The sequence below is a fragment of the Panulirus ornatus genome, chromosome 57, assembly GCF_036320965.1.
Source record: "Panulirus ornatus isolate Po-2019 chromosome 57, ASM3632096v1, whole genome shotgun sequence".
NCBI lineage: Eukaryota > Metazoa > Arthropoda > Malacostraca > Decapoda > Palinuridae > Panulirus > Panulirus ornatus.
The window spans coordinates 11,936,035-12,006,412 of record NC_092280.1 but is presented as its reverse complement, the minus strand read 5'-3'; positions in this window follow the sequence as shown (position 1 = coordinate 12,006,412).

The window sequence follows — 70,378 nt, the reverse complement described above, 5'->3', positions numbered from 1 at the left end:
CCTTACGTCTCAGGTTTGCGCACACAGAGTGTCTAAGGGGAAAAGCACTCCGCAAATTTCCGCTTCTTACCTCTCAGTTTAGCGTGCAAAGAGTGTCGGCGCGAAAAAATGCGACCAGAAGCGCTCCGAACATTTGCGCTCCTTACCTCTCAGGTTAGCGCGCACAGAGTATCGGAGCGCAAAACTGAGACCAGAATCGCTCCGCAAATTTGCGCTCCTTACCTCTCAGGTTAGCGCGCAAATATTGCCGGAGCGCAAAAATGCGACCAGAAGCGCTCTATAAATTTGCGCTCCTTACCTCTCAGGTTAGCGCGCAAAGAAAGTCGAAGCGCAAAAATGCGCCTGGAGACTCTTCGTCACTTTGCGCTTCTTACCTCACAGGATAGCGTGCACAGAGTGTCGGAGGGCAGATATGTGACTAAAAGCTATCCGTCACTTTCCGCTCCTTACCGCTCAGCGAAACGGGAACATACTGTCGGAACACAAAAATGCGCCCGGAGACGCTCCGCCACCTTGCGCTCCTTATCTCTCAGCCTAGCGGGCACATAGTGCCGGAGGGCAGATTTGGGCCGTAGGCGCTCCGTCACTTTCCGCTCCATACCTCTCAGACTAGCGGGCACACAATGTCGGAGGGCAGAAATGGGCCCGGAGGCGTTCCGTCTCTTAGTACTCCTTACCTCTCAGCCTTGAAGACCGAGGGTGTTGGATCGCAAAAATTCTCCCGAAAGCGTTTCGTCACTTAGTGCTCCTTACCTTTCAGCCTAGAAGACCGAGTGTGTCGGATCGAAAAACTTTGCCCGGAGGCGCTCCATTACTTAGTGCTCCTTACCTCTCAGCCTAGTGCGCACAGAGTGTCGTAGAGCAAAAATGCACCGAAGGCGCTCCGCCACTTTGCACTCCTTACCTCTCAGGATACCGCGCACAAAGTGTCGGAGGGCAAAAATACGCCCGGAGGCGCTCCGTCACCTTGAGCTCCTTACCTCTCAGGATAGCGCGCACAGTGTGTCGGAGCGCAAAAACTCGCACCGATGCCCTCAGTCACTTTGTGCTCCTTACTTCTCAGCCTAATGCGCACAGAGTGTCGGAGGGCAAAATTGCGGCCGGAGGAGCTCCGTTACTTTGCGCTCCTTACCTTTCAGCCAACCGGGCACAGGCTGTCGGAGGGCAAAAATACCCCAAGAAGCTCTCCGTCACTTTGCGCTCCTTACCTTTTAGGTTACAGCATACAGAGTGTCGGAGGACAGAAATGGGCCCGGAGGCAATCCGTCACTTAGTGGCCATTACCTCTCAGCCTAGCGCGCATATTGTGTCGGAGGGCAAAAATCAGCCCGGAGGTGCTCCTCACTTAGTGCTCCTTACCTCTCAGCCTAGCGCGCACAGTGTCGGAGGAGAGAAATGCACCGGAGGCGCTTCGTCACTTTACACTCCTTACCTCTCAGCCTAGAGCGCACAAAAAAGAGTCGGAGGGCAAAAATACGCTTAGAGACCCTCCGTAACATGGCGCTCCTTACGTCTAAGGTTTGCGCGTACCGAGTGTAATAGCGCAAAAATGTAACCAAAATCGCTCCGCAACTTTGCGCTCCTTACCTCTCAGTTTACGCGCACAGAGTGGCGGGGCGCAAAAAATGCGACCAGAAGGGCTCGCAAATTTGCGCTCCTTACCTCTCAGGTTAGCGCGCAAAGAGTGTCTGGCGCAAATATCCGAGCTGAAGCGCTCCGTACATTTTTGCTCCTTACCTCTCAGGTTAGCGCGCAGAGAGTGTCGGGGCGCAAAAAATACGCCCGGAAGCGCTCCGCAAAGTTGCGCTTCTTACCTCTCAGGTTCATATGTATATATATGTATGTGTGTGTGTGTATATGTGCGTATGTATGTGTATGTGTGTGTATGTGTATATGTATATATATATATATGTATATTATCCCTGGGGATAGGGGTGAAAGAATACTTCCCACGTATTCCTCGCGTGTCGTAGAAAGCAACTAGAGGGGACGGGAGCGGGGGGCCAGAAATCCTCCCCTCCTTGTATTAACTTTCTAAAATGGGAAACAGAAGAAGGAGTCACGCGGGGAGTGCTCATCCTCCTCGAAGGCTCAGAGTGGGGTGCCTAAATGTGTGTGGATGTAACCAAGATGTAAAAAAAAGAGAGATAGGTAGTATGTTTGAGGAAAGGAACCTGGATGTTCTGGCTCTGAGTGAAACGAAGCTCAAGGGTAAAGGGGAAGAGTGGTTTGGGAATGTCCGGGGAGTAAAGTCAGGGGTTAGTGAGAGGACAAGAGCAAGGGAAGGAGTAGCAATACTCCTGAAACAGGAGTTGTGGGAATATGTGATAGAGTGTAAGAAAGTAAATTCTCGATTAATATGGGTAACACTGAAAGTTGATGGAGAGAGGTGGGTGATTATTGGTGCACATGCACCTGGGCATGAGAAGAAAGATCAAGAGAGGCAAGTGTTTTGGGAGCAGTTGAATGAGTGTGTTAGTGGTTTTGATGCACGAGACCGGGTTATAGTGATGGGTGATTTGAATGCAAAGGTGAGTAATGTGGCAGTTGAGGGAATAATTGGTATACATGGGGTGTTCAGTGTTGTAAATGGAAATGGTGAAGAGCTTGTAGATTTATGTGCTGAAAAAGGACTGATGATTGGGAATACCTGGTTTAAAAAGCGAGATATACATAAGCATACTTTTGTAAGTAGGAGAGATGGCCAGAGAGCGTTATTGGATTACGTGTTAATTGACAGGCGTGCGAAAGAGAGACTTTTGGATGTTAATGTGCTGAGAGGTGCAACTGGAGGGATGTCTGATCATTATCTTGTGGAGGCTAAGGTGAAGTATGGGTTTTCAGAAAAGAAGAGTGAATGTTGGGGTGAAGAGGGTGGTGAGAGTAAGTGAGCTTGAGAAGGAGACCTGTGTGAGGAAGTACCAGGAGAGACTGAGTACAGAATGGAAAAAGGTGAGAACAATGGAAGCAAGGGGAGTGGGGGAGGAATGGGATGTATTTAGGGAATCAGTGATGGATTGCGCAAAAGATGCTTGTGGCATGAGAAGAGTGGGAGGTGGGTTGATTAGAAAGGGTAGTGAGTGGTGGGATGAAGAAGTAAGAGTATTAGTGAAAGAGAAGAAAGAGGCATTTGGACGATTTTTGCAGGGAAAAAATGCAATTGAGTGGGAGATGTATAAAAGAAAGAGACAGGAGGTCAAGAGAAAGGTGCAAGAGGTGAAAAAAAGGGCAAATGAGAGTTGGGGTGAGAGAGTATCATTAAATTTTAGGGAGAATAAAAAGATGTTCTGGAAGGAGGTAAATAAAGTGCGTAAGACAAGGGAGCAAATGGGAACTTCAGTAAAGGGCGCAAATGGGGAGGTGATAACAAGTAGTGGTGATGTGAGAAGGAGATGGAGTGAGTATTTTGAAGGTTTGTTGAATGTGTTTGATGATAGAGTGGCAGATATAGGGTGTTTTGGTCGAGGTGGTGTGCAAAGTGAGAGGGTTAGGGAAAATGATTTGGTAAACAGAGAAGAGGTAGTGAAAGCTTTGCGGAAGATGAAAGCCGGCAAGGCAGCAGGTTTGGATGGTATTGCAGTGGAATTTATTAAAAAAGTGGTTGACTGTATTGTTGACTGGTTGGTAAGGTTATTTAATGAATGTATGACTCATGGTGAGGTGCCTGAGGATTGGCGGAATGCGTGCATAGTGCCATTGTACAAAGGCAAAGGGGATAAGAGTGAGTGCTCAAATTACAGAGGTATAAGTTTGTTGAGTATTCCTGGTAAATTATATGGGAGGGTATTGATTGAGAGGGTGAAGGCATGTACAGAGCATCAGATTGGGGAAGAGCAGTGTGGTTTCAGAAGTGGTAGAGGATGTGTGGATCAGGTGTTTGCTTTGAAGAATGTATGTGAGAAATACTTAGAAAAGCAAATGGATTTGTATGTAGCATTTATGGATCTGGAGAAGGCATATGATAGAGTTGATAGAGATGCTCTGTGGAAGGTATTAAGAATATATGGTGTGGGAGGAAAGTTGTTAGAAGCAGTGAAAAGTTTTTATCGAGGATGTAAGGCATGTGTACGTGTAGGAAGAGAGGAAAGTGATTGGTTCTCAGTGAATGTAGGTTTGCGGCAGGGGTGTGTGATGTCTCCATGGTTGTTTAATTTGTTTATGGATGGGGTTGTTAGGGAGGTAAATGCAAGCGTTTTGGAAAGAGGGGCAAGTATGAAGTCTGTTGGGGATGAGAGAGCTTGGGAAGTGAGTCAGTTTTTGTTCGCTGATGATACAGCGCTGGTGGCTGATTCATGTGAGAAACTGCAGAAGCTGGTGACTGAGTTTGGTAAAGTGTGTAGAAGAAGAAAGTTAAGAGTGAATGTGAATAAGAGCAAGGTTATTAGGTACAGTAGGGTTGAGGGTCAAGTCAATTGGGAGGTGAGTTTGAATGGAGAAAAACTGGAGGAAGTGAAGTGTTTTAGATATCTGGGAGTGGATCTGGCAGCGGATAGAACCATGGAAGCGGAAGTGGATCATAGGGTGGGGGAGGGGGCGAAAATTCTGGGGGCCTTGAAGAATGTGTGGAAGTCGAGAACATTATCTCGGAAAGCAAAAATGGGTATGTTTGAAGGAATAGTGGTTCCAACAATGTTGTATGGTTGCGAGGCGTGGGCTATGGATAGAGTTGTGCGCAGGAGGATGGATGTGCTGGAAATGAGATGTTTGAGGACAATGTGTGGTGTGAGGTGGTTTGATCGAGTGAGTAACGTAAGGATAAGAGAGATGTGTGGAAATAAAAAGAGCGTGGTTGAGAGAGCACAAGAGGGTGTTTTGAAGTGGTTTGGGCACATGGAGAGGATGAGTGAGGAAAGATTGACCAAGAGGATATATGTGTCGGAGGTGGAGGGAGCAAGGAGAAGAGGGAGACCAAATTGGAGGTGGAGGGATGGAGTGGAAGGGATTTTGTGTGATCGGGGCCTGAACATGCAGGAGGGTGAAAGGAGGGCAAGGAATAGAGTGAATTGGAGCGATGTGGTATACCGGGGTTGACGTGCTGTCGGTGGATTGAATCAAGGCATGTGAAGCGTCTGGGGTAAAACGTGGAAGGCTGTGTAGGTATGTATATTTGCGTGTGTGGACGTGTGTATATACATGTGTATGGGGGGGTTGGGCCATTTCTTTCGTCTGTTTCCTTGCGCTACCTCGCAAACGCGGGAGACAGCGACAAAGTATAAAAAAAAAAAAAAAACTCTCAGGTTAGCGCGCACAGTGTCTGAGCGCAAAAATGCGACCAAAGCGCTCCGTAAATTTGCGGTTCTTACCTCTCAGGTTAGCGCGCAAAGAGTGTTGGAAGGAAAAAATTGGCTCTAGGCGCTCAGTCACTTTCCGGTCCTTATCTCTAAGGTTAGCGCGCACAGAATGTCGAAGGGCAAAAATACGTCCGGAGACGCGGCCAGAAGAGCTCCTTAAATTTGCGCTCCTTACCTCTCAGGTTAGCACGCACAGAGTGTCGGAACGCAAAAATGCAACCAGAATCGCTCCTCAAATTTGCGTTCCTTACCTCTCAGGTTATCGCGCAAAGAGTGTCGGAGCGCAAAAATGCGACCAGAATCGTTCCGTACATTTACGCTCCTTACCACTCAAGTTAGCGCGTAGAGAGTGTCGCAGCGCAGAATTGCGACCAGAATCTCTCCGCAAATTTCCGCTCCCTACTTCTCAGGTTAGCCGCTCACAGGGTGTCGTTGCGCAAAAATGCGACTAGAGGCGTTCTGTAAATTTAAGCTCCTTACCTGTCACGTCAGCGCACAAAGAACGTCAAAGGGCAAAAATGCCCCTGATGACACTTCGTCACTGTGCGCCTCTTACCTCACACAATAGCGTGCACAGAGTGTCGTAGGGCAGAAATGCGCCTAAAAGAGCTCCGTTATTCTACGCTCCTTACTTCTCAGCCAAGCGGGCACAGTGTGTCGAAGAGGAAAATTTCGCCCAAGGCGGTCCGTCACTTAGTGCTACTTACCTCTCAGCCTAGTGTTCACAGAGTGTCGGAGGGCAAAACTGCTCCCGGAGGAGCTCCGTTGCTTTGAGGTCCTTACCTCTCATTAAGAGGGCACAGATTTTCGGAGGGCAAAGATGCGAACAGAAGTGCTCAGTCACTTTGCGCTCCTTACCTCTCAGGTTACAGCGCACAGGTTGTCGGAGGGCAAAAATGCACCGAAGGCGCTTCGTCACTTTACACTGCTTACCTCTCATCCTAGAGCGCACAAAGAGTCGGAGGGCGAAAATACTCCCAGAGACCCTCCGTAACCTGGCTCTCCTTACATCTCAGGTTTGCGCGCACAAAGAGTCGGAGCGCAAAGCTGCGATCAGAATCGCTCCTCAACTTTGCGCTCCTTACCTCTCAGTTTAGCGCGCACCGAGTGTCGGGTCGCAAAAAATGCGACCAGAAGCGTTCCGCAAATTTGCGCTCCTTACCTCTTAGGTTAGCGCGCAAACAGTGTCGGAGGGTAAAAATTGGCTCGTAGGCGCTCAGTCACTTTCAGTTCCTTATCTCTAAGGTTAGCGCGCACAGAATGTCGGAGGGCAAAAATACGTCCAGAGACACTGTGTCACTTCGCGATCCTTACTTCTCAGGTTAGCGCGCCGAGCGTGTCGGAGGGCAAAAATGGGCCCGTAGGCCCTCCGTCACTTTGTGCTCGCTACTTCTCAGCCTAGTAAGCACAGAGTGTCGGAGGCCAAAATTGCGGCCGGAGGAGCTGCGTTACTTTGCGCTCCTTACCTCTCAGCCAACCGGGTCCAGACTGTCGGAGGGGAAAAATGCCCCAAGAAGCTCTCCGTCACTTTGTGCTCCTTACCTCTCAGGTTACAGCGCACAGAGTGTCGGAGGGCAGAAATGGGCGCGAAGTCAATCCGTCACTTAGTGCCCATTACCTCTCAGCCAAGCACGCACATTGTATTGGAGGGCAAAAGTCATCCCGGAGGTGCTCCCTCACTTAGTGCTCCTTACCTCTCAGCCTAGTGCGCACAGAGTGTCGGAGGAGAGAAATGCACCGGAGGCGCTCCGTCACTTTACACTCCTTACCTCTTAGCCTAGATCGCACAAAAAAGAGTCGGAGGGCAAAAATACGCTCAGAGACCCTCCGTAACATGGCGCTCCTTAAGTCTTAGGTTTGCACGCTCAGAATGTCGGAGCGCAGAAATGCGACTAGAATCGCTCCGTAAATTTGCGCTCCTTACCTCTCATGTTAGCACGCACAGAGTGTCGGAACGCAAAAATGCGACCAGAATCGCTCCGCAAATTTGCGCTCCTTACCTCTCAGGTTATCGCGGAAAGAGTGTCGGAGCGCAAAAATGCGACCAGAAGCGCTCCGCAAATTTGCGCTTCTTACCTCTCAGTTTAGCGCGCACAGAGTGCCGGAGCGGGAGAATGCGACCAAAGCACGACCAAAGGGCCTACGTCACTTTGTGCTCGATTCTTCTCCATCCTAATGCGCACAGAGTGTCGGAGCGCAAAACTGCTCCCGGAGGAGCTCCGTTGCTTTGAGCTTCTTACCTCTCAATAAGCGGGCACAGATTGTCGGAGGGGAGAGATGGAAACAAAAGTGTTCAGTCACTTTGCGCTCCTTACCTCAAAGCCTAGAAGAAAATACGCCCGGAGACGCTCCTTCACCTTGCGCTCCTTACCTCTCAGGATAGCGCGCACTGTGTGTCAGAGAGGAAAAACTTGCCCGGAGGGCCTCCGTCACTTTGTGCTCGATACTTCTCCATCGTAATGCGCACAGAGTGTCGGAGGGCAAAACTGCTCCCGGAGGAGCTCCGTTGCTTTGAGCTCCTTACTTCTCAATAAGCGGGCATAGATCGTCGGAGGGCAAAGACGCGAACAGAAGTGCTCAGTCACTTTGCGCTCCTTACCTCTCAGGTTACAGCGCACAGGGTGTCGGAGGGCAGAAATACACCGGAGGCGCATCGTCGCTTTGCACTCCTTACCTCTCAGGCTAGAGCGCACAAAGAGTCGGAGGGCAAAAATACGCCCAGAGACCCTCCGTAACCTGGCGCTCCTTACATCTCAGGTTTGCGCGCACAAAGTGTCGGAGCGCAAAACTGCGACCAGAATCGCTCCACAACTTTGCGCGCCTTACCTCTCAGTTTAGCGCGCACAGAGTGACGGGGCGCAAAAAATGCGACCAGAAGTGTTCCGCAAATTTGCGCTCCTTACCTCTCAGTTTAGCGTGCACAGAGTGTCGGGGCGCAAAAAATGCGACCAGAAGCGTTCCGCAAATTTGCGCTCCTTAACCCTTAGGTTAACACGCAAAGAGTATCGGAGGGTAAAAATTGGCTCGTAGGCGCTCAGTCACTTTCCGGTCCTTATCTCTAAGTTTAGCGCGCACAGAATGTCGGAGGGCAAAAATACGTCTGGAGACGCTCTGTCACTTCGAGGTCCTTACTTCTCAGGTTAGCGCGCCGAGCGTGTCGGAGGGCAAAAATGGGCCCGTAACCCTCCGTCACTTTGTGTTCGTTACTTCTCAGCCTAATACGCACAGAGTGTCGAAGGGCAAAATTGCGGCCGGAGGAGCTCCGTTACTTTGCGCTCCTTACCTCACATCCAACCGGGCACAGACTGTCGGAGGGCCAAAATGCCCCAAGAAGCTCTCCGTCACTTTGCGCTCCTTACCTCTCAGGTTACAGCGCACAGAGTGTCGGAGGGCAGAAATGGGCCCGGAGCCAATCCGTCACTTAGTGCCCCTTCCCTCTCAGCCTAGCGCGCACATTGTATCGGAGGGCAAAAATCATCCCGGAGGCGCTCCCTCAGTTAGTGCTCCTTACCTCTCAGCCTAGTGCGGAAAGAGTGTCGGAGGAGAGAAATGTACCGGAGGCGCTCCGTCACTTTACACTCCGTACCTCTCAGCCTAGACCGCACAAAAAAGAGTCGGAAGGCAAAAATACTCAAAGAGACCCTCCGTAACATGGCGCTCCTTACGTCTTAGCTTTTCGCGCACAGAGTGTAGAAGCGCATAAATGCGACTAGAATGTCTCCGCAACTTTGCGCTCCTTACCTCTCAGTTTAGCGCGCAGAGAGTGTCGGGGCACGAAAAATGCGACCAGAAAAGCTCCGGAAATTTGCGCTCCTTACCTCTCAAGTTAGCGCGCAAAGAGTGTCTGAGCAAAAAAATCCGACCAGAAGCGCTCCGTACATTTTTGCCCCTTACCTCTCAGGTTAGCGCCCAGAGAGCGTCGGGGCGCAAAAAATGCGGCCAGAAGCGCTCCTTAAATTTGCGCTCCTTACCTCTCAGGTTAGCACGCACAGAGTGTCGGAACGCAAATATGCGACCAGAATCGCTCCTCAAATTTGCGTTCCTTACCTCTCAGGTTATCGCGCAAAGAGTGTCGGAGCGCAAAAATGCGACCAGAATCGTTCCGTACAATTACGCTCCTTACCACTCAAGTTAGCGCGTAGAGAGTGTCGAAGCGCAGAATCGCGACCAGAATCTCTCCGCAAATTTCCGCTCCCTACTTCTCAGGTTAGCGGCCACAGGGTGTCGTAGCGCAAAAATGCGACTAGAGGCGCTCTGTAAATTTACGCTCCTTACCTGTCACGGCAGCGCACAAAAAACGTCAGAGGGCAAAAATGCCCCTGGAGACACATCGTCACTGTGCGCTTCTTACCTCATACAATAGCGTGCACAGAGTGTCGTAGGGCAGAAATTCGCCTAAAAGAGTTCCGTTACTCTACGCTCCTTACTTCTCAGCCTAGCGGGCACAGTGTGTCGAAGCGGAAAATTTCGCCCAAGGCGGTCCGTCACTTAGTGCTCCTTACCTCTCAGCCTAGTGTTCACAGAGTGTCGGAGGGCAAAACTGCTCCCGGAGGAGCTTCGTTGCTTTGAGGTCCTTACCTCTCATTAAGAGTGCACAGATTTTCGGAGGGCAAAGATGCGAACAGAAGTGCTCAGTCACTTTGCGCTCCTTACCTCTCAGGTTACAGCGCACAGGTTGTCGGAGGGCAAAAATGCACCGAAGGCGCTTCGTCACTTAACACTGCTTACCTCTCATCCTAGAGCGCACAAAGAGTCGGAGGGCGAAAATACTCCCAGAGACCCTCCGTAACCTGGCTCTCCTTACATCTCAGGTTTGCGTGCAGAGAGTGTCGGAGCGCAAAGCTGCGATCAGAATCGCTCCGCAACTTTGCGCTCCTTACCTCTCTGTTTAGCGCGCACAGAGTGTCGGGGCGCAAAAAATGCGACCAGAAGCGTTCCGCAAATTTGCGCTCCTTACCTCTTAGGTTAGCGCGCAAACAGTGTCGGAGGGTAAAAATTGGCTCGTAGGCGCTCAGTCACTTTCAGGTCCTTATCTCTAAGGTTAGCGCGCACAGAATGTCGGAGGGCAAAAATACGTCCAGAGACACTCTGTCACTTCGCGATCCTTACTTCTCAGGTTAGCGCTCCGAGCGTGTCGGAGGGCAAAAAATGGGCCCGTATGCCCTCCGTCACTTTGTGCTTGCTACTTCTCAGCCTAGTAAGCACAGAGTGTCGGAGGGCAAAATTGCGGCCGGAGGAGCTCCGTTACTTTGCGCTCCTTACCTCTCAGCCAACCGGGTCCAGACTGTCAGAGGGGAAAAATGCCCCAAGAAGCTCTCCGTCACTTTGTGTTCCTTACCTCTCAGGTTACAGCTCACAAAGTGTCGGAGGGCAGAAATGGGCGCGAAAAATGCCCCAAGAAGCTCTCCGTCACTTAGTGCCCCTTACCTCTCAGCCAAGCACGCACATTGTATCGGAGGGCAAAAATCATCCCGGAGGTGCTCCCTCACTTAGTGCTCCCTACCTCTCAGCCTAGTGCGCACAGAGTGTCGGAGGAGAAAAATGCACCGGAGGCGCTCCGTCACTTTACACTCCTTACCTCTTAGCCTAGATCGCACAAAAAAGAGTAGGAGGGCAAAATACGCTCAGAGACCCTCCGTAACATGGCTCTAACACGCGCTACCTCTCAGGTTAGCGCACACAGAGTGCCGGAGCGCAAAAATGCGACCAAAGCGCTCCGTAAATTTGCGCTCCTTACCTCTCATGTTAGCACTCACAGAGTGTCGGAACGCAAAAATGCGACCAGAATCGCTCCACAAATTTGCGCCTCTTACCTCTCAGGTTATCGCGGAAAGAGTGTCGGAGCGCAAAAATGCGACCAGAAGCTCTCCGCAAATTTGCGCTTCTTACCTCTCAGTTTAGCGCGCACAGAGTGCCGGAGCGGAAAAATGCGACCAAAGCACTCCGTAAATTTGCGCTCCTTACCTCTCAGGTTAGCACGCACAGAGTGTCGGAACGTAAAAATGCGACCAGAATCGCTCCTCAAATTTGCGTAGCTTACCTCTCAGGTTATCGCGGAAAGAGTGACGGAGCGCAAAAATGCGACCAGAATCGCTCCGTACATTCGCGCTCTTTACCACTCAACTTAGCACGTAGTGTCGGAGCGCAGAATTGCGACCAGAATCTCTCCGCAAATTTCCGCTCCTTACCTCTCAGGTTAGCGGGCACAGAGTGTCGTAGCGCAAAAATGCGACCAGAGGAGCTTTGTAAATTTACGCTCCTTACATCTCACGTCAGGGCGCAAAGAACGTCAGAGGGCAAAAATGCACCTGGAGACACTTCGTCACTTTGCGCTTCTTACCTCGCTCAATAGCGTGCACAGAGTGTCGGAGGGCAGAAAAGCGCCTAAAAGCGCTCCGTTACTCTACGTTCCTTACCTCTCAGCCTAGCGGGCACAGTGTGTCGAAGCGGAAAAAAAAGTGTTCACAGAGTGTCGGAGGGCAAAAATGCACCGGAGGCGTTCTGTCACTTTGCACTCCTTACCTCACAGCCTAGAGCACACAAAGAGTCGAAGGGCAAAAATACGCCCGGAGATGCTCCGTTATCTTGCGCTCCTTACCTCTCAGGATAGTGCGCACAGTGTGTCAGAGAGGAAAAACTTGCCCGGAGGGCCTCCGTCACATTGTGCTCGATACTTCTCCATCCTAATGAGCACAGAGTGTCGGAGGGCAAAGATGCGAACAGAAGTGCTCAGTCACTTTGCGCTCCTTACCTCTCAGGTTACAGCGCACAGGGTATCGGAGGGCAGAAATGGGCCCGGAGGTAATCCGGCACTTAGTGCTGCTTACCTCTCAGCCTGGCGTGCACATTGTGTCGATGCTCAAAAATTAGCCCGGAGGCGCTCCCTCACTTAGTGCTCCTTACCTATCAGCGTAATTCACACAGAATGTCGGATGACAAAAATGCACCGAAGGCGCTCCGTCATTTTCAACTCGTTACCTCTCAGCCTAGAGCGCAAAAATGGACGGAGGGCAAAAATATTCCCGGAGACGCTTCGTCACCTGGCGCTCCTTACGTCTCAGGTTTGCGCACACAGAGTGTCTAAGGGGAAAAATGCGACAAGAAGCGCTCCGCAAACTTCCGCTTCTTACCTCCCGGTTTAGCGTGCAAAGAGTGTCGGAGCGAAAAAATGCGACCAGAAGCTCTCCGAACATTTGCGCTCCTTACCTCTCAGGTTAGCGCGCAGAGTGTCGGAGCGCAAAACTGCGACCAGAATCGCTCCGCAAATTTGCGCTCCTTGCCTCTCAGGTTAGCGCGCAAATATTGCCGGAGAGCAAAAATGCGACCAGAAACGCTCTATAAATTTGCGCTCCTTACCTCTCAGGTTAGCGCGCAAAGAAAGTCGAAGCGCAAAAATGCGCCAGGAGACTCTTCGCCACATTGCGCTTCTTACCTCACGGGATGGCGTGCACAGAGTGTCGGGGGCAGAAATGTGCCTAAAAGCTATCCGTCACTTTCCGCTCCTTACCGCTCAGCGAAGCGGGAACATACTGTCGGAACACAAAAATGCGCCCGGAGACGCTCCGCCACCTTGCGCTCCTTATCTCTCAGCCTAGCGGGCACATAGTGCCGGAGGGCAGATTTGGGCCGTAGGCGCTCCGTCACTTTCCCTCCATACCTCTCAGCCTAGCGGGCACACAATGTCGGAGGGCAGAAATGGGCCCGGAGGCGTTCCGTCACTTAGTGCTCCTTACCTCTCAGCCTAGAAGACCGAGTGTGTTGGATCGCAAAAATTCTCACGGAGGCGTTCCGTCACTTACTGCTCCTTACCTCTCAGCCTAGAAGACAGCGTGTGTCGGATCGCAAAACTTCGATCGGAGGCGCTCCGTCACTTAGTGCTCCTTACCTCTCAGCCTAGTGCGCACAGAGTGCCGTACGGCAAAAATACACCGAAGGCGCTCCGCCACTTTGCACTCCTTACCTCTCAGGATACCGCGCAAAAAGTGTCGGAGGGCAAAAATACGCCCGGAGGCGCTCCGTCACCTTGAGCTCCTTACCTATCAGGATAGCGCGCACAGTGTGTCGGAGCGCAAAAACTCGCCCGGATGCCCTCAGTAACTTTGTGCTCCTTACTTCTCAGCCTAATGCGCACAGAGTGTCGGAGGGCAAAATTGCGGCCGGAGGAGCTCCGTTACTTTGCGCTCCTTACCTTTCAGCCAACCGGGCACAGGCTGTCGGAGGGCAAAAATGCCCCAAGAAGCTCTCCGTCACTTTGCGCTCCTTACCTTTTAGGTTACAGCACACAGAGTGTCGGAGGGCAGAAATGGGCCCGGAGGCAATCCGTCACTTAGTGGCCCTTACCTCTCAGCCTAGCGCGCATATTGTGTCGGAGGGCAAAAATCAGCCCGTAGGTGCTCCTCACTTAGTGCTCCTTACCTCTCAGCCTAGCGCGCACAGTGTCGGAGGAGAGAAATGCACCGGAGGCGCTTCGTCACTTTACACTCCTTACCTCTCAGCCTAGAGCGCACAAAAAAGAGTCGGAGGGCAAAAATACGCTTAGAGACCCTCCGTAACATGGCGCTCCTTACGTCTAAGGTTTGCGCGCAGAGAGTGGCGGGGCGCAAAAAATACGACCAGAAGGGCTCCGCAAATTTGCGCTCCTTACCTCTCAGGTTAGCGCGCAAAGAGTGTCTGGCGCAAATATCCGAGCAAAAGCGCTCCGTACATTTTTGCTCCTTACCTCTCAGGTTAGCACGCAGAGAGTGTCGGGGCGCAAAAAATACGCCCGGAAGCGCTTCGCAAATTTGCGCTTCTTACCTCTCAGGTTAGCGCGCACAGTGTCTGAGCGCAAAAATGCGACCAAAGTGCTCCGTAAATTTGCGGTTCTTACCTCTCAGGTTAGCGCGCAAAGAGTGTTGGAAGGTAAAAATTGGCTCTATGCGCTCAGTCACTTTCCGGTCCTTATCTCTAAGGTTAGCGCGTACAGAATGTCGGAGGGCAAAAATACGTCCGGAGACGCGGCCAGAAGAGCTCCTTAAATTTGCGCTCCTTACCTCTCAGGTTAGCACGCACAGAGTGTCGGAACGCAAAAATGCGACCAGAATCGCTCCTCAAATTTGCGTTCCTTACCTCTCAGGTTATCGCGCAAAGAGTGTCGGAGCGCAAAAATGCGACCAGAATCGTTCCGTACATTTACGCTCCTTACCACTCAATTTAGCGCGTAGAGAGTGTCGGAGCGCAGAATTGCGACCAGAATCTCTCCGCAAATTTCCGCTCCCTACTTCTCAGGTTAGCGGCCACAGGGTGTCGTAGCGCAAAAATGCGACTAGAGGCGTTCTGTAAATTTACGCTCCTTACCTGTCACGTCAGCGCACAAAGAACGTCAGAGGGCAAAAATGCCCCTGAAGACACTTCGTCACTGTGCGCTTCTTACCTCACACAATAGCGTGCACAGAGTGTCGTAGGGCAGAAATGCGCCTAAAAGAGCTCCGTTATCTCTACGCTCCTTACTTCTCAGCCAAGCGGGCATAGTGTGTCGAAGCGGGAAATCTCGCCCAAGGCGGTCCGTCACTTAGTGCTCCTTACCTCTCAGCCTAGTGTTCACAGAGTGTCGGAGGGCAAAACTGCTCCCAGAGAAGCTCCGTTGCTTTGAGGTCCTTACCTCTCATTAAGAGGGCAGAGATTTTCGGAGGGCAAAGATGCGAACAGAAGTGCTCAGTCACTTTGCGCTCCTTACCTCTCAGGTTACAGCGCACAGGTTGTCGGAGGGCAAAAATGCACCGAAGGCGCTTCGTCACTTTACACTGCTTACCTCTCATCCTAGAGCGCACAAAGAGTCGGAGGGCGAAAATACTCCCAGAGACCCTCCGTAACCTGGCTCTCCTTACATCTCAGGTTTGCGCGCACAAAGAGTCGGAGCGCAAAGCTGCGATCAGAATCGCTCCGCAACTTTGCGCTCCTTACCTCTCAGTTTAGCGCGCACCGAGTGTCGGGTCGCAAAAAATGCGACCAGAAGCGTTCCGCAAATTTGCGCTCCTTACCTCTTAGGTTAGCGCGCAAACAGTGTCGGAGGGTAAAAATTGGCTCGTAGGCGCTCAGTCACTTTCAGTTCCTTATCTCTAAGGTTAGCGCGCACAGAATGTCGGAGGGCAAAAATACGTCCGGAGACACTGTGTCACTTCGCGATCCTTACTTCTCAGGTTAGCGCGCCGAGCGTGTCGGAGGGCAAAAATGGGCCCGTAGGCCCTCCGTCACTTTGTGCTCGCTACTTCTCAGCCTAGTAAGCACAGAGTGTCGGAGGGCAAAATTGCGGCCGGAGGATCTCCGTTACTTTGCGCTCCTTACCTCTCAGCCAACCGGGTCCAGACTGTCGGAGGGGAAAAATGCCCCAAGAAGCTCTCTGTCACTTTGTGCTCCTTACCTCTCAGGTTACAGCGCACAGAGTGTCGGAGGGCAGAAATGGGCGCGAAGTCAATCCGTCACTTAGTGCCCATTACCTCTCAGCCAAGCACGCACATTGTATCGGAGGGCAAAAATAATCCCGGAGGTGCACAGAGTGTCGGAGGAGAGAAATGCACCGGAGGCGCTCCGTCACTTTACACTCCTTACCTCTCAGCCTAGATCGCACAAAAAAGAGTCGGAGGGCAAAAATACGCTCAGAGACCCTCCGTAACATGGCGCTCCTTACGTCTTAGGTTTGCACGCTCAGAATGTCGGAGCGCAGAAATGCGACCAGAATCGCTCCGCAAATTTGCGCTCCCTACTTCTCAGGTTAGTGCACACAGAGTGCCGGAGCGCAAAAATGCGACCAAAGCGCTCCGTAAATTTGCTCTCCTTACCTCTCATGTTAGCACGCACAGAGTGTCGGAACGCAAAAATGCGATCAGAATCGCTCCGCAAATTTGCGCTCCTTACTTCTCACGTTATCGCGGAAAGAGTGTCGGAGCGCAAAAATGCGACCAGAAGCGCTCCGCAAATTTACGCTTCTTACCTCTCAGTTTAGCGCGCACAGAGTGCCGGAGCGGAAAAATGCGACCAAAGCACGACCAAAGGGCCTACGTCACTGTGTGCTCGATTCTTCTCCATCCTAAGGCGCACAGAGTGTCGGAGGGCAAAACTGCTCCCGGAGGAGCTCCGTTGCTTTGAGCTTCTTACCTCTCAATAAGCGGTCACAGATTGTCGGAGGGGAAAGATGGAAACAAAAGTGTTTAGTCACTTTGCGCTCCTTACCTCAAAGCCTAGAACAAAATACGCCCGGAGACGCTCCTTCACCTTGCGTTCCTTACCTCTCAGGATAGCGCGCACTGTGTGTCAGAGAGGAAAAACTTGCCCGGAGGGCCTCCGTCACTTTGTGCTCGATACTTCTCCATCGTAATGCGCACAGAGTGTCGGAGGGCAAAACTGCTCCCGGAGGAGCTCCGTTGCTTTGAGCTCCTTACTTCTCAATAAGCGGGCATAGATCGTCGGAGGGCAAAGACGCGAACAGAAGTGCTCAGTCACTTTGCGCTCCTTACCTCTCAGGTTACAGCGCACAGGGTGTCGGAGGGCAGAAATGCACCGGAGGCGCATCGTCGCTTTCCACTCCTTACCTCTCAGGCTAGAGCTCACAAAGAGTCGGAGGGCAAAAATACGCCCAGAGACCCTCCGAAACCTGGCGCTCCTTACATCTCAGGTTTGCGCGCACAAAGTGTCGGAGCGCAAAACTGCGACCAGAATCGCTCCACAACTTTGCGCGCCTTACCTCTCAGTTTAGCGCGCACAGAGTGACGGGGCGCAAAAAATGCGACCAGAAGTGTTCCGCAAATTTGCGCTCCTTACCTCTCAGTTTAGCGTGCACAGAGTGTCGGGGCGCAAAAAATGCGACCAGAAGCGTTCCGCAAATTTGCGCTCCTTAACCCTTAGGTTAACACGCAAAGAGTATCGGAGGGTAAAAATTGGCTCGTAGGCGCTCAGTCACTTTCCGGTCCTTAGCTCTAAGATTAGCGCGCACAGAATGTCGGAGGGCAAAAATACGTCTGGAGACGCTCTGTCACTTCAAGGTCCTTACTTCTCAGGTTAGCGCGCCGAGCGTGTCGGAGGGCAAAAATGGGCCCGTAACCCTCCGTCACTTTGTGTTCGTTACTTCTCAGCCTAATACGCACAGAGTGTCGAAGGGCAAAATTGCGGCCGGAGGAGCTCCGTTACTTTGCGCTCCTTACCTCACATCCAACCGGGCACAGACTGTCGGAGGGCCAAAATGCCCCAAGAAGCTCTCCGTCACTTTGCGCTCCTTACCTCTCAGGTTACAGCGCACAGAGTGTCGGAGGGCAGAAATGAGCCCGGAGCCAATCCGTCACTTAGTGCCCCTTCCCTCTCAGCCTAGCGCGCACATTGTATCGGAGGGCAAAATCATCCCGGAGGCGCTCCCTCAGTTAGTGCTCCTTACCTCTCAGCCTAGTGCGGAAAGAGTGTCGGAGGAGAGAAATGTACCGGAGGCGCTCCGTCACTTTACACTCCTTACCTCTCAGCCTAGACCGCACAAAAAAGAGTCGGAAGGCAAAAATACGCTCAGAGACCCTCCGTAACATGGCGCTCCTTACGTCTTAGCTTTTCGCGCACAGAGTGTAGAAGCGCATAAATGCGACTAGAATGTCTCCGCAACTTTGCGCTCCTTACCTCTCAGTTTAGCGCGCAGAGAGCGTCGGGGCGCGAAAAATGCGACCAAAAACGCTCCGGAAATTTGCGCTCCTTACCTCTCAAGTTAGCGCGCAAAGAGTGTCTGAGCAAAAAAATCCGACCAGAAGCGCTCCGTACATTTTTGCCCCTTACCTCTCAGGTTAGCGCGCAGAGTGTCGGGGCGCAAAAAATGCGGCCAAAGCGCTCCTTAAATTTGCGCTCCTTACCTCTTAGGTTAGCACGCACAGAGTGTCGGAACGCAAAAATGCGACCAGAATCGCTCCTCAAATTTGCGTTCCTTACCTCTCAGGTTATCGCGCAAAGAGTGTCGGAGCGCAAAAATGCGACCAGAATCGTTCCGTACAATTACGCTCCTTACCACTCAAGTTAACGCGTAGAGAGTGTCGAAGCGCAGAATTGCGACCAGAATCTCTCCGCAAATTTCCGCTCCCTACTTCTCAGGTTAGCGGCCACAGGGTGTCGTAGCGCAAAAATGCGACTAGAGGCGCTCTGTAAATTTACGCTCCTTACCTGTCACGTCAGCGCACAAAAAACGTCAGAGGGCAAAAATGCCCCTGGAGACACTTCGTCACTGTGCGCTTCTTACCTCACACAATAGCGTGCACAGAGTGTCGTAGGGCAGAAATGCGCCTAAAAGAGCTCCGTTACTCTACGCTCCTTACTTCTCAGCCTAGCGGGCACAGTGTGTCGAAGCGGAAAATTTCGCCCAAGGCGGTCCGTCACTTAGTGCTCCTTACCTCTCAGCCTAGTGTTCACAGAGTGTCGGAGGGCAAAACTGCTCCCGGAGGAGCTCCGTTGCTTTGAGGTCCTTACCTCTCATTAAGAGGACACAGATTTTCGGAGGGCAAAGATGCGAACAGAGGTGCTCAGTCACTTTGCGCTCCTTACCTCTCAGGTTACAGCGCACAGGTTGTCGGAGGGCAAAAATGCACCGAAGGCGCTTCGTCACTTTACACTGCTTACCTCTCATCCTAGAGCGCACAAAGAGTCGGAGGGCGAAAATACTCCCAGAGACCCTCCGTAACCTGGCTCTCCTTACATCTCAGGTTTGCGCGCACAAAGTGTCGGAGCGCAAAGCTGCGATCAGAATCGCTCCGCAACTTTGCGCTCCTTACCTGTCTGTTTAGCGCTGACAGAGTGTCGGGGCGCAAAAAATGCGACCAGAAGCGTTCCGCAAATTTGCGCTCCTTACCTCTTAGGTTAGCGCGCAAACAGTGTCGGAGGGTAAAAATTGGCTCGTAGGCGCTCAGTCACTTTCAGGTCCTTATCTCTAAGGTTAGCGCGCACAGAATGTCGGAGGGCAAAAATACGTCCGGAGACACTGTGTCACTTCGCGATCCTTACTTCTCAGGTTAGCGCGCCGAGCGTGTCGGAGGGCAAAAATGGGCCCGTAGGCCCTCCGTCACTTTGTGCTCGCTACTTCTCAGCCTAGTAAGCACAGAGTGTCGGAGGGCAAAATTGCGGCCGGAGGAGCTCCGTTACTTTGCGCTCCTTACCTCTCAGCCAACCGGGTCCAGACTGTCAGAGGGGAAAAATGCCCCAAGAAGCTCTCCGTCACTTTGTGCTCCTTACCTCTCAGGTTACAGCGCACAAAGTGTCGGAGGGCAGAAATGGGCGCGAAAAATGCCCCAAGAAGCTCTCCGTCACTTAGTGCCCCTTACCTCTCAGCCAAGCACGCACATTGTATCGGAGGGCAAAAATCATCCCGGAGGTGCTCCCTCACTTAGTGCTCCCTACCTCTCAGCCTAGTGCGCACAGAGTGTCGGAGGAGAGAAATGCACCGGAGGCGCTCCGTCACTTTACACTCCTTACCTCTCAGCCTAGATCGCACAAAAAAGAGTAGGAGGGCAAAATACGCTCAGAGACCCTCCGTAACATGGCTCTAACACGCGCTACCTCTCAGGTTAGCGCACACAGAGTGCCGGAGCGCAAAAATGCGACCAAAGCGCTCCGTAAATTTGCGCTCCTTACCTCTCATGTTAGCACTCACAGAGTGTCGGAACGCAAAAATGCGACCAGAATCGCTCCGCAAATTTGCTCCTCTTACCTCTCAGGTTATCGCGGAAAGAGTGTCGGAGCGCAAAAATGCGACCAGAAGCGCTCCGCAAATTTACGCTTCTTACCTCTCAGTTTAGCGCGCACAGAGTGCCGGAGCGGAAAAATGCGACCAAAGCACTCCGTAAATTTGCGCTCCTTACCTCTCAGGTTAGCACGCACAGAGTGTCGGAACGTAAAAATGCGACCAGAATCGCTCCTCAAATTTGCGTTCCTTACCTCTCAGGTTATCGCGGAAAGAGTGTCGGAGCGCAAAAATGCGACCAGAATCGCTCCGTACATTCGCGCTCTTTACCACTCAAGTTAGCGCGTAGTGTCGGAGCGCAGAATTGCGACCAGAATCTCTCCGCAAATTTCCGCTCCTTACCTCTCAGGTTAGCGGGCACAGAGACACTTCGTCACTTTGCGCTTCTTACCTCGCTCAATAGCGTGCACAGAGTGTCGGAGGGCAGAAATGCGCCTAAAAGCGAAGGCGGTCCGTCACTTAGTGCTCCTTACCTCTCAGAATAGTGTTCACAGAGTGTCGGAGGGCAAAAATGCACCGGAGGCGTTCTGTCACTTTGCACTCCTTACCTCACAGCCTAGAGCACACAAAGAGTCGGAGGGCAAAAATACGCCCGGAGATGCTCCTTCATCTTGCGCTCCTTACCTCTCAGGATAGCGCGCACAGTGTGTCAGAGAGGAAAAACTTGCCCGGAGGGCCTCCGTCACTTTGTGCTCGATACTTCTCCATCCTAATGCGCACAGAGTGTCGGAGGGCAAAACTGCTCCCGGAGGAGCTCCGTTGCTTTGAGCTCCTTACCTCTCAATAAGCGGGCACAGATTGTCGGAGGGCAAAGATGCGAACAGAAGTGCTCAGTCACTTTGCGCTCCTTACCTCTCAGGTTACAGCGCACAGGGTATCGGAGGGCAGAAAAGTGCCCGGAGGTAATCCGGCACTTAGTGCTGCTTACCTCTCAGCCTGGCGTGCACATTGTGTCGATGCTCAAAAATTAGCCCGGAGGCGCTCCCTCACTTAGTGCTCCTTACCTATCAGCGTAATGCACACAGAATGTCGGATGACAAAAATGCACCGAAGGCGCTCCGTCATTTTCAACTCGTTACCTCTCAGCCTAGAGCGCAAAAATGGACGGAGGGCAAAAATATTCCCGGAGACGCTTCGTCACTTGGCGCTCCTTACGTCTCAGGTTTGCGCACACAGAGTGTCTAAGGGGAAAAATGCGACCAGAAGCGCTCCGCAAACATCCGCTTCTTACCTCCCAGTTTAGCGCGCAAAGAGTGTCTGAGCGCAAAAATCCGACCAGAAGCGCTCCGTACATTTGGGCTCCTTACCTCTCAGGTTAGCGCGCAGAGTCTGTCGGTGCGCAAAAAATGCGACCAGAACCGCTCCGCAAATTTGCGCTTTTTACCTCTCAGGTTAGCGCGCACAGAGTGTCGGAGCGCAAAAAGGCGACCAGAAGCGCTCTATAAATTTGCGCTCCTTACCTCTCAGGTTAGCGCGCAAAGAAAGTCGAAGCGCAAAAATGCACCTGGAGACTCTTCGTCACTTTGCGCTTCTTACCTCACAGGATAGCGTGCATAGAGTGTCGGAGGGCAGAAATGTGACTAAAAGTTATCCGTCACTTTCCGCTCCTTACCGCTCAGCGAAACGGGAACATACTGTCGGAACACAAAAATGCTCCCGGAGACGCTCCGCCACCTTGCGCTCCTTATCTCTCAGCCTAACGGGCACATAGTGCCGGAGGGCAGATTTGGGCCGTAGGCGCTCCGTCACTTTCCGCTCCATACCTCTCTGCCTAGCGGGCACACAATGTCGGAGGGCAGAAATAGGTCCGGAGGCGTTCCGTCTCTTAGTACTCCTTACCTTTCAGCCTTGAAGACCGAGGGTGTTGGATCGCAAAAATTCTCCCGGAATCGTTTCGTCACTTAGTGCTCCTTACCTTTCATCCTAGAAGACCGAGTGTGTCGGATCGAAAAACTTTGCCCGGAGGCGCTCCATCACTTAGTGCTCCTTACCTCTCAGCCTAGTGCGCACAGAGTGTCGCAGAGCAAAAATGCACCGAAGGCGCTCCGCCACTTTCCACTCCTTACCTCTCAGGATACCGCGCACAAAGTGTCGGAGGGCAAAAATACGCCCAGAGGCGCTCCGTCACCCTGAGCTCCTTACCTCTCAGGATAGCGCGCACAGTGTGCCGGAGCGCAAAAACTCGCACCGATGCCCTCAGTCACTTTGTGCTCCTTACTTCTCAGCCTAATGCGCACAGAGTGTCGGGGGGCAAAATTGCGGCCGGAGGAGTTCCGTTACTTTGCGCTCCTTACCTTTCAGCCAACCGGGCACAGGCTGTCGGAGGGCAAAAATGCCCCAAGAAGCTCTCCGTCACTTTGCGCTCCTTACCTTTTAGGTTACAGCATACAGAGTGTCGGAGGACAGAAATGGGCCCGGAGGCAATCCGTCACTTAGTGACCATTACCTCTCAGCCTAGCGCGCATATTGTGTCGAAGGGCAAAAATCAGCCCGTAGGTGCTCCTCACTTAGTGCTCCTTACCTCTCAGCCTAGCGCGCACAGTGTCGGAGGAGAGAAATGCACCGGAGGCGCTTCGTCACTTTACACTCCTTACCTCTCAGCCTAGAGCGCACAAAAAAGAGTCGGAGGGCAAAAATACGCTTAGAGACCCTCCGTAACATGGCGCTCCTTACGTCTAAGGTTTGCGCGCACCGAGTGTAATAGCGCAAAAATGCAACCAAAATCGCTCCGCAACTTTGCGCTCCTTACCTCTCAGTTTACGCGCACAGAGTGGCGGGGCGCAAAAAATACGACCAGAAGGGCTCCGCAAATTTGCGCTCCTTACCTCTCAGGTTAGCGCGCAAAGAGTGTCTGGCGCAAATATCCGAGCAGAAGCGCTCCGTACATTTTTGCTCCTTACCTCTCAGGTTAGCGCGCAGAGAGTGTCGGGGCGCAAAAAATACGCCCGGAAGCGCTCCGCAAATTTGCGCTTCTTACCTCTCAGGTTAGCGCGCACAGTGTCTGAGCGCAAAAATGCGACCAAAGCGCTCCGTAAATTTGCGGTTCTTACCTCTCAGGTTAGCGCGCAAAGAGTGTTGGAAGGTAAAAATTGGCTCTAGGCGCTCAGTCACTTTCCGGTCCTTATCTCTAAGGTTAGCGCGCACAGAATGTCGGAGGGCAAAAATACGTCCGGAGACGCTCTGTCACTTCGCGGTCCTAACTTCTCAGGTTAGCGCACCGAGCGTGTCGGAGGGCAAAAATGGGCCCGTAGGCCTTCCGTCACTTTGTGTTCGTTACTTCTCAGCCTAGTACGCACAGAGTGTCGGAGGGCAAAATTGCGGCGTGAGGAGCTCCGTTACCTTGCGCTCCTTACCTCTGAACCAACAGGACCCAGACTGTCGGAGGGCAAAAACACCCCAAGAAGCTCTCCGTCACTTTGCGCTCCTTACCTCTCAAGTTACAGCGCACAGAGTGTCGGAGGGCAGAAATGTGCCCGGAGGCAATCCGTCACTTAGTGCCCCTTACCTCTAAGCCTAGCGGGCACATTGTATCGGAGGGCAAAAATCATCCCAGAGGTGCTCCCTCACTTAGTGCTCCATACCTCTCAGCCTAGAACGCACAGAGTGTCGGAGGAGAGAAATGCACCGGGTGCGCTCCGTCACTTTACACTCCTTACCTCTCAACCTAGAGCGCACAAAAAAGAGTCGGTGGGCAAAAATACGCTCAGAGACCCTCCGTAACATGGAGCTCCTTACGTCTAAGGTTTGCGCGCACAGAGTGTCGGAGCGCAAAAATGCGACCAGAATGGCTCCGCAACTTTGCGCTCCTTACCTCTCAGTTTATCGTGCAGAAAGTGTCGGCGCGAATAAAATACGACCAGAAGCGCTACGCAAATTTGCGTTTCTTACCTCTCAGGTTAGCGCGCACAGAGTGTCGGAGCGCAAAAATGCGACCAAAGCGCTCCGTAAATTTGCGCTCTTTACCTCTCGGGTTAGCACGCACAGAGTGTCGGAACGCAAAAATGCGATCAGAATCGCTCCGCAAATTTGCGTTCCTTACCTCTCAGGTTATCGCGCAAAAAGTGTCGGAGCGCAAAAATGCGACCAGAATCGCTATGTACATTTACGCTCCTCACCACTCAAGTTAGCGCGTAGAGAGTGTCGGAGCGCAGAATTGCAACCAGAATCTCTCCGAAAATTTCCGCTTTTTACCTCTCAGGTTAGCGGGCACAGGGTGTCGTAGCGCAAAAATGAGACGAGAGGCGCTCTGTAAACTTACGCTCCTTACCTCTCACGTCAGCGCGCAAAAAACGTCAGAGGGCAAAAATGCACCTGGAGACACTTCGTCACTTTGCTCTTCTTACCTCACACAATAGCGTGCACAGATTGTCGGAGGGAAGAAATGCGCCTAAAAGCGCTCCGTTACTCTACGCTCCTTACCTCTCAGACTAGCGGTCACAGTGTGTCGGAGCGGAAAATTTCGCCCGAAGGCGGTCCGTCACTTAGTGTTACTTACCTCTCAGCCTAGTGTTCACAGAGTGTCGGAGGCCAAAAATGCACAGTAGGCATTCCGTCACTTTGCACTCCTTACCTCACAACCTATAGCACACAAAGAGTCGGAGAGCAAAAATACGCGCGGAGACGCTCCGTCACCTTGCGCTCCTTACCTCTCAGGATAAGGCGCACAGTGTGTCAGAGAGGAAAAACTTGCCCGGAGGGCCTCCGTCACTTTGTGCTCGATACTTGTCCATCCTCATGCGCACAGAGTGTCGGAGGGCAAAACTGCTCCCGGAGGAGCTCCTTTGCTTTGAGCTCCTTCCCTCTCAATAAGCGGGCACAGATTGTCGGAGGGCAAAGATGCGAAGAGAAGTGTTCAGTCACTTTGCGCTCCTTACCTTTCAGGTTACAGCGCACAGGTTGTCGGAGGGCAGAAATGCACCGGAGGCGCTTCGTCACTTTGCACTCCTTACCTCTCAGGCCTAGAGCGCACAAAGAGTCGGAGGGCAAAAATACTCCCAGAGACCCTCCGTAACCTGGCGCTCCTTACATCTCAGGTTTGCGCGCACAAAGTGTCGGAGCGCAAAACTGCGACCAGAATCGCTCCGCAACTTTGCGCTCCTTACCTCTCAGTTTAGCGCGCACAGAGTGTCGGGGCGCAAAAAATGCGACCAGAAGCGTTCCGCAAATTTGCGCTCCTTACCTCTTAGGTTAGCGCGCAAACAGTGTCGGAGGGTAAAAATTGGCTCGTAGGCGCTCAGTCACTTTCCGGTCCTTATCTCTAAGGTTAGCGCGCACAGAATGTCGGAGGGCAAAAATACGTCCGGAGACACTCTGTCACTTCGCGGTCCTTACTTCTCAGGTTAGCGCGCCGAGCGTGTCGGAGGGCAAAAATGGGCCCGTAGGCCCTCCGTCACTTTGTGCTCGTTACTTCTCAGCCTAATACGCACAGAGTGTCGGAGGGCAAAATTGCGGCCGGAGGAGCTCCGTTACTTTGCGCTCCTTACCTCTCAGCCAACTGGGCCCAGACTGTCGAAGGGCAAAAATGCCACAAGAAGCTCTCCGTCACTTTGTGCTCCTTACCTTTCAGGTTACAGCGCACAGAGTGCCGGAGAGCAGAAATTGGCACGGAGGCAATCCGTCACTTAGTGCACCTTACCTCTCAGCCTAGCGCGCACATTGTATCTGAGGGCAAAAATCATCCCAGAGGTGCTCCCTCACTCAGTGCTCCTTAGCCTAGTGCGCACAGTGCGTCGGAGGAGATAAATGCACCGGAGGCGCTCCGTCACTTTACACTCCTTACCTCTCAGCCTAGAACGCACAAGAAACAGTCGCAGGGCAAAAATACGCTCAGTGACCCTTCGTAACATGGCGCTCCTTACGTCTTAGGTTTGCGCGCAGAGAGTGTCGGAGCGTAAAAATGCGACCAGAATCGCTCAGGAACTTTGCGTTCCTTACCTCTCAGTTTAGCGCGCACAGAGTGTCGGGGCGCAAAACATGGGAAGAGAAGCGCTCCGCAAATTTGCGCTCCTTACCTCTCAGGTTATCGCGGAAAGAGTGTCGGAGCGCAAAAATGCGACCAGAAGCGCTCCGCAAATTTACGCTTCTTACCTCTCAGTTTAGCGCGCACAGAGTGCCGTAGCGGAAAAATGCGACCAAAGCACTCCGTAAATTTGCGCTCCTTACCTCTCAGGTTAGCACGCACAGAGTGTCGGAACGTAAAAATGCGACCAGAATCGCTCCTCAAATTTGCGTTCCTTACCTCTCAGGTTATCGCGGAAAGAGTGTCGGAGCGCAAAAATGCGACCAGAATCGCTCCGTACATTCGCGCTCTTTACCACTCAAGTTAGCGCGTAGTGTCGGAGCGCAGAATTGCGACCAGAATCTCTCCGCAAATTTCCGCTCCTTACCTCTCAGGTTAGCGGGCACAGAGACACTTCGTCACTTTGCGCTTCTTACCTCGCTCAATAGCGTGCACAGAGTGTCGGAGGGCAGAAATGCGCCTAAAAGCGAAGGCGGTCCGTCACTTAGTGCTCCTTACCTCTCAGAATAGTGTTCACAGAGTGTCGGAGGGCAAAAATGCACCGGAGGCGTTCTGTCACTTTGCACTCCTTACCTCACAGCCTAGAGCACACAAAGAGTCGGAGGGCAAAAATACGCCCGGAGATGCTCCTTCATCTTGCGCTCCTTACCTCTCAGGATAGCGCGCACAGTGTGTCAGAGAGGAAAAACTTGCCCGGAGGGCCTCCGTCACTTTGTGCTCGATACTTCTCCATCCTAATGCGCACAGAGTGTCGGAGGGCAAAACTGCTCTCGGAGGAGCTCCGTTGCTTTGAGCTCCTTACCTCTCAATAAGCGGGCACAGATTGTCGGAGGGCAAAGATGCGAACAGAAGTGCTCAGTCACTTTGCGCTCCTTACCTCTCAGGTTACAGCGCACAGGGTATCGGAGGGCAGAAAAGTGCCCGGAGGTAATCCGGCACTTAGTGCTGCTTACCTCTCAGCCTGGCGTGCACATTGTGTCGATGCTCAAAAATTAGCCCGGAGGCGCTCCCTCACTTAGTGCTCCTTACCTATCAGCGTAATGCACACAGAATGTCGGATGACAAAAATGCACCGAAGGCGCTCCGTCATTTTCAACTCGTTACCTCTCAGCCTAGAGCGCAAAAATGGACGGAGGGCAAAAATATTCCCGGAGACGCTTCGTCACTTGGCGCTCCTTACGTCTCAGGTTTGCGCACACAGAGTGTCTAAGGGGAAAAATGCGACCAGAAGCGCTCCGCAAACATCCGCTTCTTACCTCCCAGTTTAGCGCGCAAAGAGTGTCTGAGCGCAAAAATCCGACCAGAAGCGCTCCGTACATTTGGGCTCCTTACCTCTCAGGTTAGCGCGCAGAGACTGTCGGTGCGCAAAAAATGCGACCAGAACCGCTCCGCAAATTTGCGCTTTTTACCTCTCAGGTTAGCGCGCACAGAGTGTCGGAGCGCAAAAAGGCGACCAGAAGCGCTCTATAAATTTGCGCTCCTTACCTCTCAGGTTAGCGCGCAAAGAAAGTCGAAGCGCAAAAATGCACCTGGAGACTCTTCGTCACTTTGCGCTTCTTTCCTCACAGGATAGCGTGCATAGAGTGTCGGAGGGCAGAAATGTGACTAAAAGTTATCCGTCACTTTCCGCTCCTTACCGCTCAGCGAAACGGGAACATACTGTTCTCTCAGCCTAACGGGCACATAGTGCCGGAGGGCAGATTTGGGCCGTAGGCGCTCCGTCACTTTCCGCTCCATACCTCTCTGCCTAGCGGGCACACAATGTCGGAGGGCAGAAATAGGTCCGGAGGCGTTCCGTCTCTTAGTACTCCTTACCTTTCAGCCTTGAAGACCGAGGGTGTTGGATCGCAAAAATTCTCCCGGAATCGTTTCGTCACTTAGTGCTCCTTACCTTTCATCCTAGAAGACCGAGTGTGTCGGATCGAAAAACTTTGCCCGGAGGCGCTCCATCACTTAGTGCTCCTTACCTCTCAGCCTAGTGCGCACAGAGTGTCGCAGAGCAAAAATGCACCGAAGGCGCTCCGCCACTTTCCACTCCTTACCTCTCAGGATACCGCGCACAAAGTGTCGGAGGGCAAAAATACGCCCAGAGGCGCTCCGTCACCCTGAGCTCCTTACCTCTCAGGATAGCGCGCACAGTGTGCCGGAGCGCAAAAACTCGCACCGATGCCCTCAGTCACTTTGTGCTCCTTACTTCTCAGCCTAATGCGCACAGAGTGTCGGAGGGCAAAATTGCGGCCGGAGGAGCTCCGTTACTTTGCGCTCCTTACCTTTCAGCCAACCGGGCACAGGCTGTCGGAGGGCAAAAATGCCCCAAGAAGCTCTCCGTCACTTTGCGCTCCTTACCTTTTAGGTTACAGCATACAGAGTGTCGGAGGGACAGAAATGGGCCCGGAGGCAATCCGTCACTTAGTGCCCATTACCTCTCAGCCTAGCGCGCATATTGTGTCGGAGGGCAAAAATCAGCCCGTAGGTGCTCCTCACTTAGTGCTCCTTACCTCTCAGCCTAGAGTGCACAGAGTGTCGGTGGAGAGAAATGCACCGGAGGCGCTCCGTCACTTTAAACTCCTTGCCTCTCAGCCTAGAGCGAACAAAAAAGAGTCGGAGGGCAAAAATACGCTCAGAGACCCTCCGTAACATGGCGCTCCTTACGTCTAAGGTTTGCGCGCACAGAGTGTCGGAGCGCAAAAATGCGACCAGAAGGGCTCCGCAGCTTTGCGCTCCTTACCTCGCAGTTTAGCGCGCACAGAGTGGCGGGGCGCAAAAAATGCGACCAGAAGGGCTCCGCAAATTTGCGCTCCTTACCTCACAGGTTAGCGCGCAAAGAGTGTCTGAGCGCAAATATCCGACCAGAAGCCCTCCGTACATTTTTGCTCCTTACCTCTCAGGTTAGCGCGCAGAGAGTGTCGGGGCGCAGAAAATACGCCCAGAAGCGCTCCACAAATTTGCGCTTCTTACCTCTCAGGTTAGCGCGCACAGAGTGTCGGAGCGCAAAAATGCGACCAAAGCGCTCCGTAAATTTGCTGTTCTTATCTCTCAGGTTAGCGCGTAAACAGTGTTGGAAGGTAAAAATTGGCTGTAGGCGCTCAGTCACTTTCCGGTCCTTATCTCTAAGGTTAGCGCGCACAGAATGTCGGAGGGCAAAAATACGTCCGGAGACGCTCTGTCACTTCGCGGTCCTAACTTCTCAGGTTAGCGCACCGAGCGTGTCGGAGGGCAAAAATGGGACCGTAGGCCCTCCGTCACTTTGTGTTCGTTACTTCTCAGCCTAATACGCAGAGAGTGTCGGAGGGCAAAATTGCGGCCTGAGGAGCTCCGTTACTTTGCGCTCCTTACCTCTGAGCCAACCGTCGGAGCCAACTGTCGGAGGGCAAAAATACCCCAAGAAGCTCTCCGTCACTTTGGGCTCCCTGCCTCTCAGGTTACAGCGCACAGAGTGTCGGAGGGCAGAAATGGGCCCGGAGGCAATCCGTAACTTAGTGCCCCTTACTTCTTAGCCTAGCGGGCACATTGTATCGGAGGGCAAAAATCATCCCAGAGGTGCTCCCTCACTTCGTGCTCCTTACCTCTCAGCCTAGAACGCACAGAGTGTCGGAGGAGAGAAATGCACCGGAGGCGCTCCGTCACTTTACACTCCTTACCTCTCAGCCTAGAGCGCACAAAAAAGAGTCGGAGGGCTAAAATACGCTCAGAGACCCTCCGTAACATGGCGCTCCTTACGTCTAAGGTTTGCGCGCACAGAGTGTCGGAGCGCAAAAATCCGACCAGAAGCGCTCCGTACATTTTTGCTCCTTACCTCTCAGGTTAGCGCGCAGAGAGTGTCGGGGCGCAAAAAATGCGACCAGAAGGGCTCGCAAATTTGCGCTCCTTACCTCTCATGTTAGCGCGCACAGAATGTCGGAGCGCAAAAATGCGACCAAAGAGCTCCGTAAATTTGCGCTCCTTACCTCTCAGGTTATCGCGCAAAAAGTGTCGGAGCGCAAAAATGCGACCAGAATCGCTCCGTACATTTACGCTCATCACCACTCAAATTAGCGCGTAGAGATTGTCGGAGCGCAGAATTGCAACCAGAATCTCTCCGCAAATTTCCGCTCCTTACCTCTCAGGTTAGCGCAAAAATGCGACGAGAGGCGCTCTGTAAACTTACGCTCCTTACCTCTCACGTCAGCGCACAAAGAACTTCAGAGGGCAAAAATGCACCTGGAGACACTTCGTCACTTTGCGCTTCTTAACTCACACTATAGCGTGCACAGAGTGTCGGAGGGAAGAAATGCGCCTAAAAGCGCTCCGTTACTCTACGCTCCTTACCTCTCAGCCTAGCGGTCACAATGTGTCGAAGCGGAAAATTTCGTCCGAAGGCGGTCCGTCACTTAGTGCTCCTTACCTCTCAGCCTAGTGTTCACAGAGTGTCGGAGGGCAAAAATGCACCGGAGCCGTACAGTCACTTTGCACTCCTTACCTCGCATCCTAAAGCACACAAAGAGTCGGAGGGCAAAAATACGCCCGGAGACGCTCCGTCACCATGCGCTCCTTACCTCTCAGGATAGCGCGCACAGTGTGTCAGAGAGGAAAAACTTGCCCGGAGAGCCTACGTCACTTTGTGCTCGATTCTTCTCCATCCTAATGCGCACAGAGTGTCGGACGGCAAAACTGCTCCCGGAAGAGCTCCGTTGCTTTGAGCTCCTTACATGTCAATAAGCGGGCACAGATTATCGGAGGGCAAAGATGCGAAGAGAAGTGCTCAGTCACTTTGAGCTCCTTACCTCTTAGGTTACAGCGCACAGGTTGTCGGAGGGCAGAAATGCACCGGAGGTAATCCCGCACTTAGTGCTGCTTACATCTCAGCCTGGCGTGCACACTGTGTCGATGTGCAAAAATTAGCTCGGAGGCGCTCCCTCACTTAGTGCTCATTACCTCCCAGCCTAGTGCACACAGAATGTACGAGGACAAAAATGAAAAATGCACCGTCAATTTCCACTCTTTACCTCTCAGCCTAGGGCGCAAAAACATACGAAGGGCCAAAATAGTCCCGGAGACGCTTCGTCACCTGGCGCTCCGTACGTCTCAGGTTTGCGCACACAGAGTGTCTAAGGGCAAAAATGCGACCAGAAGCGCTCTGTATATTTCCGTTTCTTACCTCTCAGTTTAGCACCCAAAGAGTGTCGGAGCGAAAAAATGTGACCAGAAGCGCTCCGAAAATTTGCGCTCCTTACCTCTCAGGTTAGCGCGCAGAGTGTCGGAGCGCAAAACTACGAACAGAATCGCTCCGCAAATTTGCGCTCCTTACCTCTCAGGTTAGCGCGCAAATATTGCCGGAACGCAGAAATGCGACCAGAAGCGCTCTATAAATTTGCGCTCCTTACCTCTCAGGTCAGCGCGCAAAGAAAGTCGAAGCGCAAAAATGCGCCTGGAGACTCTTCGTCACTTTGCGCTTCTTACCTCACAGGATAGCGTGCACAGAGTGTCGGAGGGTAGAAATGTGACTAAAAGCTATCCGTCACTTTCCGCTCCTTACTGCTCAGCGAAACGGGAACATACTGTCGGAAAACAAAAATGCGCCCGGAGACGCTCCGCCACCTTGCGCTCCTTATCTCTCAGCCTAGCGGGCACATAGTGCCGGAGGGCAGAGTTGGGCCGTAGGCGCTCCGTCACTTTCCGCTCCATACCTCTCAGCCTAGCGGGCACACAATGTCGGAGGGCAAAAATGGGCCCGGAGGCGTTCCGTGTCTTAGTGCTCCTTACCTCTCAGCCTTGAAGACCGAGGGTGTCGGAACGCAAAAATTCTCCCGGAAGCGTTTCATCACTTAGTGCTCCTTACCTTTCAGCCTAGAAGACCGAGTGTGTCGGATCGAAAAACTTTTCCCGGAGGCGCTCCATCACTTAGTGCTCCTTACCTCTCAGCCTAGTTAGCACAGAGTGTCGCAGAGCAAAAATGCACCAAAGGCGCTCCGCCACTTTGCACTCCTTACCTCTCAGGATACCGCGCACAAAGTGTCGGAGGACAAAAATAAGCCCGGAGGCGCTCCGTCACCTTGAGCTCCTTACCTCTCAGGATAGCGCGCACAGTGTGTCGGAGCGCAAAAACTCGCACCGATGCCCTCAGTCACTTTGTGCTCCTTTCTTCTCAGCCTAATGCGCACAGAGTGTCGGAGGGCAAAATTGCGGTCGGAGGAGCTCCGTTACTTTGCGCTCCTTACCTTTCAGCCAACCGGCCACAGGCTGTCGGAGGGCAAAAATGCCCCAAGAAGCTCTCCGTCACTTTGCGCTCCTAACCTTTTAGGTTACAGCATACAGAGTGTCGGAGGGCAGAAATGGGCCCGGAGGCAATCCGTCACTTTGTGGCCCTTACCTCTCATCCTAGCGCGCACATTGTTTCGGAGGGCAAAAATCAGCCCGTAGGTGCTCCTCACTTAGTGCTCCTTACCTCTCAGTCTAGCGCGAACAGTGTCGGAGGAGAGAAATGCACCGGAGGCGCTTCGTCACTTTGCACTGCTTACCTCTCAGCTTAGAGCGCACAAAGAGTCGGAGGGCAAAAATACGCCCAGAGACCCTCCGTAACCTGGCGCTCCTTACATCTCAGGTATGCTCGCACAAAGTGTCGGAGCGCAAAACTGCGACCAGAAGGGCTCCGCAACTTTGCGCTCCTTACCTCTCAGTTTAGAGTGTCATGGCGCAGAAAATTCGACCAGAAGCGTTCCGCAAATTTGCGCTTCTTACCTCTCAGGTTAGCGCGCAAAGAGTGTCGGAAGGTAAAAATTGGCTCTAGGCGCTCAGTCACTTTCCGGTCCTCATCTCTAAGGTTAGCGCGCACAGAATGTCGGAGGGCAAAAACACGTCCGGAGACGCTCTGTCACTTCGCGGTTCTAACTTCTCAGGTTAGCGCACCGAGCTTGTCGGAGGGCAAAAATGGGCCCGTAGGCCCTCCGTCACTTTCTATTCGTTACTTCTCAGCCTAATACGCACAGAGTGTCGGAGGGTAAAATTGCGGCCTGAGAAGCTCCGTTACTTTGCGCTCCTTACCTCTGAGTCAACCGGGCCCAGACAGTCGGAGGGCAAAATGCCCCAAGAAGCTCTCCGTCACTTTCCGCTCCTTACCTCTCAGGTTACCGCGCAGAGTGTCGGAGGGAAGAAATGGGCCCGGAGGCAATCCGTCACTTAGTGCCCCTTACTTCTAAGCCTAGCGGGCACATTGTATCGGAGGGCAAAAATAATCCCAGAGGTGCTCCCTCACTTAGTGCTCCTTACCTCTCAGCCTAGAGCGCACAGAGTGTCGGTGGAGAGAAATGCACCAGAGGCGCTCCGTCACTTTACACTCCATACCTCTCAGCCTAGAGCGCACAAAAAAGAGTCGTAGGGCAAAAATACGCTCAGAGACCCTCCGTAACATGGCGCTCCTTACGTCTAAGGTTTGCGCGCACAGAGCGTCGGAGCGCAAAAATGCGACCAGAAGGGCTCCGCAACTTTGCGCTCCTTACCTCGCAGTTTAGCGCGCACAGAGTGGCGGGGCGCAAAAAATGCGACCAGAAGGGCTCCGCAAATTTGCGCTCTTTACCTCTCAGGTTAGCGCGCAAAGAGTGTCTGAGCGCAAATATCCGACCAGAAGCCCTCCGTACATTTTTGCTCCTTGCCTCTCAGGTTAGCGCGCAGAGAGTGTCGGGGCGCAAAAAATACGCCCAGAAGCGCTCCGCAAATTTGCGCTTCTTACCTCTCAGGTTAGCGCGCACAGAGTGTTGGAGCGCAAAAATGCGACCAAACCGCTCCGTAAATTTGCGGTTCTTACCTCTCAGGTTAGCGCGCAAAGAGTGTTGGAAGGTAAAAATTGGCTCTAGGCGCTCAGTCACTTTCCGGTCCTTATCTCTAAGGTTAGCGCGCACAGAATGTCGGAGGGCAAAAATACGTCCGGAGACTCTCTGTCTCTTCGCGGTCCTAACTTCTCAGGTTAGCGCACCGAGCGTGTCGGAGGGCAAAAATGGGCCCGTAGGCCCTCCGTCACTTTGTGTTCGTTACTTCTCAGCCTAATACGCACAGAGTGTCGGAGGGCAAAATTGCGGCCTGAGGAGCTCCGTTACTTTGCGCTCCTTACCTCTGAGCCAACCGTCGGAGCCAACTGTCGGAGGGCAAAAATACCCCAAGAAGCTCTCCGTCACTTTGGGCTCCGTACCTCTCAGGTTACAGCGCACAGAGTGTCGGAGGGCAGAAATGGGCCCGGAGGCAATCCGTCACTTAGTGCCCCTTACCTCTAAGCCTAGCGGGCACATTGTATCGGAGGGCAAAAATCATCCCAGAGGTGCTCCCTCACTTAGTGCTCCTTACCTCTCAGCCTAGAGCGCACAGAGTGTCGGAGGAGAGAAATGCACCGGAGGCGCTCCGTCACTTTACACTCCTTACCTCTCAGCCTAGAGCGCACAAAAAAGAGTCGGAGGGCAAAAATACGCTCAGAGACCCTCCGTAACATGGCGCTCCTTACGTCTAAGGTTTGCGCGCACAGAGTGTCGGAGCGCAAAAATGCGACCAGAATGGCTCCGCAACTTTGCGCTCCTTACCTCTCAGTTTAGCGCGCACAGAGTGTCGGGGCGCAAAAAATGCGACCAGAAGGGCTCCGCAAATTTGCGCTCCTTACCTCTCAGGTTAGCGCGCAAAGAGTGTCTGAGCGCAAATATCCGACCAGAAGCGCTCCGTACATTTTTGCTCCTTACCTCTCAGGTTAGCGCGCAGAGAGTGTCGGGGCGCAAAAAATACGACCAGAAGCGCTCCGCAAATTTGCGCTTCTTACCTCTCAGGTTAGCGCGCACAGAGTGTCGGAGCGCAAAAATGCGACCAAAGCGCTCCGTAAATTTGCTGTTCTTATCTCTCAGGTTAGCGCGTAAACAGTGTTGGAAGGTAAAAATTGGCTGTAGGCGCTCAGTCACTTTCCGGTCCTTATCTCTAAGGTTAGCGCGCACAGAATGTCGGAGGGCAAAAATACGTCCGGAGACGCTCTGTCACTTCGCGGTCCTAACTTCTCAGGTTAGCGCACCGAGCGTGTCGGAGGGCAAAAATGGGCCCGTAGGCCTTCCGTAACTTTGTGTTCGTTACTTCTCAGCCTAATACGCACAGAGTGTCGGAGGGCAAAATTGCGGCCTGAGGAGCTCCGTTACTTTGCGCTCCTTACCTCTGAGCCAACCGTCGGAGCCAACTGTCGGAGGGCAAAAATACCCCAAGAAGCTCTCCGTCACTTTGGGCTCCGTACCTCTCACGTTACAGCGCACACAGTGTCGGAGGGCAGAATTGGGCCCGGAGGCAATCCGTCACTTAGTGCCCCTTACCTCTAAGCCTAGCGGGCACATTGTATCGGAGGGCAAAAATCATCCCAGAGGTGCTCCCTCACTTAGTGCTCCTTACCTCTCAGCCTAGAGTGCACAGAGTGTCGGTGGAGAGAAATGCACCGGAGGCGCTCCGTCACTTTAAACTCCTTGCCTCTCAGCCTAGAGCGAACAAAAAAGAGTCGGAGGGCAAAAATACGCTCAGAGACCCTCCGTAACATGGCGCTCCTTACGTCTAAGGTTTGCGCGCACAGAGTGTCGGAGCGCAAAAATGCGACCAGAAGGGCTCCGCAGCTTTGCGCTCCTTACCTCGCAGTTTAGCGCGCACAGAGTGGCGGGGCGCAAAAAATGCGACCAGAAGGGCTCCGCAAATTTGCGCTCCTTACCTCACAGGTTAGCGCGCAAAGAGTGTCTGAGCGCAAATATCCGACCAGAAGCGCTCCGTACATTTTTGCTCCTTACCTCTCAGGTTAGCGCGCAGAGAGTGTCGGGGCGCAGAAAATACGCCCAGAAGCGCTCCACAAATTTGCGCTTCTTACCTCTCAGGTTAGCGCGCACAGAGTGTTGGAGCGCAAAAATGCGACCAAACCGCTCCGTAAATTTGCGGTTCTTACCTCTCAGATTTGCGCGCATAGAGTGTTGGAAGGTAAAAATTTGCTCTAGGCGCTCAGTCACTTTCCGGTCCTTATCTCTAAGGTTAGCGCGCACAGAATGTCGGAGGGCAAAAATACGTCCGGAGACGCTCTGTCACTTCGCGGTCCTAACTTCTCAGGTTAGCGCACCGAGCGTGTCGGAGGGCAAAAATGGGACCGTAGGCCCTCCATCACTTTGTGTTCGTTACTTCTCAGCCTAATACGCACAGAGTGTCGGAGGGCAAAATTGCGGCCTGAGGAGCTCCGTTACTTTGCGCTCCTTACCTCTGAGCCAACCGTCGGAGCCAACTGTCGGAGGGCAAAAATACCCCAAGAAGCTCTCCGTCACTTTGGGCTCCGTGCCTCTCAGGTTACAGCGCACAGAGTGTCGGAGGGCAGAAATGGGCCCGGAGGCAATTCGTCACTTAGTGCCCCTTACCTCTAAGCCTAGCGGGCACATTGTATCGGAGGGCAAAAATCATCCCAGAGGTGCTCCCTCACTTCGTGCTCCTTACCTCTCAGCCTAGAACGCACAGAGTGTCGGAGGAGAGAAATGCACCGGATGCGCTCCATCACTTTATACTCCTTACCTCTCAGCCTAGAGCGCACAAAAAAGAGTCGGAGGGCAAAAATACGCTCAGAGACCCTCCTTAACATGGAGCTCCTTATGTCTAAGGTTTGCGCGGACAGTGTCGGAGCGCAAAATTGCGACCTGAATGGCTCCGCAACTTTGTGCTCCTTACCTCTCAGTTTAGCGCGCACAGAGTGGCGGGGCGCAAAAAATGCGACCAGAAGGGCTCGCAAATTTGCGCTCCTTACCTCTCATGTTAGCGCGCACAGAATGTCAGGTTAGCACGCACAGAGTGTCGGAACGCAAAAATGCGACCAGAATCGCTCCTCAAATTTTCGTTTCTTACCTCTCAGGTTGTCGCGCGAAAAGTGTCGGAGCGCAAAAATGCGACCAGAATCGCTCCGTACATTAGCGCTCCTTACCAGTCAAGTTAGCTCGTAGAGAGTGTCGGAGCGCAGAATAGCGACCACAATCTCTCCCCAAATTTCTGCTCCTTACCTATCAGGTTAGCGGGCACAGAGTGTCGGAGCGCAAAAATGCGACCAGAGGCGCTCTGTAAAATTATGCTCCCTACCTCTCACGTTAGCGCGTAAAGAACGTCAGAGGGCAAAAATGCACCTGGAGACACTTCGCCACTTTGCGCTTCTTACCTCACACAATAGCGTGCACAGAGTGTCGGAGGGCAGAAATTCGCCTAAAGCGCTCCGTTACTTTACGTTCCTAACCTCTCAGCCTAGCGGGCACAGTGTGTCGAAGCGGAAAATTTCGCCCGAAGGCGGTCCGTCACTTAGTGCTCCTTACCTCTCAGCCTAGTGTTCACAGAGTGTCTGAGGGCAAAAATGCACCGGAGCCGTTCCGTCACTTTGCACTCCTTACCTCACAGCCTAAAGCACACAAAGAGTCGGAGGGCAAAATTACGCCCGGAGACGCTCCGTCACTTTGCGCTCCTTACCTCTCAGGATAGCGCGCACAGTGTGTCAGAGAGGAAAAACTTGCCCGGAGGGCCCACGTCACTTTGTGCTCGATTCTTCTCCATCCTAATGCGCACAGAGTGTCGGAGGGCAAAACTGCTCCCGGAGGAGCTCCGTTGCTTTGAGATTCTTACCTCTCAATAAGCGGGCACAGATTGTCGGAGGGCAAAGATGCGAACAGAAGTGTTCAGTCACTTTGCACTCTTTACCTCTCAGGTTACAGCGCACAGGGTGTCGGAGGGCAGAAATGCACAGGAGGCGCTTCGTCACTTTGCACTCCTTACCTCTCAGACTAGAGCGCACAAAGAGTCGGAGGGCAAAAATACGCCCACAGGCCCTCCGTAACCTGGCGCTCCTTACATCTCAGGTTTGCGCGCACAAAGTGTCGGAGAGCAAAACTGCGACCGGAATTGCTCCTCAACTTTGCGCTCCTTACCTCTCAGTTTAGTGCGCACAGAGTGTCGGGGCGCAAAAATGCGACCAGAAGCGTTTCGCAAATTTGCGCTCCTTACCTCTTAGGTTAGCGCGCAAACAGTGTTGGAGGGTAAAAAGTGGCTCGTAGGCGCTCAGTCACTTTCCGGTCCTTATCTCTAAGGTTAGCGCGCTCAGAATGTCGGAGGGCAAAAAAACGTCCGGAGACGCTCTGTCACTTCGCGGTCCTTACTTCTCAGGTTAGCTCGCCGATCGTGTCGGAGGGCAAAAATGGGCCCGTAGGCCCTCGGTCACTTTGTGCTCGTTACTTCTCAGCCTAAAAAGCACAGAGTGTCGGAGGGCAAAATTGCGGCCAGAGGAGCTCCGTTACTTTGCGCTCCTTACCTCTCAGCCAACCGGGCCCAGACTGTCGGAGGGCAAAAATGCCCCAAGAAGCTCTCCGTCACTTTGTGCTCCTTACCTTTCAGGTTACAGCGCACAGAGTGTCGGAGGGCATAAATGGGCCCGGAGGCAATCGGTCACTTAGTGCCCCTTACCTCTCAGCCTAGCGCGCACATTGTATCGGAGGGCAAAAATCTTCCTAGAGGTGCTCCCTCACTTAGTGCTCTTTACCTCTCAGCCTTGTGCGCATAGAGTGTCGTAGGAAAGAAATGCACCGGAGGCGCTCCGTCACTTTACACTCCTTACCTCTCAGCCTAGAGCGCACAAAAAAGAGTCGGAGGGCAAAAATACGCTCCTTACCTCTCAGTTAAGCGCGCACAGAGTGTCGGGGCGCAAAAAATGCGACCAGAAGCGCTCCGCAAAATTGTGCTCCTTACCTCTCAGGTTAGCGCGCAAAGAGTGTCTGAGAGGAAAAATCCGACTAGAAGCGCTCCGTACATTTGTGCTCCTTACCTCTCAGGTTAGCACGCAGAGAGTGTCGGGGCACAAAAAAGGCGACCAGAAGCGCACCGCAAATTTGTGCTCCTTACCTCTCAGGTTAGCGCGCAAAGAGTGTCTGAGCGCAAAAATCCGACCAGAAGCGCTCCGTACATTTGTTCTCCCTACCTCTTGGGTTAGCGCGTAGAGTGTCCATGCGCAAAAAATGCGACCAGAAGCGCTCCGCAAATTTGCGCTTCTTACCTCTCAGGTTAGCGCACACAGAGTGCCCTAACGCAAGAATGCGACCAAAGCGCTCCGTAAATCTGCGCTCCTTACCTCTCAGGTTAGCACGCACAGAGTGTCGGAACGCAAAAATGCGACCAGAATCGCTACTCAAATTTGTGTTCCTTACCTCTCAGGTTATCGCGCAAAGAGTGTCGAAGCGGAAAAATGCGACCAGATTCGCTCCGTATATTTGAGCTCCTTACCACTCAAGTTAGCACGTAGAGAGTGTCGGAGCGCAGAATTGCGACCAGAATCTCTCCGCAAGTTTGCGCTCCTTACCTCTCAGGTTAGCGGGCACAGAGTGTCGTAGCGCAAAAATGCGACCAAAGGCGCTCCGTAAATTTACGCTCCTTAACTCTCACGTCAGCGCGCAAAGAACGTCAGAGGGCAAAAATGCACCTGGAGACACTTCGTCACTTTGCGTTTCTTACCTCACACAATAGCGTGCACAGAGTGTCGGAGGGCAGAAATGTGCCCAAAGAGCTCCGTTAATTTACGCTCCATACCTCTCAGCCTAGCGGGCACAGTGTGTCGAAGCGGAAAATTTCGCCCGAAGGCGGTCCGTCACTTAGTGCTCCTTACCTCTCATCCTAGTGTTCACAGAGTGTCGGGGGGCAAAAATACACCGGAGGAGTTCCGTCACTTTGCAGTCCTTATCTCACAAAAATGGGCCCGTAACCCTCCGTCACTTTGAGTTCGTTACTTCTCAGCCTAATACGCACAGAGTGTCGAAAGGCAAAATTGCGGCCTGAGGAGCTCCGTTACTTTGCGCTCCTTACCTCACAGCCAACCGTGCACGGACTGTCGGAGAGCAAAAATGCCCCAAGAAGCTCTCCGTCAGTTTGTGATCTTTACCTCTCAGATTACAGCGCACAGAGTGTCGGAGGGCAGAAATTAGCCCGGAGGCAATCCGTCACTTAGTGCCCCTTCCCTCTCAGCCTAGCGCGCACATTGTATCGGAGGGCAAAAATCATCCCGGAGGTGCTCCCTCAGTTAGTGCTCCTTACCTCTCAGCCTAGTGCGCAAAGAGTGTCGGAGGAGACAAATGTACCGGAGGCGCTCCGTCACTTTACACTCCTTACCTCTCAGCCTAGAGCGCACAACAAAGAGTCGGAGGGCAAAAATACGCTCAGAGACCCTTCGTAACATGTCGCTCCTTAAGTATTAGGTTTGCGCGCACAGAGTGTCGGAGCGCAAAAATGATAACAAAATCGCTCCGCAACTTTGCGCTCCTTACCTCTCAGTTTAGCGCGAACAGAGTGTCGGGGCGCAAAAAATGCGACGAGAAGCGCTCCGCAAATTTGTACTCCTTACCTCTCAGGTTAGCGCGCAAAGAGTGTCTGAGCGCAAAAATCCGACCAGAAGCGCTCCGTACATTTGTGCTCCTTACCTCTCAGGTTAGCACGCAGAGAGTGTCGGGGTACAAAAAATGCCGCCAGAAGCACTCCGCAAATTTGTGCTCCTTACCTCTCAGGTTAGCGCGCAAAGAGTGTCTGAGTGGAAAAATCCGACCAGAATCTCTACATACATTTGTGCTCCTTACCTCTCAGGTTAGCATGCAGAAAGTGTCGGGGCACAAAAAATGCGACCAGAATCGCTCCTCAAATTTGGGTTCCTTACCTCTCAGGTTATCGCGCAAATAGTGTCAGAGCGCAGAATTGCGACCAGAATCTCTCCGCAAATTTCAGCTCCTTACCTCTCAGGTTAGCGGGCACAGAGTGTCGTAGCGCTAAAAAGCGACCAGAGGCGATCTGTAAATTTACGCTCCTTACCTCTCACGTCAGCGCGCAAAGACCGTCTGAGGGCAAAAATGCACCTGGAGACACTTCGTCACTTTGCGCTTCTTACCTCACACAATAGCGTGCACAGAGTGTCGGAGAGCGGAAATGCGCGGAAAAGCGCACAAAGTGTCGGAGCGCAAAACTGCGACCAGAATCGCTCCACAACTTTGCGCTCTTTAACTCTCAGTTTAGCGCGCATAGAGTGTCGGGGCGCAAAAAATGTGACCAGAAGCGTTCCGCAAATTTGCGCTCCTTACCTCTCAGTTTAGCGCGCACAGAGCGTCGGGGCGTAAAAAATGCGACCATAAGCGTTCCGCAAATTTGCGCTCCTTACCTCTTAGGTTAGCACGCAAAGAGTGTCGGAGGGTAAAAATTGGCTCGTAGGCGCTCAGTCACTTTCCGGTCCTTATCTCTAAGGTTAGCGCGCACAGAATGTCGGAGGGCAAAAATAAGTCTGGAGACGCTCTGTCACTTCGAGGTCCTTACTTCTCAGGTTAGCGCGCCGAGCGTGTCTGAGGGCAAAAATGGGCCCGTAGGCCCTCCGTCACTTTGTGTTCGTTACTTCTCAGCCTAATACGCAGAGAGTGTCGGAGGGCAAAATTGCGGCCGGAGGAGCTCCGTTACTTTGCGCTCCTTACCTCTGAGCCAACCGGGCCCAGACTGTCGGAGGGCAAAAATGCCCCAAGAAGCTCTCCGTCACTTTGTGCTCCTTACCTCTCAGGTTACAGCGCAAAGAGTGTCGGAGGGTAGAAATGGGCCCGGAGGCAATCCGTCACCTATTTCCCCTTACCTCTAAGCCTAGCGGGCACATTGTATCGGAGGGCAAAAATCATCCCGGAGGTGCTCCCTCACTTAGTGCTCCTTACCTCTCAGCCTAGAGCGCACAAAAAAGAGTCGGAGGGCAAAAATACGCTCAGAGACCCTTCGTAACATGGCACTCCTTACGTCTTAGGTTTCCGCGCAGAGAGTGTCGGGGCGTAAAAAATGCGACCAGAAGCGCTCCGCAAATTTGCGCTCCTTACCTCTCAGGTTAGCGCGCAAAGAATGTCTGTGCCCAAAAATCCGACCAGAAGCGTCCGTACATTTGTGCTCCTTACCTCTCAGGTTAGCGCGCAGAGAGTGTCGGGGAGCAAAAAATGCGAGCAGAAGCGCTCCGCAAATTTGCGCTTCTTACCTCTCAAGTTAGCGCGCACAGAGTGTCGGAGCGCAAAAAATGCGACCAAAGCGCTCCTTAAATTTGCGCTCCTTACCTCTCAGGTTAGCACGCACAGAGTGTCGGAACGCAAAAATGCGACCAGAATCGCTCCTCAAATTTGCGTTCCTTACCTCTCAGGCTATCGCGCAAAGAGTGTCGGAGCGCAAAAATGCGACCAGAACCGCTCCGTACATTTACGCTCCTTACCACTCAAGTTAGCGCGTAGAGAGTGTCGGAGCGCAGAATTGCGACCAGAATCTCTCCGCAAATTTCCGCTCCCTACCTCTCAGGTTAGCGGCCACAGGGTGTCGTAGCGCAAAAATGCGACCAGAGGCGCTCCGTAAATTTACGCTCCTTACCTCTCACGTCAACGCGCAAAGAACGTCAGAGGCCAAAAATGCACCTGGAGACACTTCGTCACTTTGCTCTTCTAACCTCACACAATAGCGGAAAATTTCGCCCAAAGGCGGTCCGTCACTTAGTGGTCCTTACGTCTCAGCCTAGTGTTCACAGAGTGTCGGAGGGCAAAAATGCACCGGAGCCGTTCCGTCACTTTGCACTCCTTACCTCACAGCCTAGAGCACACAAAGAGTCGGAGGGCAAAAATACGCCCGGAGACGCTCCGTCACCTTGCGCTCCTTACCTCTCAAGATAGCGCCCACAGTGTGTCAGAGAGCAAAAACTTGCCCGGAGGGCGTCCGTCACTTTGTGCTCGATACTTCTCCATCCTAGTGCGCACGGAGTGTCGGAGGGTAAAACTGCTCCCGGAGAAGCTCCGTTGCTTTGAGCTCCTTACCTCTCAATAACCGTGCACAGATTGTCGGAGGGGAAAGATGCGAACACAAGTACTCAGTCACTTTGCGCTCCTTACCTCTCAGGTTACAGCGCACAAGGTGTCGGAGGGCAGAAATGGGCCCGGAGGCAATCCCTCACTTAGTGCTTCTTACCTCTCAGCCTGGCGTGCACATTGCGACGATGCGCAAAAATTAGCCAGGAGGCGCTCCCTCACTTAGTGCTCCTCACCTCTCAGCCTAGTGCACACAGAATGTCGGAGGACAAAAATGCACCGAAGGCGTTCCGTCATTTTCCACTCGTTACCTCTCAGCCTAAAGCGCACAAACAGACGGAGGGCAAAAATACTCCCTGAGACGCTTCGTCACCTGGTGCTCTACGTCGCAGGTCTGCGCACAGAGAGTGTCTAAGGGCAAAAATGCGACCAGAAGCGCTTCCCAAATTTCCGCTTCTTACCTGTCAGTTTAGCGCGCAAAGAGTGTCAGATCGTCTCCGGGCGAATTTTTTCCTTCCGACAGTGTGTTCCCGCTACGCTGATCGGTAGGCAGCGCAACGTGACGGAGCGCTTTTATGCGCATTTCTGCCCTCCGACACTCTGTGCACGCTTTCCTGTGGGGTAAGAAGTGCAAAGTGACGAAGTGTCTTCAGGCGCATTTTTGCCCTCTGACTTTCCTTTGCGCGCTAACCTGAGAGGTAAGTAGCGCAAATTTTCAGAGCGCTTCTGGTCGCATTTTTGCGCTCCGACACTCTTTGCGTGCTAACCTGAGAGGTAAGGAGCGCAAATTTGCGGAATGATTCTGGTCGCATTTTTGCACTCCGACACTCTGTGCGCCTCCGGTGCATTTTTGTCCTCAGATCTTTGTGCGCTCTAGGCTGAGAGGTAAGGAGTGCAAAGTGACGATGCGCTTCCGGTGCATTTTTGTCCTCCGACACTCTGCGCACTAGTCTGAGAGGTAAGGAGCACTAAGTGAGGGAGCGCCTACGTGCTAAATTTTTGCGCTCCGACACAATGTGCAAGCTAGGCTGAGAGGTAAGGGGCACTAGGTGACGGATCGCCTCCGGAACCATTTTTGCCCTCCGACACTTTGTGCGCTGTAACCTGAGAGGTAAGGAGCGCAAAGTTATGGAGCGCTTCTGGGCACATTTTTGCCCTCCGACAGTCTGTGCCAGCTTGGCTGAGAGGTAAGGAGCGCAAAGTAACGGAGCTCCTCCGGGCGTATTTTTGCCCTCCGGCACTCTCTGCGCATTAGGCTGAGAAGTAACGAGCACAAAGTGACGGAGGGCCTCCGGGACAGTTTTTGCGCTTCGACGCTCTCTGCTTGCTAACTTGAGAAGTAAGCAGCATGAAGTGACAGAGCGTCTCCGGACGCATCTTTGCCCTCCGACATTTTGTGCGCGCTAACCTTAGAGATTAGGACCGGAAAGTGACGGAGCGCCTACGAGCCAATTTTTGCCCTCCGACACTCTGTGCGCGCTAACCTGAGAGGTAAGCAGTGGAAAGTGACCGAGCGCATCCGACTCCATTTTTGCTCTCCGACACTATGTGCGTGCTAGTCTGAGAGGTAACGAGCACAATGTGACGGAGGGCCTCCGGGCGATTTTTTGCGCTAAGATACACTGTGTGCGCTATCCAGAGAGGTAAGGAGAACAAGTTGACGGAGGGTCTCCTGGCGTATTTTTGCCCTCTGACACTTTGTGCGCTCTAGGCTGAGAGGTAAGATGTGTAGAGTGACGGACCGCCTCCGGTGCATTTTTGCCCTCCTACATTCTGTGGTAAGGAGCACTAAGTGACGGAGCGCCTCCGGGTGAGTTTTTGTGATCCGACACACTCGGCGTTCTAGGCTGAGAGGTAAGGAGCAGTAAGCGAAGGAAAGCCTCTGGGACCATTTCTGCCTTCCGACACTGTGTGCCCGCTAGGCTGAGAGGCATGGAGCGCAAAGTGACGGAGTGCCTACGTGCCCAATTCTGCCCTCCGACACTATGTCCCCGCTAGGCTGAGATATAAGGAGCGAAAGGTGGCGGAGCGTCTCCGGGTGCATTTTTGCCTTCCGACAATGTGTTCCCCTTTCGCTGAGAGGTAAGGAGCGCAAAGTGACGGAGTGATTTTAGGCGCATATCTTCCCTCCGACACTTTGCACGCTATCCTGTGAGATAAGAAGCGCAAAGTGAAGAAGTGTCTCCAGGTGCATTTATGTCCTCCGACTTTCTTTGCGCGCTAACCTGAGAGGTAAGTAGCGCAAATTTACAAGCGCTTCTGGTCGCATTTTTGCGCTCTGACACTATGCGTGCTAACCTGAGAGGTAAGAAGCGCAAATTTGCGGAGCGATTCTGGTCGCAGTTTTGCGCTCCGACACTCTGTGCGCGCAAACCTTAGACGTAAGGAGCGCCATGTGACGGAACGTCTCAGGGCCTATTTTTGCCCTCCGACGCTTTGTGTGCTCTAGGCTGAGAGGTAAGGAGTGCAAAATAACGTAGCACTTCTGAGCGCATTTTTGCCCTCCGACTGTCTGTGCCCGCTTGGCTGAGAGGTTCGCACTGTGTGTGCGCACTAGGCTGAGAGGTAGGGGGCACTAGGTGACGAAGTGCCTCCGGCAATTTTTGTGCTGCGACACACTGTGCGCGCTACGCGTAGAGGTAAGGGGCACTAAGTGACGGATCGCCTCCAGGCCCATTTCGGCCCTCCGACACTGTGCGCTGTAACCTGAGAGGTAAGGAGCGCAAATTGACGGAGCACTTCTGAGCGCATTTTTGCCCTCTGACTGTCTGTGCCCACTTGGCTGAGAGGTAAAGAGCGCAAACTAACGGAGCTCCTCCGGGCGCAATTTTGCTCTCCGACACTCTGTGCGCATTAGGCTGAGAAATAACGAGCACAAAATGACGGAAGTCCCACGGGCCCATTTTTGCCCTCCGACACGTTCTCCGCGCTAACCTGAGAAGTAAGGAGTGCGAAGTGACGGAGCGTCTCCGGACGCTTTTTTGCCCTCCAACATTCTGTGAGCGCTAACCTTAGAGATAAGGATCGAAAAGTGACTGAGCGCCTACGAGCCAGTTTTTGCCCTCCGACACTCTCTGCGCGCTAACCTGAGAGGTAAGGAGCGGAAAGTGACAGAGCGCATCCTAGTCTAATTTTGCTCTCCGACGTTCTCTGCGTGCTACCCAAAGAGGTGAGGAGCGGAAAGTGACGTAGCGCTTTTAGGCGCATTTCTGCTCTCCTACACTCTGTGCACGCTATAATGTGAGGTAAGAAGCTCAAAGTGACAAAGTGTCTCCTGGCGCATTTTTGCGCTCCGACTTTCTTTGCCCGCTAACCTGAGAGGTACGGAGCGCAAATTTACAGAGCATTTCTGGTCGCATTTTTGCGCTCCGACACTGTGCGCGCTAACCTGAGAGGTAAGAATTGCAAATTTGCGCAGCGACTCTGGTCGCATTTTTGTGCGCGCAAACCTGTGACGTAAGGAGCACCAGGTGACGGAGCGTCTCCTGGCGCATTTTTGCCCTCCGAATCTCTGTGAGCTCTAGGCTGAGAGGTAAGAAGTGCAAAGTGACGGAGCGCCTTCCGTGCATTTTTGTCCTTCGACATTCTGTGCGCGCTAGGCTGAGAGGTAAGCGGCACTAAGTGGCGGATTGCCTCCGGGCCCTTTTCTGCCCTCCGACACTCTGTGCGCTGTAACCTGAGAGGTAAGGAGCGGAAAGTGACGGAGCGCTTCTGGTTGCATTTTGGCCATCTGACAGTCTGTGATCGCTTGCTGAGAGGTAAGGGGCGCAAAGTAACGGAGCTCCTCCGGGCGCAATTTTGCCCTCCGACACTGTGCGCATTAGGCTGAGAAGAACGAGCACAAAGTGGTAGAGGGCCCCGGGAGAGTTTTGCGCTCAGACATACTGTGTGCGCTATCCTGAGAGGTAAGGAGCGCAATCTGACGGAGCGTCTTCGGGCGTAACTTTGCCCTCCGACACTTTGTGCGCTCCAGGGTGAGAGGTAAGGAGTGCAAAATGACGGAGACCCCCTGGTGCATTTTTGCCCTCCGACACTGTGCACACTAGGCCGAGAGGTAAGGAGCACTAAGTGACAGAGCGCCTCCCGGCGAATTTTTGCGCTTCGACACACTGTCCGCTAAGCTGAGAGGATTGTAGCGGAAAGTGACGGAGCGCCTACTTGCCCAATTTCTGCCCTCCGATACTATGTGCCGCTATATATAAAATATAAGAGATATAAGAAGCGCAAGGTGGTGGAGCGTCTCCGGGCGCATTTTTGCCTTCTGGGAGTGTGTTCCAACTCTGATGAGAGGTAAGGAGCGCAAAGTAAAGGAGCACTTTTAGGCGCATTTCCGCCCTCCGACAATCTGTGCACGCTATCCTGTGAGGTAAGAAGCGCAAAGTGACGAAGTGTCTCCAGGCGCATTTTTGAGCTCCGACTTTCTTTACACGCTAACCTGAGAAGTAAGGAGCGCAAATTTGACGAGCATTTCTTGTCATATTTTTGCACTCCGACACTCTGTGCGCGCAAACCTGAGACATAAGGAGCGCTAGGTGGCGGAGCATTTCTCGGCGTATTTTTGCCCTCCGACACTGTGCGCTCTAGGCTGAGAGGTAAGGAGTGCAAAGTAAGGTAGCGCCTTCGGTGCATTTTTGCGCTTCGACACTCTGCGCGCACTAGGCTGAGAGGTAAGGATCACTTAGTGATGGAGTGCCTCCGGGCTAATTATTGCACTCCGACACACTGTGCGCGCTAGGCTGAGAGGTAAAGGGTACTAAGTGACCGATCGCCTCCGGGCCCATTTCTGCCCTCCGACAGCCTGTGCGCTGTAACCTGAGAGGTAAGGAGCGCAAAGAGACAGAGAGCTTCTGGGGGCATTTTTGCCCTCCGAGAGTACGTGCCCGCTTGGCTGATAGGTAAGGAGCGCAAAGTAACGGAGCTCGTCCTGGCGCATTCTTGCCCTCCGACACACTGTGCGCGTCATCCTGAGAGGTAAGGAACGCCAGGTGACGGAGCGTGTCCCGGCTTATTTCTGCCCTCCGACACTTTGTGCTCTCTGGGCTAAGAGGTAAGGAGTGCAAAATGGTGAAGCGCCTCCGGTGCATTTTTGCCCTCCGACATTCTGTGCGCACTAGGCCTCTCGGCAAATTTTTGCGCTATGACACACTCTGCTTTCTAGGCTGAGAGATAAGGAGCGCAAGATGGCGGAGAATCTCCGGGCGAATTTTTTCCTTCCGACAGTGTGTACCCTCTTCGCTGAGAGGTAAGGAGCTCAAAGTTACGGAGCGCTTTTGGGCGCATTTCTTTGCACTCTGTGCACGTTATCCAGTGAGATAAGAAGCGGAGAGTGACGATGTGTTTCCAAGCGCATTTTTGGCCTCTGACTCTCTTTGCGCGCTAACCTGAGAGGTAAGGAGTGCAAATTTACAGAGCGCTTCTGGTCGCATTTTTGCGCTCCTGTACTCTGTGCCCGCTTACCTGAGAGGTAAGGAGTGGAAATTTGCGGAGAGATTCTGGTCGCAATTCTGCGCTACGACTCTCTGTCCTCCCTAACCTGAGAGGTAGGGAGCGCAAATGTACGGGGTGATTCTGGTCCCATTTTTGCGCTGCGACACTCTCTGCGCGCTAACCTGAGGGGTAAGGAGCGCAAATATACGGAACGCTCTGGTCGCATTTTTGCGCTCAGACACTCTTTGAGCGCAAACCTGAGACGTAAGGAACGCAAGGTTGCGGACGGTTTCTGGGAGTATTTTTGCCCTCCGACTCTTTGTGCACTGTAGACTGAGAGGTAAGGAGTGCAAAGTGACGGAGCGCCTCCGGTGCATTTCTCTCCTCCAATACTGTGCGCTAGCTGAGATAAGGAGCAAGTGAGGAGCGCTCGGTGAATTTTTGCCATCCGACACAATGTGCGCGCTAGGCTGAGAGGTAAGGGGCACTAAGTGGCTGATTGCCTCCCGGCCCATTTCTGCTCTCCGACACTCTGTGCGCTGTAACCTGAGAGGTAAGAAGCGCAAAGTGACGGAGAGCTTCTTGGGGCAATTTTCCCCTCCGACAGTCTGTGCTCGCTTGGCTGAGAGGAAGGAGTTTTTGTGATCCAACACACTCGGCGTCTAGGCTGAGAGGTAAGGAGCATGTGCAGGAAGCCTTGGACCATTTTGCCTCAGACATGTGGTACCCTCTAACCTCTAATATAATTATGGCGAAAGTGATGAGCGCTACGAGCCATTCGCCCTCCGACACTTGTCCCCGCTAGCTGAAATAAGGAGCGAAAGTGCGGAGCGTTCGGGACATTTTTGCCTCCGACAATGTGTCCGCTTGCAAGGTAAGGAGCGAAAGTGACGGAGCATTAGGCCATATTGGAAGTGACGTACCTGATTCTTTGCGCACTGAGAGTAGAGCGCAAATAGAGCTTCGTGATTTTCTCCAACTTTGCGCCTACTGAGAGGTAAGGACGCAAATTTCGTTCTGGTGATTTTCGTCCGACCCTGTGCGCGTCCTGGGTAAGGGCGCAAATTTGGACGCTGGCCATTTGCCTCGACACTCTGTGAACCTGAGAGTAAGGAGCGAAATGGGAGCGTTCGGGCATTTTGCTCGCACTTGTGCGCCACTGAGAGGTAAGGAGGAAAGTACGGAGCGCTCGGGCATTTTTGCCTACACTGTGCACTACTGAGTAAGACCAAAGTGACGAGGTGGCGGTTTTGCGCTCCGATCATTTGCGACTACCTGAAAGTAAGGAGGCAAATGACGAACGCTCTGGGCATTTGCCTCCGCACTTTGCGCCTAGCTGAGGTAAGGAGTGAAAGTGAGGAGCGCTCCGGGCATTTTTGCCTCCGAACTCTGTCACTAGCTGAGAGGTAAGGAGCAAAGTGAGGAGCCTCCGGGTTTTTGCGCTCCGTACCTGGCCTAGCTGAGAGGTAGGAGCGCAAAGGACGGAGCCTATTTTGCCCCCGACTTGTGCCTAGCTGAGAGTAAGGAAAGAGGGGCCTCCGTGGATTTTGCTCGACACTTTGAGCACTGGCTGAAGGTAAGGAGCAAGTGACGAGTTTGGCAATTGCGCTTCGACACTCTGTGCCGCTACCTGGAGTAAGGGGCAATGCGGGGCTCGGCCATTTGCGCTCGACACTCTGTGCGCGAACCTGAGAGTAAGGAGCGCAAAGACGGGCGTTTAGGCGATTTTGCTCCGAATCTGTCCCTACCTGAGAGGTAAGAGCGCAAATTACGAGCCTCGGTCATTTTTGCTCGACACTTGTGCGCTACGTGAGAGTAAGGCCAAATTCGGGTTTGGCAATTTGCGTCGACACCTGTGCGCGTAACTGAGAGGTAAGGAGCGGAATTGCGAGCGTCTGGTGCATATTTGCCTTCGGCACTTTGCGCGCAACCTGAGAGGTAAGGAGTGAAAGTGACGGGCGCTCGGCATTTTGCCCTCACCCTGTTCGCACTAGTTGATAGGTAACGAGCAAGTGAGGGCTCGCGGGTTTTTGCGTCGAACCTGCGACTACGAAGTAAGAGCAATGACGGACGTCCGGGCGTATTGCTCGACTTGTGCTCTAGCGAAGGTAGGCAAGTAGGAGCCTCCGCATTTGCCTCGACGGGCCTAGGCTGAGTAAGGCATAGTGAGGTCGCCTCGCATTTCTCCGAACTGTGCGTAACCTAGAGGTAGAGCGAAAACGACGAGGATTTCCCGACATTGTTCCCTTGGAATAAGGAGCAGATGGTTTGCCCGCAGTGCGCATGGTAGAGTAGACAAGTAGGCCCTTTTGGCTTTGCCCTCCGACTTGTGCCTCTAGCTGTGAGGTATGAAGCGCAAAGTGACGAAGTGTCTCCAGTCGCATTTTTCCGCTCCAACTTTCTGTGCGCACTAACCTAAGAGGTAAGGAGGGCAAATTTACAGAGCGCTTCTGGTCTAATTTTTGTGCTCCGACTCTGTGCACGCTAACCTGAGAGGTAAGGACCGCAAATTTGCGGAGCGCTTCGGGTCGCATTTTTGCGCTGCGACACTCTGTGCGCGCAAACCTGAGACGTAAGGAGCGCCAGGTGTGGTAAGAAGCGCAAAGTTACGAAGTGTCTCCAGGCGCATTTCTAGGCTCCGACATTCTGTGCGCGCTAACCTGAGAGGTAAAGAGCGCAAATTTACAGAGCGCTTCGGGTGGCATTTTTGCGTTCCGACACCGTGTGCGCGGTAACTTGAGAGGTAAGGAGCGGAAATTTGCGGAGCGCTTCTGGTTGCATATTTGCGCTTCGGCACTCTATGCGCGCTAACCTGAGAGGTAAGGAGTGGAAAGTGACGGAGCGCATCCGAGGCCATTTTTGCCCTCGGAAACCCTGTTCGCACTAGTCTGATAGGTTTTTGCGCTCCGACACACTTTGCGCACTATCCTGAGAGGTAAGGAGCGCAAAGTGACGGAGCGTCTCCGGGCGTACTTTTGCCCTCCGACAGTTTGTGTGCTCTAGACTGAGAGGTAAGGAGCATTAAGTGAAGGAGTGCCTCCGGGCTAATATTTGCGCTTCGACATACTGTGCGCGCTAGGCTGACAGGTAAGGGGCACTGAGTGACGGGTCGCCTCCGGGCCCATTTCTGCCCTCCGACACTCTGTGCGCTGTAACCTCAGAGGTAAGGAGCGCAAAACGACGGAGCGTATTTTTCCCCTTCGACAGTCTGTTCACACTTGGCTGAGAGATAAGGAGCGCAAAATAACGGAGCTTCTCCGGGCGCATTTTTGCCCTCCGACACTCTGTGCGCATTAGGATGAGAAGTAACGAGCACAAAGTGACGTTGGGCGTCCGGGCGAGTTGTTGAGCTCCGACACACAGTACTTTTGCCCTCCGGCACTTTGTGCGCTCTAAGCTGAGAGGTAAGGAGTGCAAAGTGACGGAGCGCCTCCGGTGCACTTTTGTCTTCCGACACTCTGTGCGCACTAGGCTGAGAGGTAAGGAGCACTAAGTGACGGGCTAATTTTATCGTTCCGACACCCTGTGCGCGCTAGGCTGACAGGTAATGGGCACTAAGGGACGGAACGGCGTTGTCCCATTTCTCACCTCCGACACTCTGTGCGGTGTAATCTGAGAGGTAAAGAGCGCAAAGTGACGGAGTGCTTCTGGGCAGATTTTTGCCCTCCGACAGTCTGTGCACTCTTGGATGAGAGGTAAGTAGCTCAATGTAACGGACCTCCTCCCGGCGCATTTTTGCCCTCCGACACTCAGAGCGCATTATGCTAAAAAGTAGCGTGCACAATGTGACAGAGGACCACCGGGCATTTTTTGCGCTCCGTCACACTGTGCGCGTCATCCTGAGAGGTATGGAGCACCAGGTGACGTATAGTCGTCGGGCGTATTTTTGTCCTCCGACACTGTGCGCTCTAAGCTGAGAGGTAAGGAGTGCAAAGTGACGGAGCGTGTCCGGTGCATTTTTGTCTTCCGTCACTTTGTGCTCACTAGGCTGAAAGGTAAGGAGCACTAAGTGACGGAGCGCCTCCGGACTAATTTTATCGCTCCGACACCCTGTGCGCACTTGGCTGAGAGGTAAGGGGGCACTAAGTGACGGAAAACTCGAGCCCATTTCTTACCCTCCGACACTCTGTGCGGTGTAATCTGAGAGGTAAGGAGCGCAAAGTGACGGAGCGCTCGGCGGATTTTTGCCCTCCGACATCTGTGCCGCATATGGCTGAGAGGTAGGAGCACAAGTGACGGGGCCTCCGCATTTATCGTTCCGACACCTGTGCGCGCTAGGCTGAGAGGTAAGGGCACAAGGACGGAACGGCTGGTCCCATTTCTCCCCGACACTCTGTGCGGTGTAACTGAGAGGTAAGGAGCGCAAAGTGACGGAGTGCTTCTGGGCAGATTTTGCCCTCCGACAGTCTGTGCACTTTGGCTGAGAGGTACGTAGCTCAATGTAACGGAGCTCCTCCCGGCGCATTTTTGCCTTCCGACACTCTGAGCGCATTAGGCTGAAAAGTAACGTGAACAATGTGACGAAGGGCCTCCGGGTTATTTTTTGCGCTCCGACACACTGTGCGCGTCATCCTGAGAGGTATGGAGCGCCAGGTGACGTAGCGTCGTCGGGCGTATTTTTGTCCTCCGACACTTTGTGCGCTGTAAGCTGAGAGGTAAGGAGTGCAAAGTGACGGAGAGTGTCCGGTGCATTTTTGTCTTCCGACACTTTGTGTTCGCTAGGCTGAAACGTAAGGAGCACTAAGTGACGGAGCACCTCCAGACTAATTTTATCGCTCCGACACCCTGTGCGCACTTGGCTGAAAGGTAAGGGGGCACTAAGTGACGGAAAACCTTGGGCCCATTCCTACCCTCCGACACTCTGTGCGGTGTAATCTGAGAGGTAAGGAGCGCAAAGTGACGGAGCGCATCTGGGCGGATTTTTGACGTCCGACAGTCTCTGCCCGCTTGGCTGAGAGGTTAGGAGAGCAAAGTAACGGAGGCCCTCCGGGCACCTTTCTGCTCTCCGACACTCTGTGTGCATAAGGCTGAGAAGTAGCGAGCACACAGTGACGGCGGGCCTCCGGGCGCATTTTTTCCCTCCGACACTATCTGCGCGTTAACCTGAGAAGTAAGGTGCGCGAAGTGACGGAGCTTCTCTGAACGCACTTTTGCCATCTGACATTGTGTGCTCTCTAACCTTAGAGATAAGGATCAGAAAGTGAAGGATCGCCTACGAGCCAATTTTCGCCCTACGACACTGTGAGCGCGCTAACACGAAAGGTAAAGAGCGGAAAGTGACGGAGTGTATCCGAGGCCATTTTTGCCCTCCTATACTCTGTTCGCGCTAAGCAAAGATGTAAGGAACGGAAAGTGACGGAGCGCATCCGAGGCCAGAGAGGTAAGAAGAGCAAGGTGACGGAGGACCTTCGGACGTTATTTTGACCTCCGACACTTTGTGCGCTCTAGGCTGAGAGGTAAGGAGTGCAAAGTGACGGAGCGCCTCCGGTGCATTTTTGCCCTCCGACACTCTGTGCGCACTAGGCTGAGAGGTAAGGCGCACTAAGTGACGGAGCGCCTCCGGCGAATTTTTGCGCTCCGACACACTCTGCGTTCTAGGCTGAGAGATAAGGAGCGCAAGGTGGTAGAGCGTCTCCGGGCGAATTTTTTCCTTCCGACAGTGTGTTCCCGCTTCGCTGATCGGTAGGGAGCTCAACGTGACAGGTCGCTTTTATGCGCATTTCTGCCCTCCGACACTCTGTGCACGCTATCCTGTGAGGTAAGTAGCGCAAATTTGCAGAGCGCTTCTGGTCGCATTTTTGCGCTCCGACACTCTTTGCGTGCTAACCTGAGAGGTAAGGAGCGCAAATTTGCAGAGCGATTCTGGTCGCATTTTTGCACTACGACACTCTGTGCGCGCTAACCTGTGAGGTAAGGAGCGCAAAATTACGGAGCGCTTCTGGTCGCATTTTTGCGATCCGACACTCTGTGCACGCTAACCTGAGAGGTAAGGAGCGCAAACTTGCGGAGCGCTTCTAGTCGTATTTTTGCGCTCCCACACTCTGTGCGCGCTAACCTGATATGTAAGGAGCACAATTTTACGGAGAGATTCTGATCGCATTTTTGCCCTCCGACACACTGTGCGCGCAAACCTGAGACGTAAGGAGCGCCAGGTGACGGAACGTCTCTAGGCGTATTTTTTCCCTCGAATCTTTGTACGCTCTAATCTGAGAGGTAAGGAGTGCAAAGTGACGTAGCGCCTCCGGTGCATTTTTGTCCTCAGATCTTTGTGCGCTCTAGGCTGAGAGGTAAGGAGTGCAAAGTGACATAGAGCCTCCGGTGCATTTTTGTCCTCCGACACTCTATGCGCACTAGTCTGAGAGGTAAGGAACACTAAGTGAGGGAGCGCCTACGGGCTAAAGTTTTGCGCTCCGACACAATGTGCACGCTAGGCTGAGAGGTAAAGGGCACTAAGTGAGGGATCGCCTCCGGGACCATTTCTGCCCTCCGACACTTTGTGCACTGTAACTTGAGAGGTAATTAGCGCAAAGTTATGGAGCGCTTCTGGGCACATTTTTGCCCTTCGACAGTCTGTGCCCGCTTGGCTGAGAGGTAAGGAGCGCAAAGTAACGGAGCTCCTACGGGCGTATTTTTGCCCTCCGGCACTCTCTGCGCATTAGGCTGAGAAATAACGAGCACAAAGTGACGGAGGGCCTCCGGGAGAGTTTTTGCGCTTCGAAGCTCCCTGCTTGCTAACTTGAGAAGTAAGCAGCACGAAGTGACAGAGCGTCTCCGGACGCATCTTTGCCCTCCGACATTTTCTGCGCGCTAACATTAGAGATTAGGACCGAAAAGTGACGGAGCGCCTACGGTGCATTTTTGCCCTCCGACATTCTGTGCTCACTAGGCTGAGTGGTAAGGAAAACTAAGTGACGGAGCGCCTCCGGGCGAGTTTTTCTGATCCGACACACTCGGCGTTCTAGGCTGAGAGGTAAGGAGCAGTAAGCGAAGGAGAGCCTCTGCGACCATTTCTGCCTTCCGACACTATGTGCCCGCTAGGCTGAGAGGCCTGGAGCGCAAAGTGACGGAGCGCCTACGGGCCCAATTCTGCCCTCCGACACTATGTCCCCGCTAGGCTGAGATATAAGGAGCGAAAGGTGGCGGAGCGTCTCCGGGTGCATTTTTGCCTTCCGACAATGTGTTCCCGCTTTACTGAGCGGTAAGGAGCGCAAAGTGACGGAGAGATTTTAGGCGCATATCTAGCCTCCGACACTGTGCACGCTATCCTGTGAGATAAGAAGCGCAAAGTGACGAAGTGTCTCCAGGTGCATTTATGTCTTCCGACTTTCTTTGCGCGCTAACCTGAGAGGTAAGTAGCGCAAATTTACAGAGCGCTTCTGGTCGCATTTTTGCGCTCCGACACTATGCGCGCTAACCTGAGAGGTAAGAAGCGCAAATTTGCGGAGCGATTCTGGTCGCAGTTTTGCGGTCCGACACTCTGTGCGCGCAAACCTTAGACGTAAGGAGCGCCAGGTGACGGAGAGTTTCAGGGCCTATTTTTGCCCTCCGACACTTTGTGCGCTCTAGGATGAGAGGTAAGGAGTGCAAAGTAACTGAGCGCCGCCGGTGCATTTTTGCCCTAGAACAATGTGTGCGCACTAGGCTGAGAGGTAGGGAGCACTAGGTGACGAAGTGCCTCCGGCTAATTTTTGCGCTCCGACACACTGTACGCGCTAGGCTTAGAGGTAAGGGGCACTAAGTGACGGATCGCCTCCAGGCCCATTTCTGCCCTCCGACACTGTGCTCTGTAACCTGAGAGGTAAGGAGCGCAAAGTGACAGAGCACTTGTGAGCGCATTTTTGCCCTCCGACACTCTCTACCCGCTTGTTGAGAGGTAAAGAGCGCAAAGTGACGAAGTGTCTTCAGGCGCATTTTTGCGCTCCTACTTTCTGTGCGCGATAATCTGAGAGGTAAGGAGCGCAAATTTACAGAGCGCTTCTGGTCGCATTTTTGTAGCTCCGACTCTGTGCACGCTAACCTGAGAGGTAGGGAGCGCAAATTTGCAGAGCGATTCTGGTCGCATTTTTGCGCTCCGACACTCTGTGCGCGCAAACATGAGACGTAAGGAGCGCCAGGTGTGGTAAGAAGCGCAAAGTGACGAAGTGTCTCCAGGCGCATTTTTGCGCTCCGACTTTCTGTGCGCGCTGACCTGAGAGTTAAGGAGCGCAAATTTACAAAGCGTTTCTGGTCGCTTTTTTGCGCTCCGACACTGTGCGCGCTAACGTGAGAGGTAAGGAGCGCAAATTTGCGGAGTGATTTGGGTCGAATTTTTGCTCTCCGACACCCAGTGTGCAGTAACCTGAGAAGTAAGGAGCGGAAATTTGCGAAGCGCTTCTGGTTCCATATTTGCATTCCGGCACTCTATGCGCGCAAACCTGAGAGGTAAGGAGTGGAAAGTGACGGAGCGCATCCGGGGCCATTTTTGCCCTCCGACACTCTGCTCGCACTAGTCTGATAGGCAACGAGCACAAAGGGACGGAGCGCCTCCGGGCGGGTTTTTGCGCTCCGACACACTTTGCGCACTATCCTGAGAGTTAAGGAGCGCAAAGTGACGGAGCGTCTCCGGGCGTACTTTTCCCCTTCGACAGTTTGTGCGCTCTAGACTGAAAGGTAAGGAGTGGAAAATAACGGAGCGCCTTCGGTGCATTTTTGCCCTCCGACACTCTGTGAGCACTAGGCTGAGAGGTAAGGAGAACTGACTGACGGAGTGCCTCCGGGCTAATATTTGCGCTTCGACACACTGTGCGCACTAGGCTGACAGGTAAGGGGCACTAAGTGACGGGTCGCCTCCGGGCCCATTTCTGCCCTCCGACACTCTGTGCGCTGTAACCTGAGAGGTAAGGAGAGCAAAACGACGGAGCGATTCTGGGCGTATTTATCCCCTCCGACAGTCTGTTCACACTTGGCTGAGAGATAAGGAGCGCAAAGTAACGGAGCTCCTCCGGGCGCATTTTTGCCCTCCGACACTCTGTGCGCATTAGTCTGAGAAGTAACGAGCACAAAGTGACGGTGGGCCTCCGGGCGAGTTGTTGCGCTCCGACACACAGTATTTTTGCCCTCCGGCACTTTCTGCGCTCTAAGCTGAGAGGTAAGGAGTGCAAAGTGACGGAGCGCCTCCGGTGCACTTTTGTCTTCCGACACTCTGTGAGCACTAGGCTGAGAGGTAAGGAGCACTAAGTGACGGGCTAATTTTATCGTTCCGACACCCTGTGCGCGCTAGGCTGAGAGGTAAGGGGCACTAAGGGACGGAACGGCGTGGTTCCATTTCTGACCTCCGACACTCTGTGCGGTGTAACCTGAGAGGTAAGGAGCGCAAAGTGACGGAGTGCTTCTGTGCGGATTTTTGCCCTCCGACACTCTGAGCGCATTAGGCTAAAAAGTAACGTGCACAATGTGACGGAGGGCCTACGGGCCATTTTTGCGCTCCGACACACTGTGCACGTGATCCTGAGAAGTATGGAGCGCCAGTTGACGTAGCGTCGTCGGGCGTATTTTTGTCCTCCGACACTTTGTGCGCTCTAAGCTGAGAGATAAGGAGTGCAAAGTGACGGAGAGTGTAAGTACATTTTTGTCTTCCGACACTTTACGCTCACTAGGCTGAAAGGTAAGGAGCACTAAGTGACGGAGCGCCTCCGGACTAATTTTATCGCTCTGACACCTTGTGCGCACTTGGCTGAGAGGTAAGGGGGCACTAAGTGACTGAAAACCTTAGGCCCATTTCTACCCTCCGACACTGTTCGGTCTAATCTGAGAGGTAAGGAGCGCAAAGTGACTTAGTGCTTCTGGGCACATTTTTGCCCAACGGCAGTCTGTGCCCGCTTGACTGAGAGGTAAGGAGCGCAAAGTAACGGAGGTCCTCCGGGCGCATTTTTGCCCTCAGACACTCTGTGCGCATTAGGCTGAGAAGTAACGAGCACAAAGGGACAGAGGGCCTCCGGGACCATTTTTTCCCTCCGACACTCTCTGCGCGCTAACCTGAGAAAAAAGGAGCGCGAAGTGACGGAGTGTCTCTGGACGCATTTTTGCCCTCCGACAATCTGTGCGCGCTAACCTTCGAGATAAGGACCGGAAAGTGACGGAGTGCCTGCGAGCCAATTTTTCGTCTTCCACCCTCTGTGGGCACTAACCTGAGAGGTAAGCAGCAGAAAGTGCCGGAGCGAATCCGAGGCCATTTTTGCCCTCCGACACTCTGTGCGAGCTAACCAAAGAGTTAAGGAGCACAGTGACGGAGCGCATCCGAGGCCATTTTTGCTCTCTGACATTATGTGCGCGCTAGTCTGAGAGGTAACGAGCACAAAGTGACGGATGGCCACCGGGCGAGTTTTTGCGCTCCGACACACTGTGCGCGCTATCCTGAGAGGTAAGGAGCGGAAGGTGACGGAGCGTCTCCGGGCGTATTTTTGCCTTCCGACACTTTGTGTGCTCTAGGCTGAGAGGTGAGGACTGCAAAGTGACGGAGTGCCTCCGGGCAAATTTTTGCGCTCGGACACACTGTGCGCGCTAGGTTGTGAGGTAAGGAGCACTAAGTGATGGAACGCATCCGGGCCCATTTCTGCCCTCCGACACTCTGTGCCCGCTAGGCTGAGAGGTCTGGTTCGCAAAGTGACGGAATGCCTGCGGGCCCAATTCTGCTCTCTGACAGTATGTGCCCGCTAGGGTGAGAGATAAGGAGCGCAAGGTGGCAGAGCGTCTCCGGGTGCATTTTTGCCTTCCGACAATGTGTTCCCGCTTTACTGAGCGGTAAGGAGCGCAAAGTGACGGAGAGATTTTAGGCGCATATCTAGCCTCCGACACTGTGCACGCTATCCTGTGAGATAAGAAGCGCAAAGTGACGAAGTGTCTCCAGGTGCATTTATGTCTTCCGACTTTCTTTGCGCGCTAACCTGAGAGGTAAGTAGCGCAAATTTTACAGAGCGCTTCTGGTCGCATTTTTGCGCTCCGACACTATGCTCGCTAACCTGAGAGGTAAGAAGCGCAAATTTGCGGACGATTCTGGTCGCAGTTTTGCGGTCCGACACTCTGTGCGCGCAAACCTTAGACGTAAGGAGCGCCAGGTGACGGAGAGTTTCAGGGCCTATTTTTGCCCTCCGAGGCGAGAGGAAAAGGAGCGCAAGGTGGCAGAGCGTCTCCGGGCGAATTTTTTCCTTCCGACAGTGTGTTCCCGCTTCGCTGGTCGGTAGGGAGCGCAACGTGACGGAGCGCTTTTATGCGCATATCTGCCCTCCGTCACTCTGTGCACGCTATCCTGTGAGGTAAGAAGCGCAAAGTGAAGAAGTGTCTTCAGGCTCATTTTTGCCCTCCAACTTTTCTTTGCGCGCTAACCTGAGAGGTAAGTAGCGCAAATTTGCAGAGCGCTTCTGGTCGCATTTTTGCGCTCCGACACTCCGTGCGCGCTAACCTGTGAGGTAAGGAGCGCAAAATTACGGAGCGCTTCTGATCGCATTTTTGCGATCCGACACTGTGCACGCTAACCTGAGAGGTAAGGAGCGCAAACTTGCGGAGCGCTTCTGGTCGCATTTTTGCGCTCCCACACTCTGTGCGCGCTAACCTGATATGTAAGGAGCACAATTTTACGGAGCGATTCTGATCGCATTTTTGCCCTCCGGCACTCTGTGCGCGCAAACCTGAGACGTAAGGAGCGCCAGGTGACGGAACGTCTCTAGGCGTATTTTTTCCCCCGAATCTTTGTGCGCTCTAAGCTGAGAGGTAAGAGTACAAAGTGACGTAGCGCCTCCGGTGCATTTTTGTTCTCCGATCTTTTTGCGCTCTAAGCTGAGAGGTAAGGAGTGCAAAGTGACGTAGCGCCTCCGGTGCATTTTTGTCCTCCGATCTTTTTGCGCTCTAGGCTGAGAGGTAAGGAGTGCAAAGTGACGTAGCGCCTCCGGTGCATTTTTGTCCTCCGACACTCTGTGCGCACTAGTCTGAGAGGTAAGGAGCACTAAGTGAGGGAGCGCCTACGGGCTAAGTTTTTTTCGCTCCGACACAATGTTCACGCTAGGCTGAGAGGTAAGGGGCACTAAGTGACGGATCGCCTCTGGGACCATTTCTGCCGACATTTTGTGCGCTGTAACCTGAGAGGTAAGGAGCGCAAAGTTATGGAGCGCTTCTGGGCACATTTTTGCCCTCCGACAGTCTGTACCCGCTTGGCTGAGAGGTAAGGAGCGCAAAGTAACGGAGCTCCTACGGGCGTATTTTTGCCCTCCGGCACTCTCTGCGCATTAGGCTGAGAAGTAACGAGCACAAAGTGACGGAGGGCCTCCGGGAGAGTTTTTGCGCTTCGACGCTCTCTGCTCGCTAACTTGAGAAGTAAGGAGCGCGAAGTGACAGAGCGTCTCCGGACGCATCTTTGCCCTCCGACATTTTCTGCGCGCTAACATTAGAGATTAGGACCGAAAAGTGACGGAGCGCCTACGGTGCATTTTTGCCCTCCGACATTCTGTGCTCACTAGGCTGAGTGGTAAGGAAAACTAAGTGACGGAGCGCCTCCGGGCGAGTTTTTCTGATCCGACACACTCGGCGTTCTAGGCTGAGAGGTAAGGAGCAGTAAGCGAAGGAGAGCCTCTGCGACCATTTCTGCCTTCCGACACTATGTGCCCGCTAGGCTGAGAGGCCTGGAGCGCAAAGTGACGGAGCGCCTACGGGCCCAATTCTGCCCTCCGACACTATGTCCCCGCTAGGCTGAGATATAAGGAGCGAAAGGTGGCGGAGCGTCTCCGGGTGCATTTTTGCCTTCCGACAATGTGTTCCCGCTTTACTGAGCGGTAAGGAGCGCAAAGTGACGGAGAGATTTTAGGCGCATATCTAGCCTCCGACACTGTGCGGAGCGCCTCCGGTGACGGAGCGCCTCCGGTGCACTTTTGTCTTCCGACACTCTGTGAGCACTAGGCTGAGAGGTAAGGAGCACTAAGTGACGGGCTAATTTTATCGTTCCGACACCCTGTGCGCGCTAGGCTGAGAGGTAAGGGGCACTAAGGGACGGAACGGCGTGGTCCCATTTCTGACCTCCGACACTCTGTGCGGTGTAACCTGAGAGGTAAGGAGCGCAAAGTGACGGAGTGCTTCTGTGCGGATTTTTGCCCTCCGACACTCTGAGCGCATTAGGCTAAAAAGTAACGTGCACAATGTGACGGAGGGCCTCCGGGCCATTTTTGCGCTCCGACAGTTGACGTAGCGTCGTCGGGCGTATTTTTGTCCTCCGACACTTTGTGCGCTCTAAGCTGAGAGGTAAGGAGAGTGTAAGTACATTTTTGTCTTCCGACACTTTACGCTCACTAGGCTGAAAGGTAAGGAGCACTAAGTGACGGAGCGCCTCCGGAGTAATTTTATCGCTCTGACACCTTGTGCGCACTTGGCTGAGAGGTAAGGGGGCACTAAGTGACTGAAAACCTTAGGCCCATTTCTACCCTCCGACACAGTTCGGTCTAATCTGAGAGGTAAGGAGCGCAAAGTGACTTAGTGCTTCTGGGCACATTTTTGCCCAACGGCAGTCTGTGCCCGCTTGACTGAGAGGTAAGGAGCGCAAAGTAACGGAGGTCCTCCGGGCGCATTTTTGCCCTCAGACACTCTGTGCGCATTAGGCTGAGAAGTAACGAGCACAAAGGGACAGAGGGCCTCCGGGCCCATTTTTTCCCTCCGACACTCTCTGCGCGCTAACCTGAGAAAAAAGGAGCGCGAAGTGACGGAGTGTCTCTGGACGCATTTTTGCCCTCCGACAATCTGTGCGCGCTAACCTTCGAGATAAGGACCGGAAAGTGACGGAGCGCCTGCGAGCCAATTTTTCGTCTTCCACCCTCTGTGGGCACTAACCTGAGAGGTAAGCAGCAGAAAGTGCCGGAGCGAATCCGAGGCCATTTTTGCCCTCCGACACTCTGTGCGAGCTAACCAAAGAGTTAAGGAGCACAAAGTGACGGAGCGCATCCGAGGCCATTTTTGCTCTCTGACATTATGTGCGCGCTAGTCTGATAGGTAACGAGCACAAAGTGACGGAGGGCCTCCGGGCGGGTTTTTGCGCTGCGAAAAACTTTGCGCACTATCCTGAGAGGTAAGGAGTGCAAATTGACGGAGCGTCTCCGGGCGTACTTTTGCCCTCCGACACTTTTTGCGCTCTAGACTGAGAGGTAAGGAGTGGAAAGTAACGGAGCGCCTCCGGTGCATTTTTGCCCTCCGACATTCTGTGAGTACTAGGCTCAGAGGTAAGGAGCACTAAGTGACGGAGTGCCTCCGGGCTAATATTTGCGCTTCGACACACTGTGCGCGCTAGGCTGACAGGTAAGGGGCACTAAGTGACGGGTCGCCTCCGGGCCCATTTCTGCCCTCCGACACTCTGTGCGCTGTAACCTGAGAGGTAAGGAGCGCAAAACGACGGAGCACTTCTGGGCCTATTTTTCCCCTCCGACAGTCTGTTCACACTTGGCTGAGAGATAAGGAGCGCAAAGTAACGGAGCTCCTCCCGGCGCATTTTTGCCCTCCGACACTCTGTGCGCATTAGGCTGAGAAGTAACGAGCACAAAGTGACGGTGGGCCTCCGGGCGAGTTGTTGCGCTCCGGCACACAGTATTTTTGCCCTCCGGCACTTTGTGAGCTCTAAGCTGAAAGGTAAAGAGTGCAAAGTGACGGAGCGCCTCCGGTGCACTTTTGTCTTCCGTCACTCTGTGCGCAATAGGCTGAGAGGTAAGGAGCACTAAGTGACGGGCTAATTTTATCGTTCCGACACCCTGTGCGCGCTAGGCTGAGTTAAGGGGCACTAAGGGACGGAACGGCGTGGTCCCATTTCTGACCTCCGACACTCTGTGCGGTGTAACCTGAGAGGTAAGGAGCGAAAAGTGACGGAGTGCTTCTGGGCGGATTTTTGCCCTCCGATAGTCTGTGCACTCTTGGCTGAGAGGTACGTAGCTCAATGTAACGAAGGTCCTCCCAGCGCATTTTTGCCCTCCGACACACTGTGCGCGTCATCCTGAGATATAAGAAGCGCAATGTGGTGGAGAGTCTACGGGTGCATTTTGCCCTCCGACACTTTGTGCGCTCTGGGTTGAGAAGTAAGGAGTGCAAAGTGACAGACCACCTCCGGTGCATTTTTGCCCTCCGACACTCTGTGCGCATTAGGCTAAGAGGTAAGGAACACTAATTGACGGAGCGCCTCCCGGCGAGTATTTGCGCTCCGACACTCTGTGCGCGTCATCCTGAGAGGTAATGTGCGCCAGGTGACGGAGAGCCTCCTGGCTTATTTTGGCACTCCGACACTTTGTGCACTCTGGGCTAAGAGAGTAAGGAGTGCAAAGTGACGGAGCGCCTCCGGTGCATTTTTGCCGTCCAACACTGTGTGCGCACTAGGCTAAGATGTAAGGAGCACTAAGTGACGGAGCACCTCCCGGCGAATTTTTGCGCTCCGACACTCTGCGTTTTAGGTTGAGAGATAAGGAGCGCAAGGTGGCATTTTTTCCTTCCGACAGTGTGTACCATCTTCGCTGAGAGGTAAGGAGTTCAAAGTGACGGAGCGCTTTTCGGCGCACTTTTCTGCACTCTGTGCACGTTATCCTGTGAGGTCTCCAGACGCATTTTTGGCCTCTGACTTTCTGTGCGCGCTATCCTGAAAGGTAAGGAGCGCAAATTTACAGATCGCTTCTGGTCGTGTTTTTGTGCTCCTGCACTCTGTGCCCGCTAACCTGAGATGTAAGGAGCGGAAATTTGCGGAGAGATTCTGGTCGCAATTCTGCGTTACGACTCTGTGTGCGCGCTAACCTGAGAGGTGGGGAGCGCAAACATACGGAGCGACTCTGGTCCCATTTTTGCGCTCCGACACTCTCTGCGTGATAACCTGAGAGGTAAGGAGCGCAAATGTACGGAGCGTTTTTGGTCGCATTTTTGCGCTCAGACACTCTTTGCACTCTAACCTGAGAGGTAAGGAGCACAAATTTGAGGAGCGATTCTGGTCGCATTTTTGCGTTCCGACACTCTGTGCGCGCTAACCTGAGAGGTAGTGAGCGCAAATTTACGGAACGCTTCTGGTCGCATTTTTTGCGCCCGGACACTCTGTGCGCGCTAAACTGAGAGGTAAGGAGCGCAAAGTTGCGGAGGTATTCTGGTAGCATTTTTGCGCTCCGACGCTCTCTGCGTTAAACCTGAGACGTAAGGAGCGCCAGGTTGCGGATTGTCTCTGGGCGTATTTTTGCCCTCCGACTCTTTTTGCGCTCTAGGCTGAAAGGTAAGGAATGCAAAGTGACGGAGCGCCTCCGGTGCATTTCTCTCCTCCGACACTGTGTGCGCACCAGGCTGAGATATAAGGAGCACTAAGTGAGGGAGCGCCTCCAGGCTAAATTTTGCCCTCCGACACAATGCGCGCGCTAGGCAGAGAGGTAAGGGGCACTAAGTGACGTATTGCATCCGGGCTCATTTCTGCCCTCCGACACTCTGTGCTCTGTAACCTGAAAGGTAAGGAGAGCAAAGTGACGGAGAGCTTCTTGGGACATTTTTGCCCTCTGACAGTCTGTGCCCGCTTGGCTGAGAGGTAAGGAGCGCAAAGTAACGGAGCTCGTCCTGGCGCATTTTTGCCCTCCGACACACTTTGCGCGTCGTCCTGAGAGGTAAGGATCGCCAGGTAACGGAGCGTCTCCTTGCTTATTTTTGCCCTCCGACACTTTGTGCGCTCTGGGCTGAGAGGTAAGGAGCACTAAGTGACGGAGCGCCTACTGGCCCAATTCTGCCCTCCGACACTATGTGCCCGCTATATGTAAGATATAAGAGATATAAGAAGCGCAAGGTGGTGTAGCGTCTCCGGGCGCATTTTTGCCTTCTGGGAGTGTGTTCCAGCTCTGATGAGAGGTACGAAGAGCAAAGTAATGGAGCACTTTTAGGTGCATTTCCGCCCTTCGACACTCTGTGCACGCTATCCTGTCAGGTAAGAAGCGCAAAGTGACGAAGTGTCTCCAGGCGCATTTTTGCGCTCCGACTTTCTTTACACGTTAACCTGAGAAGTAAGGAGCGCAAATTTACAGAGCGCTTCTGGTCGCATATTTGCGCTCTAACACTCAGCGCGTTAACCTAAGAGATAAGGAGCGCAAATTTACCGAGCATGTCTGGTCACATTTTTGCGCTCCGACACTCTGTGCGCGCAAACCTGGGACGTAAGGAGCGCCAGATGAGGGAGCGTTTCCGTGCGTATTTTTGCCCTCCGACACTTTGTGCGCTGTACGCTGAGACGTAAGGAGTGCAAAGTAACGTAGTGCCTTCGCTGCATTTTTGCCCTCCGACATTCTGTGCGTACTAGGCTAAGAGGTAAGGAGCACTAAGTGACCGAGCGCCTCCCGGCGAATTTTTGCCCTCCGACACACTCTGCTTTCTAGGCTGAGAGATAAGGAGCGCAAGGTGGCGGAGAGTCTCCGGGCGAATTTTCTCCTTCCGACAGTGTGTACTATGTTCGCTGAGAGGTAAGGAGCTCAAAGTGACGTAGTGCTTTTGGGCGCATTTCTCTGCACTCTGTGCACGTTATCCAGTGAGGTAAGAAGCGCAAAGTGACGAAGTGTCTCCAGGCGCATTTTTGCGCTCCGACTCTCTGTGCGCGCTAACCTGAGAGGTAAGGAGCGCAAATTAACATATCGCTTTTGGTTGCATATTTGCGCTCCAGCACTCTATGCGCGCTAACCTGAGAGGTAAGGAGTGGAAAGTGACGGAGCGCATCCGAGGCCATTTTTGCCCTCCGAAACTCTGTTCTTACTAGTCTGAGAGGTAACGAGCACAAAGTGACGGAGGGCCTCCTGGCGGGTTTTTGCGCTCCGACACACTTTGCGCACTATACTGAGAGGTAAGGAGCGCAAAGTGACGGAGCGTCACCGGGCGTATTTTTGCCCTGACACTTTGTGCGCTCTAGACTGAGAGGTAAGGAGTGGAAAGTAACGGAGCGCCTCCGGTGCATTTTTGCCCTCCTACACTCTGTGAGCACTAGTCTGAGAGGTAAGGAGCACTAAGTTACGGGGTGCCTCCGGGCTAATTTTGCGCTTCGACACACTGTACGCGCTAGGCTGACAAATAAGGGGCACTAAGTGACGGGTCGCCTCCGGGCCCATTTCTGCTCTCCGACACTCTGTGCGCTGTAACCTGAGAGGTAAGGAGCGCAAAGCGACGGAGCGCTTCTGGGCGTATTTTTCCCCTCCGACAGTCTGTTCCCACTTGACTGAGATATAAGGAGCGCAAAGAAACGGAGCTCCTCTGGACACATTTTTGCCCTCAATTTGCACTCCTTACCTCTCGTTACCTCTCCATAGCGGAGAAGCGGAAAATGAAGGAGCGCTTACGGGCCCAATTCTGCCCTCCGACACTATGTGCCCGCTAGGCTGAGAGGTAAGGAGCGAAAGGTGGCGGAGCGTCTCCGGGCGCATTTTTGCCTTTCGAGAGTGTGTTCCCGCTTCGCTGAGAGGTAAGGAGCGCAAAGTTATGGAGCGCTTTTAGGCGCTTTTCTGCCCTTCGACACTGTGCACGCTATCCTGTGAGGTAAGAAGCGCAAAGTGACGAAGTGTTTCCAGGCGTATTTCTGCGCTCCGACTTTCTTTGCGCGCTAACCTGCGAGGAAAGGAGCGCAGATTTACAGAGCGCTTCTGGGCGCATTTTTGCCCTACGACAGTATGTGCCCGCTTGGCTGATAGGTAAGGAGCGCAAAGTAACGGAACTCGTCCTGGCGCATTTTTACCCTCCGACAAAGTGACGGAAGTCCTCCGGGCGAGTTTTTGCGTTCCGACACACTGTGCGCGTCATTCTGAGATATAAGAAGCGCAAGGTGGTGGAGCGTCTCCGGGCGCATTTTGCGCTCCGACACTTTGTGCGCTCTGTGTTGAGAAGAAAGGAGTGCAAAGTGACGGAGCACCTCCGGTGCATTTTTGCCCTCCGACACTCTGTGCGCACTAGGTTAAGAGGTAAGGAGCACTAAGTGACGGAGTGCCACCCGCCGAGTTTTTGCGCTCTGACACACTCTGCGCATCATCCTTAGAGGTAATGAGCGCCAGGTGACGGAGAGTCTCGTGGCTTATTTTTGCACTCCCACACTTTGTGCACTCTGGGCTAAGAGGTAAGGAGTGCAAAGTGACGGAGCGCCTCCGGTGCATTTTTGCCGTCCAACACTGTGTGCGCACTAGGCTAAGACGTAAGGAGCACTAAGTGACGGAGCACCTCCTGGCGAATTTTTGCGCTCCGACACACTCTGCGTTTTAGGTCGAGAGATAAGGAGCGCAAGGTGGCATGTTTTCCTTCCGACAGTGTGTACCATCTTCGCTGAGAGGTAAGGAGCTCAAAGTGACGGAGCGCTTTTTGGCGCACTTTTCTGCACTCTGTGCACGTTATCCTGTGAGGTCTACAGGCGCATTTTTGGCCTCTGACTTTCTGTGCGCGCTAACCTGAGAGGCAAGGAGCGCAAATTTACAGATCGCTTCTGGTCGTGTTTTTGTGCTCCTGCAATCTGTGCCCTCTAACCTGCGGAGAGATTTCTGGTCGCAATTCTGCGCTACGACTCTCTGTGCGCGCTAACCTGAGAGGTGGGGGGCGCAAACATACGGAGCGATTCTGGTCCCAATTCTACGCTCCGACACTCTCTGCGCGATAACCTGAGAGGTAAGGAGCGCAAATGTACGGAGCGTTTTCGGTCGCATTTTTGCGCTCAGACACTCTTTGCGCTCTAACCTGAGAGGTAAGGAGCACAAATTTGAGGAGCGATTCTGGTCGCATTTTTGCGTTCCGACACTCTGTGCGCGCTAACCTGAGAGGTAATGAGCGCAAATTTACGGAACGCTTCTGGTCGCATTTTTTGCGCCCGGACACTCTGTGCGCGCTAAACTGAGAGGTAAGAAGCGGAAATGTTGCGGAGGTATTCTGGTAGCATTTTTGCGCTCCGACGCTCTGTGCGTGCAAACCTGAGACGACGTCAGGTTGCGGATTGTCTCCGGGCGTATTTTTGCCCTCCGACTCTTTTTGCGCTCTAGGCTGAAAGGTAAGGAGTGCAAAGTGACGGAGCGCCTCCGGTGCATTTCTCTCCTCTGACACTGTGTGCGCACCAGACTGAGTTATACGGAGCACTAAGTGAGGGAGATACGGAGCACTAAGTGAGGGAGTGCCTCCGGGCTAATTTTTGCCCTGCGACACAATGTGCGCGCTAGGCAGAGAGGTAAGGGGCACTAAGTGACGGATTGCCTCCGGGCCCATTTCTGCCCTCCGACACTCTGTGCGTTGTAACCTGAGAGGTAAGGAGAGCAAAGTGACGGAGAGCTTCTTGGGACATTTTTGCCCTCCGACAGTCTGTGCCCGCTTGGCTGAGAGATAAGGAGCGCAAAGTAACGGAGCTCGTCCTGGCGCATTTATGCCCTCCGACACACTTTGCGCGTCGTCCTGAGAGGTAAGGAACGCCAGGTGACGGCGAATTTTTGCGCTTCGACACACTGTGTCCGCTAAGCTGAGAGGATTGAAGCGCAAAGTGACGGAGCGCCTACTGGCCCAATTCTGCCCTCCGGCACTATTTCCCCGCTATATGTAAGATATAAGAGATATCAGAAGCGCAAGGTGGTGTAGCGTCTCAGGGCGCATTTTTGCCTTCTGGGAGTGTGTTCCAGCTCTGATGAGAGGTACGAAGCGCAAAGTAACGGAGCACTTTTAGTTGCATTTCCACCCTCCTGTGCACGCTATCCTGTCAGGTAAGAAGCGCAAAGTGACGAAGTATCTCCAGGCGCATTTTTGCGCTCCGACTTTCTTTACACGCTAACCTGAGAAGTAAGGAACGCAAATTTACAGAGCGCTTCTGGACGCATATTTGCGCTCCAACACTCTGCGCGCTAACCTAAGAGATAAGGAGCGCAAATTTGCCGAGCATGTCTTGTCACATTTTTGCGCTCCGACACTCTGTGCACGCAAACCTGAGACGTAAGAAGCGCCAGATGACGGAGCGTTTCCGTGCGTATTTTTGCCCTCCGACACTTTGTGCGCTCTAGGCTGAGAGGTAAGGAGTGCAAAGTAACGGAGCGCCTCCGGTGCATTTTTGCGCTCCGACCCTCTATGCGCACTAGGCTGAGAGGTAAGGAACACTTACTGATGGAGTACCTCCGGGCTAATTATTGCACTCCGACACGCTGTGCACGCTAGGCTGAGAGGTAAGGGGTACTAAGTGACCGTTCGCCTCCGGGCCCATTTCTGCCCTCCGACACCCTGTGCGCTGTAACCTGAGAGGTAAGGAGTGCAGAGCGACGGAGAGCTTCTTGGGGCATTTTTGCCCTCCGACAGTACGTGCCCGCTTGGCTGATAGGTAAGGAGCGCAAAGTAAAGGAGCTCACCCTGGCGCATTTTTGCCCTCCGACACACTGTGCGTGTCATCATGAGAGGTAAAAAGCGCCAGGTGACGGAGCGTCTCCATGTCTAATTTTTGCCCTCCGACACTTTTTGCGCTCTGGGCTGAGAGGTAAGGAGTGCAAAGTGATTGAGCGCCTTCGGTGCATTTTTGCCCTCCGACATTCTGTGCGCACTAGGCTAAGAGGTAAGGAGCACTAAGTGACCGAGCGCCTCCCGGCAAATTTTTTCGCTCCGACACACTCTGCTTTCTAGGCTGAGAGATAAGGACCGCAAGGTGGCGGAGAGTCTCCGGGCGAGTTTTTTCCTTCCGACAGTGTGTGCCATGTTCGCTGAGAGGTAAGGAGCTCAAAGTGACGTAGTGCTTTTGGGCGCATTTCTCTGCACTCTGTGCACGTTATCCAGTGAGGTAAGAAGCGCAAAGTGACGAAGTGTCTCCAGGCGCATTTTTGCGCTCCGACTTTCTGTGCGCGCTAACCTGAAAGGTAAGGAGCGCAAATTAATAGAGCGCTTTTGGTTGCATATTTCCTTACCTGAGAGGTAAGGAGTGGAAAGTGACGGAGCGTCACCGGGCGTATTCTTGCCCTCCGACACTTTGTGCGCTCTAGACTAAGAGGTAAGGAGTGGAAAGTAACGGAGCGCCTCCGGTGCATTCTTGCCCTACTACACTCTGTGAGCACTAGGCTGAGAGGTAAGTAGCACTAAGTGACGGAGTGCCTCCGGGCTAATTTTTGCGCTT